Source organism: Mustela nigripes, chromosome 2 (assembly GCF_022355385.1).
Source record: "Mustela nigripes isolate SB6536 chromosome 2, MUSNIG.SB6536, whole genome shotgun sequence".
Lineage (NCBI taxonomy): Eukaryota > Metazoa > Chordata > Mammalia > Carnivora > Mustelidae > Mustela > Mustela nigripes.
The window spans coordinates 1,991,474-2,057,550 of NC_081558.1; the positions used below are offsets into that span (position 1 = coordinate 1,991,474).

At 46.7% G+C, this 66,077-nt stretch overlaps 4 protein-coding genes across 4 annotated transcripts in view; 3 read left to right on the top strand and 1 right to left on the bottom strand.

The window, feature by feature from the left end:
• Positions 1-1,259: 1,259 nt before the first annotated feature.
• On the top strand, positions 1,260-2,610 carry LOC132010758 (zinc finger protein 556-like). The gene is made up of 2 exons (XM_059388592.1): positions 1,260-1,458; positions 2,398-2,610. Exons 1-2 carry the CDS (start codon positions 1,317-1,319, stop codon positions 2,586-2,588), a joined length of 333 nt encoding a protein of 110 aa, XP_059244575.1. The 5' UTR covers positions 1,260-1,316; the 3' UTR covers positions 2,589-2,610.
• A 4,735-nt stretch (positions 2,611-7,345) lies between these two features.
• On the top strand, positions 7,346-9,832 carry LOC132010757 (zinc finger protein 709-like). Its single transcript, XM_059388591.1, has one exon. It carries the CDS (start codon positions 7,459-7,461, stop codon positions 8,695-8,697), a length of 1,239 nt encoding a protein of 412 aa, XP_059244574.1. The 5' UTR covers positions 7,346-7,458; the 3' UTR covers positions 8,698-9,832.
• A 9,035-nt stretch (positions 9,833-18,867) lies between these two features.
• On the top strand, positions 18,868-50,151 carry ZNF556 (zinc finger protein 556). The gene is made up of 4 exons (XM_059387623.1): positions 18,868-19,260; positions 46,926-47,052; positions 47,475-47,658; positions 49,889-50,151. The coding sequence occupies exons 1-4, from the start codon at positions 18,868-18,870 to the stop codon at positions 49,938-49,940; spliced, it is 756 nt and encodes a 251-aa protein (XP_059243606.1). The 3' UTR covers positions 49,941-50,151.
• Positions 50,152-57,028: 6,877 nt separating this feature from the next.
• Positions 57,029-66,077, bottom strand: part of LOC132010759 (zinc finger protein 77-like) — a 25,779-nt gene continuing 16,730 nt past the window's right edge. The window contains exons 2-4 of the mRNA XM_059388593.1: positions 62,504-62,630; positions 61,270-61,450; positions 57,029-60,644 (exon numbers count right to left, since the gene is read on the bottom strand). Coding sequence (XP_059244576.1) covers positions 58,949-60,644; positions 61,270-61,450; positions 62,504-62,630 — 2,004 coding nt within the window. The 3' untranslated portion in view covers positions 57,029-58,948. The remainder of the gene's footprint in view (positions 60,645-61,269; positions 61,451-62,503; positions 62,631-66,077) is intronic.

Sequence of the window (66,077 nt, forward strand, 5' to 3'; positions counted from 1 at the left end):
TTCTGTTGTCAGTGGAGCACTAGGGTTAGACCAGCCGAAGGACTAAAAAGAGAAAGAGGGAGGAAAGGGGTAAGGGGGGAAATCCCTCACCCTTTTGGGCAAAGGCAGTCCATAGAGCGCTCCTTGGGCCTCTGGATGTTCTCAAGGAACAGTCCCAGCTGGAGATCGTCACCGAGGGAAACTCCCACAAAATTCTTAAAGACTCTGGGGATACAGTGTCAGAACAAAGTGGCGCCCTTGAAGGACGCCAAACATAGGGCAGCCTGATCCCGTGGAGCTGGTGGCATGGGTGGGGAAATAATTCACCCGAGACAGACCCAGGAGATAGAAGTTTATTGAAGACACCACAGGGGAGCAGCACACAGGACAGCAGAAGAGAGCGTCTGCCTTGAGGTGGTGCCGAGGGCCGAGAATCAGGGGTGACCGTGAGGGAGTGTGTGATCCTATGGAATCTTCCCTGTTTTGGTAACTGTGCCTGGTTGGAAAAAGTATGCTGGTTGCTTAGGGCCTCTGGCCATTTCCAGGTAGTGACTTCATGAGCCGGTTAGCATTCAGCTGTGGTCGCTGTGGGCCTTTTGCTTTGATGCTTATCTTCCCGTTGGTCTAGCTTATTGCTGGAAAGCAGCCCTACATTAAGTTCCCCCCCTTCTGTTAAAGTCACCCTGGGCTCTGTTGCCATCAGTCTCTCAGGGGCTCCTCTTTCTGGCGCCCTTCTGCTTGCATTCTGGGCACCGGGGTATATGGTCGAATCCCTGCTGATTTCCGTGACTCTTTAGGAACTGGAACTTCTCTTATGCACTGCGTGTGCCAGGCCCCAGCCCCTGTGTTCCTGCTCACTGTCCACCTAAACCAGGGACAGGATGGTATCTGCCTCTGCCGGGATAGAGGGGACTGTGCTAGCCTCCTTGATCTTCTTGCCTTCCAGTGAGAGCAGCACTGGAATCTGTATGTTCACAGCATCCTGACATCTGGTTCCACTTCTTGGGGCTGACAAGGCAATAATTGTCTTTGAACAAGTCAGAGATGTGTTGTCTGATTTTTCATTCTTTACAGTGCAAGTGTGCTCAGATCTGCTCATTTTCAGTACAAATAGCCTATATTGAGGTGTATGTACGTCTGTATGAGCTGTCGTCATCACCCTCTGCTTCGGGGTCCCAGCCCTTCCCATCACTGAGGGCAGTGCCGTGGATGTGTTTGCATGTTGTCACTTCCGCATGGGTGTGACTTCGGTCCTAGGATGGGATGCCGTTCCCTGCCTGTTGCCCCCGCGTCCTCCCACATACACAGGTGAGGAGGGAACATTGCTGCAAAAGAACATGTGGATGTTCCAGGACACAGTGGTGTTTGCGGATGTGGCTGTGAACTTCACCCGGGAAGAGTGGGCTTTGCTGGATCGTGGTCAGCGGCAGCTCTACAGAGATGTGATGCTGGAGACCTGCAGGAACCTGGCCTTCCTGGGTAAGCGTGGCTCCACCCCGTCTCCAACCTTGTAGCCAATGTGTGTTTCTTACAAGTGTCTGATCTTCCTGGAGCCGAGGAATGGAAATACGATGGGGAAGAGACAGATGTGGCCCAAGCCTTCATGGAATCTACCGAGGGTCACATACCTTTTGGTGAAAACAGAGTTTCCTGTGTTAAATCGGCTCCTCTTTACTCTTGATCCAGGTCTGAGACTGCCTGATTTTCTAAACGCGAATGTGGTCTCCAGGGTTCCGTTAGGGCAGGGAGCACTGCTGTATACTTTTCACTCCTATGAAAGTTACATGGGGGTTGCTACCTGTCGGGCTCGGTGACGTCACTCCAGTTAAACCCTCACTTAATGAGGAGTGAAGATGCCAGAGTAGGGGAATCCCGAGCTCACTAGCTCCTCTGGACACACTGAGGCAAGAATCGCTTGTGTTCTGACTCAGTCTCAAAATGATCTGAAGGCCGCCAGAACAGATCTTTTGCAGCTAGTCCCTGTGAGAAGTCCTCATGGGAGAGGGTAGGTGGGGCAGAGATGTGGTTGGAAGCCCAGCCCCAGTGCGGCTACGTGGAGGAGTGTGTGGGACCTCCCAGGTACAGAGAAGTGAGGAAATGAGTCCCCACACCAGGCGTCCTGGCCCTGGGGACCACAGTGCAAAGACCAGGGCCTGGGACACCTGCCTTCTAAAATCAGTGGGTCTTAAGTTTGGGAGCTAAAACATCAGTGGGGCGCAACTCCAGGAAGAATGGACGCTGTAGACAATGGACAGAGAGCACACTCTTATCCATTGGCACAAGACGGAACACACAGCTGCATGTTGAAACGTCCCTGCGTCATGTGTGAAGATTCATTGCCTAATTTTAGGGCACACACTGGAGGCCCAGAGAGCCGTCTAGGGACTGACATGTTGACGGGTGTCATTTGTCTTGCAGCCCGTCCCCCGGATAGCCAGCTGCATCTGGGAGCCAGTTCTGACCGGTCACATGTGCATTGCTTATACTGGTTTCCCCCACTCGGCACTGGTTCCCACTCACCCACCCCGTCTAACCCACTTGTCTTGGAGGAACCCATCCAAAGTAGCTCCTGTCCAGCCACCCTTGGTGGCAGTCTCCCTTGGGACTGATGTCTTCCCCATTGGGACTCCTGTCCTGCCACCCCTATAAGAAATCATGATGTGCTGCTTTTAGTGGGAAAGAAAACTTATTTTTTAAGTGGAAAAGAAAAGGCGGTAAATAAAAGCGGGAAAATTATGAAAGGATATAAGAGTTTGCTGGTAACTGGAAACATCAGATTAGTAGACAAGTCACTTAGAAAGCTATTCTGATGGTTAAAACACCAAAGTAGTGAAATCATTTGTATCTTTAGGTTTATGCATAGATAGGACCAAATGTGAAATATGGGGAGCCTGGCTGGCTTAGCTGGTAGAGCGTTGGCCTCTTGGTCTTAGGGTCATGAGTCTGAGCCCCACATTGGGCTTACATATTTCTTTTATAAAAAAAGAAAGGAAGCGAGAAAGGCTGTAGGGACACCTGGGTGGCTTAGTCAGGTAAGCATCTGCTTTTGGTTCAGGTCATGATTTCAGGGACCAGGGATCCAGCCCCACATATGGGCTCTCTGCTCAGAGTGCAGTCATCTCCTTTTCCCTCTGTCCCTCACCCAGCTCCTGCTCTCTCATGCTCTCTCTCTCACTCTCTCTCAAATAAGTAAATCTTAAATTTTAAAAAGAAGCATTTAACAAACTACAAGAAGTACATGCTTCTCAGTAATTACTTTCAATGTAGACAGACTAGATGCTCCAATCAAAAGACATACATTGACTGAATGACAAAAAAAAAAAAAAAAGAACCCATGTGTTGTCTGCCTAAAAGGGAGACACAATATGGACTGAAAGTCAAGTGGACTAAAATAGATTCTCCATGAAAATACGAGTGGGCTAAAAAGTAGAGCTCAAATACTTACATGAGATACAGTACGCGTCATAAAGAAGACTGTGACAAGACAGAGACTGCCATGACATGCATGACGATAGACATATTAGACAAGAACAGTTGAACAGTTGAATATAATGGGAACCAATGGGAATGCTTAAATATAGAAAGCAAATATTAGGAGAAATAGAGGCAGAAAGTGACGATAGTAAATAGTTGTGGGAGGATTTAACACTCCACTAACGTGCCTGCATAGAACACCCAGACTGAAAATCAGTAAAGAATGGATTTCAGTGACATCGCACCAGGTGGACATAGTGATCTTTCCATTCCAAATGGCAGAATTCACGTTCTTTTCAAGGACACATGGAACATTGTCCAGGATAGTTCGTATGTTAGACCACGAAATGAGTCTCAGTAAATTTATGAAGACTGCGATCTTAGGAGGCATGCTTTTGTAGAATGGCAGCATGAAATTACATGTCAGTAATAAGAACAGGAAGCAGCTTGGGATGCCTGGCTGGCTCAGTTGGTCAAATGTCTACCTCCCACGTGGGTCACGGTCCCATGCTCAGTGGGGAGCCTGCTTCTCCCTCTGCCTGTGGCTTCCCCTGTGTGTGCCCCCTCTCTACTCACTCTGACAGATAAATTTCAAAAATCTTTACCAAAAAAAAAAAAAAATAAGCAAAATATATTGAGGCCAAACAGCATGCTACTAACACCAGTGGGTCAACAGAGAAGGTCAGGGAGGAATCACAAAATACCCGGAGGCAATGAACAATGAGTGGTTGATGGAACATCTTTGTCCCAAGCAGCACAAGCTGGTAAGAGAGATGTGGACTGGGTGCCTGGAGGGGATCAGTGGGTTAAACCTCTGTCTTTGGCTCAGGCCATGGTCTCGGTGTCCTGGGATAGAGTTCCACATCAGGCTCTGCTCGGCGGGGAGCCTGCTTCCCCCTTTCTCCCTGCCTGCCTCTCTGCCTACTTGTGATCTCTCTCTCTGTCAAATAAATAAATAAAATCTTTAAAAGAAAATAATCAGGGAAGTCAAAATCAAATCAGCAGTGAGATACCACCTCAAGGCAGCCAAGTTGGCTGTATGAGAAGGACAAGGATAACAGGACAACAAGTGCTGGTGAGAATGTGGAGAAAATGAAACTCATCTTTGCTGGTGGGAAGGTAAATTGGTGCAGCCCACATGGAAAGCAGTACGGAGTTTCTACAGAACACCACAGAAGGACCATATCGTCCAATTCTACTTCTGGGCATTTACCCATACCAAAAACACTGACGTTCATCGTAGCGTTACTTGCAGTACTCAAGATACGGAAGGGACCCGCACATCCGTCAGTGGGAGAACTGGATAATGAACATGTGGAAAACACATATAAGGGATGATTGCCCCGCCATGGAAGAAGGATGATGTCTTCCCGTTTGTGAATATGTGGATGGAACTAGCGGGTTTTCTTCCAAGTAAATAAGTCAGAGAGACAAACACCATATTTTACTTATGTGTGGAATCTAAATAACAAAGTGAATGAACAAATAACAGGAAGTAGAAACAGACTTAAAACTATCAAGAAGAAATTGGTGTTTGTGCCACTGGAGGGTACGGAGGGAGAGGAGAAATAGATGAAGGGGATTGAGTGGTCCAGAGCGGCACTTACCGAAGGTGCGAATGAATGGAGGAGGGCACTGTTGCGTGGGGCACTGGGTGTGGGGTAGAAACAGTGAATATTGGAACACACACACACACACAGACACACAAAACTAAATGTGGGAATGGAAAGTACAGCAGAGGGAATACAGTCACAATATTGTATTAGTTTTCCATAGTGACAGATTTTAATTACACTTAATGTGTCAAGAATTTTGTGATGCGGATGATTGTTGAAACACCGTGTTGGGACCTGACCATAAAATGAGTGGTCACTATGCTTCCAGCAAGAAGAAGAAAAAGTCCACACTTAACCATCAGCAATGAACTCGAAGAATAAAGAGCCCATCTTCCAGACTGCTTGTGGCCCTTCAAATCCTACCCCCTGCTGGGCTGTTCAAGGGGAGCTCTGGGCGGCCACACCCACCGTCCGACCTCCCAGTGGCAGCTGGGGCAGTGCAGGCAGGCTCCCCCGATGGCCTCAGTGCCTTCAGAACGGTCCAGCAGCCCTCCGTCGGAGAAGGGAGAAGGGAACGGCATTTGAGCATGTCCGTTAGAAACGGGACTCCGTCCTTGTGCTGAGAAGGGTGATTTTGTCATTCCCCTGGCCTCCTGTCAGACATTTCATCCATCCTTGCCCACGGGGCAAGCCTTTCTGTGTTCCTTTGTAGAAGTAGGGTGTGAAGCTATGTATCTTGCCCAGTTCTTTTCTACTTTTCTGATAATACTTCCCTCCACATTAGTCGCCATGGATTTTGAAGTATTTCTGAGTAAATAGGCTGCCCTACATAGACTTTTCCTCTTATTGCCAAAGTCCCAAATCACTAGGGTCCTGAGGATTTTTCTTTGGTTACTTGTCTATTCTTCCTGATGAACCTCGTTTCCATTTTGGGATCAGTAATGACTAGAAATCAACTTATAGCCTGTTTTCCTACCTTCAAACATCAGGTCATTCCCAAGAAATTGAACTTTGCTCCTAATTTTTGCAGTTGATATAAGTCAGGATAAAAGGAGTGCATCAAGTCCTCAGCAGAATGTTCTGCAGAATGAGCTCCCCAGTGAAGCCGAGACCATCTTATTTGCAAGAAATGATTTGTGCTCTGTTTTTGGAGCAAACTGGAAATTTCCTAACAGTGGAGATCAGAGCCAAACCGAGGAAAGGTGTTTGAGGTAAGTCACACTCATACAGGAGAAGGAGGGGCTCAGGGCGGACGGTGAGACTAACTTGAGATCATAGGATCGCCGAGAGCACACCTCAGTAATGGTATGATCCAGACTTTCACATGAAGAAGTTTTAATGAATGCATTCTAGATACTGAACATCTGAAAACTAATTCACTTGGAAATAATGGTGAGAAAAACAACATCTGAGAAACCTAGAGTGTTCTGTCAGTATTTCAGTCTTCAGCCAGTACATTAAGCTTGTTTCACTGTAACCATGGAGACAGGGCCACAAACACAGCCGTTCACTGAAGATGGCCATTATGTATCAAGTAATCATTAATATGGGTCAGTAGATCATTAATAAAGAGATCAATTAAAATCATTATTCCATAACAGTGTACCTTCCCATTTTGAACAGAGGTCATTTGGTGAAGCGGGTCTGTGAAAGCAGTGAAGATAATCGATGTGGAGAAACCAGAAGGCAGATGACAAGTCTTACCGTGCATGAGGATTATCCTACTGGAGACAAGTCCTGTCACTGTGCCAAGTGTAGAGAAGCCTTCACAGATGGTTCTTTCCCTGAGAATCCACAAAGATCCCACCCTGGACACAAACCTAGTCCCCGTGAGGAACGTGGGTCAGCCAGCAGCTGTGTCTCGAGCGCCAGCCCTCACGTGGACACAGGCCTTGGAGAGAAACCTTATGAACCTCAGGACACTGGGGGAGCTTTGAAGAGAGACTTGAAGAGTCGCTGTAGTAAACAATCTTTAGAGTGCCAGAAATGTGGAAAAAGTTTTATTTGCAGGTCATCCTTTCGGGGTCATGTGAAGGATCACTGTGGACAGAGAGTCCATGCGTGTGACATGTGTGGGAAAGTCTTCATGTATCAGTCCTACCTTACACGTCACATGAGAACTCACAGTGGGGAGAGACCCTATGAATGTGTGAAGTGTGGAGAAGCCTTTGGGTCTGCTTCAAGTCTGCAAAGACACGTGAGGACACACACTCGGGAAAAACCCTGTAAATGTCAGCAATGTGGGAAAGCCCTCCCTGGTGACGACTCCCTTGAAGCACACATGAGAAGACATGAGAAGGACAGAACCTTGGAATGTATGGAGTGTGGGCCAAGTTTGAGGAAGCATCTGCCTTTTGAACATCACTTGACCACACACAATGTCAAGAAACCCTATGAGTGTAAGGAGTGTGGCAAGCTCTTTAGATACCACACAGCCCTTGGAGTCCATATGAGGACACATACTGGGGATAGACCCTACGAATGTAAGGAGTGTGGGAAAACTTACGTGAAGTCTGAACATTTTAAACGCCACATGATCACCCACAGTACCGTGAAACCCTATGAATGTAACCGGTGTGGCAGATCCTTCCGGGATTACACAAACCTGCGCGTCCATATGAGGACGCACACTGGGGAAAGACCCTATGAATGTCAGCAGTGTGGGAAGACCTTCAGATATCTTGGAAATCTGCGGGAACATACGACAACACACACGGGGGAGAGACCGTATGAATGTCAGCAGTGTGGGAAGACTTTCAGGTATAACTCATGCCTGCGAGAACACATGTGGAAGCACAGTGGAGAGAGACCCTATAAGTGTCAGCACTGTGAAAAAGCCTTCATTCGTCACCACACTCTTGTAGTACATACTGTGAGATGGCACACCGAGGGTGGACACTTGGAATGTAAGGAGTGTGGTGAAACTTTCAGAAAGCATCGAGCTTTCGAACGTCACATGGCCACACACGGTATCCTGAAACCCTATGAATGTAAGGAGTGTGGAAGAGCCTTCAGGTGCCACAGAGACGTACAGGTACATACGAGGACACACACTGGGGAAAGACCTTTCAAATGTGAGCTGTGTGGGAAAGCCTTTAAGTCTCCTGCAAACCTTCGAGCACATATGAGGACACACACTGGTGAAAGCCCCCGCAAATGTCAGCAGTGTGGGAAAATCTTCTCGACTCCTGGACGCCTGCAAGTACATAGGAGGACACACACTGGGGAAAGACCCTGTAAATGTGAGCAGTGTGGGAAAGCCTTCACCTCTCCTGGAAACCTACGAGCTCATATGAGGACACACAGTGGGGAAAGACCCTGTAAATGCCAGCAGTGTGGGAAAGCCTTCACCTGTGCTGCGTCCTTGCGGGTACATATGAGGACACACACTAGGAAGAGACCCTATGAATGTCACCACTGTGGCAAAGCCTTCAGGAGTCCATCGCACCTGGAAGCACACACACGGACACACACTGGGGAGAGACCTTTTAAGTGTACAGAGTGTCGGAAAGCGTTCAGTCAGCCTCAGTGTTTTCAAGATCATTTGAAAACGCACAACACAGTTAAATCCTATGAATGTAAGGAGTGTGGGAAAGCATACAAGTTTCCCTCATCCCTTCGAGGGCATATGAAGACACACACTGGGGAGAGAACCTCACTGGTCACGACTCCCTTCAGGAACACGTGAGGAATCACAGTGGACAGTGACCTTTTGTGAATCTGCGGTCTCTGGTAAGACGTTCCAGTATCACACAGAACTGCAAGTATCTGTGATGACACTCACTAGACGGGAATTGTGTGAATGTCTACGCTGTGGGAACGCCTTCAGGTGTCCCTCTAATCTTTGGGGATGCTTGTGAGAGTACAGTGATGTGAAACCCTGTGAAGTTAAGAACCATGGAAAAACCTTCCTCAATCTGGGAGTACAGACACTAAGGGAAAGCATTTAATCTCCCTAAAATCATCTTTTAAATGAGAGCCAATATACTGGAGACAAACCCTAATGGACACAGTTTGGGGAACACTTCCTGTATAGAACGTCATGTATTTTGTTCACGACAATTGTGGCAGGAGAGAAATCATTTCATTGTTGCAAACATGGCTTTATTTTTGCAAGTGCCTCCTCCATGATAGAAATGCGAAGTGTCTAATTTCTAGTTCGTGTTTCTGATATGAACACTCATGGTGCTAAGTGTCCTTTGTCTTCTATGTCTGTACGACATGCACTTTGTTGTGTCAGACTTGAAGTAATCACCTGGTTATATAAAACACGGTTCTTTTCCATTACAATGTCATTTAAACTCACGTTGATAAGAATGTGTATATGGGAGGGGTGTGTGTGTACAACTTTAAATAATTTTAGAAAAAAACTTGAAGTTCATATTCCCCAAACTTCCCAATCTATGATCATCACATGAGACTTTTTGATTGTTGAAAGTTCTTTTCTGTTCTCTGTTGCTAATAACCGGAATTTCTTGACTCTGAATCGCCTCTATATTTTCTATCTTCATTATTGCAATACATGTTTTCACCTAAGCTCTCTCCTTTTATTGAGCAGTTGTTAAATTTTTATGTTGTTTTCATCTCTTCTGAGAGTTATTTTTGGTGTCTTTGGTTGATTTTGTTCCATATATCACTTCTAAGAATGTGATTTTGACCATTGCTCAGGATTGCTGGTTTTGTTTTGTTTTGCTTTGCTTTTCCTGCGGTCAGTGATGGTGGTGGAAATATCAGTGAGGTGCATTCTTCTGGACCCCAGGAGCCAAAGTCTGGTGTGCCCAGTGCCAATAATACCCAGAACTCCGGCCAAAATACAGCATATCATAAATTTTAGGCAAGGGAGGCTCTTCAGTTTTATTGACATTGGATGTAACAACATTTCATGGTCTCCATAATATTCCACAGTCCTGAGGTACCCCAGTAGCATACCAGTTGGACTAGTATTTGTGGTTTTACTCTTGGCAAAAGGAGAGAGTGTAACTCACCCTGTTGGGTTGGACATCAAATGGGATAGTATTGCTGTCTCAGACCTTCAAAAGAATTTGCAGGTGCTTAGACGACTAGGTCGATGGATTTTTGAACTCTCAGTCTTGGCATTGTGGGTTAGATCCCCACAGTCTATGTAGAGATCATGTAAAATAAGTAGTCATCAAATAACATCTTACAAAGAGAAAGGATTCCCAGAAGCACACCCAAGATAATGTTTACTACCTTCATGCTTTTTAAAATTCCTACTAGTAAACTATGAAAACAATCTTTCTTCCTTAGAAGGGTAACATGTAAAATGCCACCAGGATGCAAAACATGATGTGTCTGCATTAAGGATGAGGGGTTTTGTCTGGATCCCGTTGTGGTTTGGTTCCACGATCAGATATCCTATGTGTTTATCTTGAGTTTGAGCGAACTTTAATTTTTTGAGACTTTATGTGCCTTTAAAATTAAAAGTTTCAACAAGTAGATGATGCCTTCCATTGAAAGGCACAGAATGAAATTGTCTCCATAGTGTGTCAAAGTAGAGACACAGAAGATTGTCCGCCATCCAGAGCTGCCTTAGGGGTCCTTGGAAAGTACAGAAGATTCTGCGGTTCCCTGCGGCATGACTGTGGGTATTATCCAAGTGGAAGCAAAAACTTGCTACACTTACCAGCTGGAATCCCAAATCCAGTGCATAGGTGAGTTACGATGGAAAATTTCCTCTAGTGGCAATAGATGTCCGTGGTCCGTGGGGTTAGAAACAACAGTGTGGAGGCAGGAACGTTACTTAATTGCTGAGAGGTCCTAGATAGATGTCCATTGCCAACCATTGGGTTTTCTCACTAGGAAGACCGTGTTACATGGAGTAGTGCTGGGAGATCATGAGACACTAACGCTTTTAATCTTCTATCATGGGCTTGATGCCTGAAGTGCATCTTTATAGACTATTGTCTCATTCTCCCAAGAGATTTTGAAAAATACAGTTTTATCTTTATGAGGCATACTGTGGGTTCTGCCAATCTCAGCTGACCGTGTCGCCCATAAAAAATAAGGTAGCAGATCCAGTAGGAACAGACCCCATGGCGCCATCAGAGCCGGAACGTGCAGAAGAGGCCAGGAGGTCGTTCACTTCTCCTGGTTGATCGTTTTGATCACTGCTGCCCAGTTCTGGAATTATGGGCCCATTTGGAGGGAACCAGATTCTGGCATTTATTTTTCTAAGGAACGTCAGGTGCACACATGAAGAGAGGAGAAGCAACAGAGGGGAAGAAGGTGAGTATCTCTCCAAGGGCCCAGAAAAGAAGAGGCTGAGAGGCAGGAAGCGACCTGTGGAGATGTTTTGAAGAGGGCCCACTGTTGGAGCTGTTTCAGTCCTTGTAGGCAGGGGTCTTGTGTGAGGGAGTTGGCCCCCAGGAGGGTAGTTCTGGTGTCAAGGGCAGAGACTCATTCCCAATGTGCAGATGGTCCCACCAGTTGTTTAAAAGGGACCCCTGGGAACAGCCCCTGTAGTCCTTAGAGCCCTGGTTTGGGAATGCAGAGAATGTTGGGGCGGCCAGCTGGAGGATACGGGTGTCTGCAGCCCTTACGTGTGTAACAGGCTTTCTCCAGTATCCTGACTCTTTGTCGTAATCGCAGAAAGTACTGGTTTCATAACTGTTTCACATGTCGCAGCTGAAAATTGAGTGGAAAAGAAAAGGGTGCCTGGGTGGCTCAGTGGGTTGGGCCTCAGGCCTTTGGCTCAGGTCATGATCTCGGGGTCCTGGCATGGAGTCCCGCATTGGGCTCTCTGCTCAGCAGGGAGCCTGCTTCCTCCTCTCTTTCTGCCTACTCTTGATCTCTCTCTATCAGATAAATTTTAAAAAATTTCTTTTTCTTTAGAGACAATTTGGAGTCCGTTTTAGTCATCCTGAAAGGCCCATCGGGTTTTTGTGTGGAAGTCTGAAATTTGTTCCACTCAGCAGGCTTGAGGGAAGATAGTAGAATTGCTCAGTAGTATTTCCAGCAAGTGTTCTAGTGTTCCTGCAGACAATGTGCTGTTCCCTTAATACTTCTTAAGAAGTGTTTAGCCTGGCCCTCACCAACAAGCATGTGAAGTAATTCCTAGAAATAAATTTGAATAACTGTTCACCACACCTCTGGGGATCCTCAGCCACATTGGGAAATGCTAACTGTGGCTCATGGTTCAGTCTCGAATGCAGGGAATTGAGGTTACTTGCAACCCCAAATGGGCCTTTTTTTTTTTTTTTTAGAGTTTATTTATTTGACAGAGACCACAAGTAGGGGAGAGGCAGGCAGAGAGAGAGGAGGAAGCAGGCTCCCTGCCGAGCAGAGAGCCCGATGTCGGGCTCGATCCCAGGGCCCTGGGATCATGACCTGAGCAGAAGGCAGAGGCTTTAACCCACCGAGCCATCCACGTGCCCCCCAATTGGGCCTCTTTTAACAGGTTCAGGAGAGGAAGGATTGGGAAGAGAATCTGAGGAAAAGGGACCTTCAGAAAAAGAATTAGAAGTGGGGGGTGGGTTACAGGAGATGAGGATTGGGTAGAGGGAAAAGAGGAGGAGGACACTGGAGGCCTGGTCTGAACACCAGGTGTTCAAGAAGATTGGGACAAAGAGGATCAAAAGCCATTTTGATGCCTTTCAGTGGCTCGCCTCTGTGAATTTAGAAATGGTGTTTTGCAGAGAAGCACCATAAGGTCCTGATAGCGTTTGGAAATCTCCCAAATAGCCATGGAAGCAGGCATTGGATCTGGTTTTGACAACTGTAGTCATGCCTGTTAAATTGAATTTTGATAAGGGTCAATTTGGGGAGATCAGAAGTTCCCCATAAGGACTATTGATGTTCTACGTTCTTGTGTAGTTAGTCCATTTAGTTAGAAGTGCATGTGAGGAGAGGTAGTTTTTTGTAAATAAAACACTAGAGGACACCACAAGATGGGACAGAGGGATACCCTCAAAGCATTTTGATGTCTGGGATCCCATTTCTTTAGAACAAAAAGAAATTCCTAAAACCCACTTTTTCAACAGGAACAGGTCAGGTTCAAAAGGAGTTGTTCTGAAGGTCAGCTCAGGTCCAGAGAGATGGGGTCTGGAGGCTGATGGTCAAGAATGAACTTGGAATCGTCTTTGGTGCAAAGAGGGTAGTTTTATCAAAGCATGGGGACAGGAGCCAAGGATGGGGCAATCTGCCCTGAGGCTAGGAGGAGTTGGCCGGTTATATATTTTCAAGTTGAGGGGCACTTATGGCTAGCATCAGTCTCTAAGAAATTCGGTATCAATGTTTTAAGGACTTTGAGGGACTGGCTGTTACTAGTAAAAGGCATTTATTGCTATCTAGTAAAACCTTAGTCTTGAGACCTTTTTGGTTTTGTATCAGTGAGCCTTATGCTTGGAGGGTGATTGTTAATATATGTCTTGGGGGTAGAGTTGAAGGGAGTTTCCTGAGGAATATTTATATCTTCAAGGAGGTTAACAGGATCATGGAAGTAGGGCTATCGTTGAGCTAAGGTTGCTTTTTGCCTGTAGCAAAGTATGAACATCGAGGCAGTGAGTTCCTAGAGGAATGTCACTCTGGCCATCTCAAGGACTTGTTTGTAGGTTGCCAGGAAATTGGATTTTTCTTTTGCATTAATTCTCCACATCACTTCCTCCTGAGCAGTTGTGACCCTTAAATCTTACAGTTATCAACGATGGAAGGTCTTCTGTGACGTCTTCCCGCTCCGTGGGGTCGTAGAGGTGTCCCCACCTGTGGACGCCATTCAGTTGGCCAGGGACTTACATATAGAGAGAGCATTTAAGAAGGCAGTGGCAGCTGCATCCGAGGGAGACCACAAGTACGGATCTGCCCTAGTGGAGAGGATCATCTGCTGGCTTGACCTAACATCATTGAAGGGGTCTTGGCACCAGGTGGAGAGACGTGGCACAAAAGAGCAAAGTGTACTTATTGTAACAAAAGGAAGAAGAGGCAGAAGCCCAAATAAGAGTGGTTTCACCGTTGACCAAAATTCTTATAGTTTCGAGTTCAGCCATTGCTAAAAGAAAGAGAGGGATTGTTCAAGGGCCTTGTTGAATATTCAGGTCAGGTGGGAACCCAGAAATACTACTGGGACACGCCAGCATGTGTACACAGCATTCTGTTCCTGTCACAGCACAAGATCCACCTTGTGCAGTAGCTAAGACATCTGCATTGTGTCGCACACATGCTTTGCACAGTTGTGTTACTTCATTCTGTGTTGCACACGTGCTTTGCACAGTTGTGTTACTTCAGTCTTTAATATGGAAATGCTATTTTGAGTGTCATTTAGGGCTTTGGCTGCTATGAAGAGCTTCCTTGTGCAAAACAAAACTCTTCATCCTAAAGAGGAGTAAAGGTGGACTCCAGGTGGTCACCGGTGAAACACAGCACGAGTCCACCATTGTTTTCAGCGTGAAAGATTGGCTGGGTTGATAACGATTTTAATACTGGGTCTGTCCATCGAGGCAAAACCCAGAGTGCAGTGGTTATCCGGCCTGGGGGAAGCCATGGCTAAGGTTAGAGCCACACAGCCATTGGGCTCTGTTAGGAGCCAGCCATGTACTTCCCGGCCTCCTTGTCCAGTCAGTAGTGAACCCATCCCATGGCCTAGAGAACACTGACTTGTGAGCAAACTTCTGATGGTAGCCTCTGTAACTGCTGTGTGCTGTTGGTTCCCGTGCTGTCACTGTTTCCTTTTTTTCCCCAGCGTAGAATTGCCTTTTGGCTTAACTGTCCCATTTTGGGGTATTCCACCTAGTGCATACCTGGTTTGCTTAATGTGGCTGCTGTCGGCTTGGCTAAAGGCTCTACTTGCCATTTTCTATCACTAGAGGCAGTTCCTGGGGCAAATCATGGCTAAGGGTTAAAACCATTAAGAAGCCCTCTTCTTCCCTCTTGAGGAGTTACTGGGAAGTGGGAGAAGACTTGTCCCAGACATAGGGCATCCCCAAGTGCATCAGCCAGTCCCATCATAAGCGTGGTGAGGCCACCCATTACGTCCATCAGTCCGCAGTCAGCTGCATGGAGGGGGGCACCCCCTGGCTCCAGGAGTGATTTTACCATCTCATCCACGCAGAATAGGTCATGGTGTTCCTTGAGTTACAAAATTGTTGGGGGACCCATTCCAATTTCCAGCTGTTCAATCATGTGTTGCTCGGGTAATGGTATTACCCTCACAGAAGCATAGGAGATGTTGCCGAAAACAAAAGACACGAATCCATGATGTTCTAAGTGGACTTTCAACACATGTAGTCTTTACAGCAAACTTCCCTAGGAAACCTCCTTGTTGGGTTTCAATTTAATCAGTTACTGGTTTTGTCCAGTTCTGAGCAAAAGTCTCATGGCCAAAAGCAGCTAGATGAAGTATGTGAAGGGATCACAGTAGACCAACGAGGAGGAAACCTCACATGGGAGTCTTAAGATCGGCAACTGTCATGGTGACTTACTTGGCTATCTTGTGCCCAAGACAGACAACTTTGTTTAAGGACAGGAATAAAGAGAGGGCATCAAACCATTCCAGCTCTGGCACTAACTTCTAGCCAGGAGGCAGGCTTTCCCCGCCCCAACAGTAACCGTGGGCTACAGGATTGCAGCCTGAGCAATGGACCAACTCCTTGAAAAGTCGCTGAAATGGAAGTAAAGGAAGGGAAGGAATTTGCAAGCCAAGTTTGCACTGAGGCTTGGAGTCCAGGTGAGAAGAATCAAGCCCCATATTTCAGTGCCAGAAAGATGTGAACTGTGGTCGAGAGAGAATTCTTGAGATGTCTTCAGTGCAGAGAGTGGTTTAAAAAGCATGGTGATAGGAGCTGTGGGCAGAAAGAGCTGCCCTAGGGTTGTGAGGACTGCCTGATGATAGACTTTCAAGTTGGGAGGGACTTAGGGATAGCACATCTGTCTAAGGAATTTGTTACCAGGTTTCCCAGGTCCTTGAGAGGGGCTAGCTGTGGTTAGGAAAAGGTCATTTATTACCGGCTAGTAAAACCTTAGTTATGAGACGCTTCAGGTGTGTATCAGTGAGCCATTCGCTTGGAGGCTAATTGTTCACATGTATCTCAGGGTAGGGGAGGGTAGAGATGAAGGAAGTTATCCAGTCCTCTTGAAGGGCATCTCCAAAATGCAATATATGCAAGAATGCATATGTAAATGTTCTTAGAGTCACTTGCTCAGTAGAATTGTATGTACATAATGAATACCCATCACTCCGGTCCCCTTCAGCAGAATGGTAGATCTCCCAGCCAAAACCAGGACATGTGGGTATAAAATTACAGTGGACGAAAGGACCTTATCCTGTTTCATAGCCAAAGCCAATGTGTACATAGAACCTCAAGCTTTCACAGTCTTCAAAGAGAAAAGATAATTAACAGGTTTCAAGGATGTGCTCAGGATGTCCTTCCATTTCTAATCACTATGAAAAAGATAGTATAAAGGGTGACATGTATAAAAGTTAAAATAAGTTATTCAGGGGCACCTGGGTGGCTCAGTGGGTTAAGGCCTCTGCCTTCAGGTCAGGTCATGATCTTAGGGTCCTGGGATCGAGCCCCACATCGGGCTCTCTGCTCAGTGGGCAGCCTGCTTCCTCTTCTCTCTGCCTGCCTCTGCCTGCTTGTGATTTCTGTCTGTCAAATAAATAAATAAAATCTTTAAAAAAAAAAGTTATTCAAGCATCGAAGTAAATCTTATGAAGGAAGAGAACCTAATGTGGACATTGTGCAGTTATATTCACTGACATCGAAAAAGACCAAAACAGATGCAAATCTGGTGCATATTCTAAGAAATGATTAATCAATGTTGCCATGATGTGTATAATTACCAGAGAGCTGAATCATTTTAATAGAATTCCACCAATATTATAACCAGTTTCCCCCCTGAAACTTCATAAATCCCATTGTATAATTCTATAAATAAGAACAAATGTGAGAAAATAGCCATTCTTTTTGAATGATGAAGTGAAGGGACCTACCCTAATATGATCAAGCATTAAACACTCCCCATGTTGAAAGGGTGGGAGCGTAGAAGTATATTCACATAGAAATCAAAAGTCATCAGTTAAAATAGAAACTCCTTTGTCTTTCAGTTCCTGGCCTTTCATGATGAACGATTATCTAGGGACATGTGCGTTATCAAATGCATCTCAGTTCCAGGCCTTAGACAACTCTGCACAGTATCCCCAGCCCTAAAGAAGCTGGCCTGGGAAACCCAAGAGTGAAAGAAACACAGGGAGAAATCTTCATGAATTTGCATTTAGTAAGGTCTTAAATGGGAAAGGAAAACCACAAGCAACACAAGGAAAAGTAGGTAAATTAGGTTTCTGCAAGATTAAAATATTTGGGGTGTCAAAGGTCGCTATCAAGAGATTGAAAGGACACCCCAATAATGGGAGCACAGATCCACAAATAACATACGTAGGATTTTAGTATCCAGAATACACAAAGAAGTCTTATGTGCATACAAAAACTCAAACAATGCAGTTAAGCACTGAACAAAAACTTGCCAACACATTTTCTTTGTAGCGATGGCCCATAAACGCGGGAAAGCACCCCTCCCATTAAGGGAAACACAAGTCCAAACCATGAGGGGATACCACTTTCCACTCACTGGGAGGGCTAGGATCCAGAATTCAGAAAACAAGCCTCATCGAGGATGTGGGGAATTGGGACCCCCTGCGCCTGGCTGATGGGAATGTGAACCGGGGCAGCCGATGTGGGGAAAAGCGTGGTGGTTCCTCAAGAAGTTAAACATGGAATTAAAATGTGACCCAAGTATCCCCGACCTACCTAAATGGAAGCAGACACGTGTGCATGAACGCGAGGTGAGAAGCTGTTCAACACCCGCGGACGTGGGTTACCGCTCCAGGCCCGCCGGCGCGGACGGACGAACAGAGTGCAGCAGGGACACAGACCTAGAATTGTCACCCACAAAAGGGGACGGAGGGTCACGTGACGCGCTGCGAGGGCATCGCAGAAGTACAGGACACCGGGGTGAGAGTCCGTTTCCTGAAGATACAGAGGAGTCTAATCTGTAGAAAAAAGTTGCTCGGCGGCCGCCACGAGGCCTCGTTTCCTGGCTGTTCTGTCCTCAAGTTTGTTTGAAAAAGGAAGACACAATTCCCAGACCATAAACTCATGCCTTTTTTCCTTTCCTTTTTTTTTTTTTTTCTTCAAGATTTGATTTATCTGAGAGCGAGCGAGAGCAGTGAGGGCGGGGAGTGGCCGAGGGGGCGGGACAGGGACGAGCAGGATCCGGAGGCCACCTGACCCTGAGATCGTGACCTACGCCGAAATCAGGAGTCCGCAGCTCGGTGCGCCGCGGTGTCCGGGATCTGTCCCCGCCGTACCACGTCCCGACCTAACAAAGGCGACAGCGCCCTACAGTCCACGTTCGCAGGGACCGGCTGCAGACTGGACCTGCCCTGGCCTTCCTGGCAGGGTACGACGCGCACACCCGTCTTCCAACGTGTCCCAGCTGCGACCCTGCAGGCTTGGGCCGCGGGATCCCTGAGAGAGTGGAGGGCGGGGCCTCGCGGGGTCGCAGGTCAGGCCCCAACCCAGGAAGGCCTCGCCTTCCCACGGTGACGTCACTGGCTCCGGGGTTGTGCTTGAATACCGAGGACAGGTGCACGTCCCCTCATACCGGTGCCGACCACGGACGGTTCTGTTCTGTCGAATCCCGATGGGGGCGCCGCACAAGGGAGGCTGCGCGGGGAAACGGAGTTGGACTCCCGGTGCGGGAGGAGGTCTCAGGCGGGTCAGCCGGCCGGGGTTGCCCTGCGCGGGGAGTCAACCTCGGGGCAGGCAGGTGGGACGCCCGCACACCGCAAGCCTCACTCTGCATCCGGGAGGCGGGGCCTCGGACTTCTGCCCAATTAGGGGCCATGGGGGGACGGTGCCTAGACTACGACCAATCAGAACGGGAGGAGCCGCAGGCTGTCCGATCACGGTGCGAGCTCGCGGAGTTCGGAGCAATGTCCAATCAGGGCCGCGGGACGCTCGCTGTATTCCTATCCAGTCACTTTGCAGGATATGGATCAACGCCCAATCGGAGCGCGGGGGCATGTATCGCGGTGAAAGGCCCGGCCTCCGGAAACTGTCCAATCGGGTCTGGGGGGCGGGACCCCGCCCTCTCGGACGCTTGTCTGCGTGCGCCGCGGGCTGGTGCTCAGCTGCCCGGAGCCGGCCGAGGTGTGCCGAGCGCGCAGCGCCCACTTGACCCGGCTGCACTGCCGCGTGGAGGAGTCCTGGAGAGCACGGAGCGGAGCCCCGAGATGGTGAGTCGCGGGCCCGGGCGACACGGGGAGGGGCTGCATCCGGCGGTGGGTCTCGGTCTCCAGGCCCTTGGGGTCCCGTCCGGAGTCTCCGCCCTCGGCCGCGGGGTGGGCTTCCGGCGTCCTGTCCCCCGTCCTCGTCGTCGTCCTGCGGGCCCGACCCGAGTCTCTATCCTGGGTCAGGGGTGGGGGTCCCAGCGTCCTGTCCCCCCTCCTCGTCGTTGTCCCGCGGGCCCGACCCGAGTCTCTATCCTGGGTCAGAGATGGGGGTCCCAGCGTCCTGTCCCCTCTCCTCGTCGTTGTCCTGCGGGCCCGAACCGAGTCTCTATCCTGGGTCAGGGGTGGGGGTCCCGGCGTCCTTTCCCCCCTCCTCGTGAGAGCCCTGTGGTCCCACCCGATAACCCGCGGTGGGCCGTGTTGTGCTTTCCGGTGTCCTGTCGCATCCCCGCGAGTGGGCCCAGGGGTCCCATCCCGCGGGGTGGGGTCCCGGCGTCCTGTGTGGGTCCCGGCGTCCCATCCAAGTGCCTGTCTGGCGTCGGGGTGGGGTTCCGACCTCCTGCCCCATCCCAGCGTGCTGGGAATCCCGTGAGCACCTGAGTCCCTGCCTGCTGGAGGGAGGCGGGGACCACTCCCCACGGGGCCGTAAACCTGGGAATCAGGGTCGGGGGACCCATGGTGGACCTGGGAGGTGAACTCAAATACGGGCTTGGCTGAGGCACTTGGTTGCAGAGAAGTTCCAGCGGAGACAGGGTCCGATGTCACACATCCTCCAGAGTCTCCAGGGACCCACTGCCAGAGCTGTACTTTTCTGTGTCCTGTGGCTGAGCAGGAAAGCCCAGGGTCAGGATCGGCCCCACGCCGAAGGAAGGCCTCGTGGCTCAGGGGCCCAGGGCCTTTTTCACCAGCTCTGTGCATGCTCCAGTGCCCCCCTGCAGCCCAGGGCCTGTGGGGAGGACAGTAGCCTGGGTCAAGTGTGGGCGGGAAAGGGACAGTGCTGGGCAGCTGGTCACACCGGTGTCGGATGAAACATTCGAATTTAGGGAGGAGAGACGTGTATTGAGAAGAATGGGGGGAGGGCGAAGGCTGGGGGCGGGGCTACCTCAGTGCGACCCCCGCTGTGAGCAGACGACCCGCCAGACTAGCGTCTCAGGAGCTGTGTAGGAGGCGGTTTCTTTTCTAGAGAGGAGTAAGGAAGCGCAGGCATGGCCAGGCGTGGTGCCGACCTGGGGCTCCCTGAGGCCAGCCTGTCCACGGGAGGGGCTGTCCGTGGCTCAGGCAGGCGGCAGCCCACGGTCAGGGTCCGGAGGAAGGAGAGAAGCCAGAGCAGCCCTGGAACAGCGAGCACTTTGTGACCTCGGGTCCGTGGGGACCGGCCGCTGAGCGAATCGTGGGTGTGGCCCAGAGTGTGGATTTGGGGGGTGTCTGTGGCCGGCCGTGGGGCGGATGGACAAGGGGGACTTCCCGTGAGTCCTGGCTTGGTGGAAGGGGGCAGGGGCCCTTTTTGCAGCCGCCGTTTCCCACACCCCCCAGAGTGGGGGAGGGCATGCCTTTCACCTCCAGGACGTTTGCCCAGGAGCTCCGAGCTCAGGGAGAGCCTGCCTGTCACCGAGCCCCGTGGCCGCACTGTCCCCGTCCAGCTCGGCGTGGACAGCTCGCTCTCAGGCAGCCTTAGGTGCAGCAGGTGGAAAAAACCTGAATGCTTTCTGCCTCCTTGCTTCCCCTGGAGCGGGGCGGGCGGCCAGAGGGTCACGTCTTCCTTTTCCTGCGGATTCTCGTGTTATTCTGGGGCTTATCCAGAGAATGTCCCCTCGGGGGGAAAGTGTCTCAGTCCAGGAAGTGTCCCTGTTCATCAGGCTTGGGGGGAAGATGCAGGGGGTTCCGCACCTTCCTGCCGGGTGACGCCAGTGCTGGCGAGCCCTGCAGACTTCTGTGCCGCGTTTGCAGGGTAAGATTTTCACCATCTGGTGTGAGCAGCTCCCAGGGTGCTGCCCCCGGGACTGCTGTTCTGCTGCTTTTCCTTCGCAGCTCTCGCGCCGTTTCCCTCACCGAGCGTGGATGGCTTGATTTTGGCTCTGTTGAAATTGCTCAAGGGAACGGGGCCCGTGTGGTCATTACCGTGGCGGCTGCCGTGTGGCTCCGCAGCCCTGGTCTGTGTCGCTCGCGTAGGCGTCTGCTGCGTGGGTCCCAGAGTTCACTCCGCCTTCCTGTCTTACACGGGCCTCGGGGTGTCTCCTGCGCGGTTCTTGACTGGTCACTGCTACTTCATTCTACTTTTGTTTCCAAGTGCAAAATGCAACTCAGTGTTTCTACACTGGAGAGAAGATTTGTGGGTTGTAGATTATGGCTAATTTAGTTTCCTAGGAAATGATGCGGGCCTGTATGCAGTTTAATCCTGTGTGCTGTTGGCACCTCGAAATGCCGGAGGTATTTTTGTCCATCTAATGTGTGAGCCAGAGTCTCCCCCTTAGGATGCACGTCTAATTCTGAATTCCTGTAATTGAGGCTGAGCATGCTTGTGTGGAAGAGTCTCCTGCCATGTTCCCACCTCTAGTGTGTGTATTGATTTATGGGTTCTTTACGTACTCTGGACACGAGTCCTTTGTCATTTTTAGGCAGTGCAGGCATTTTCTCCTGGAGGGCGGTTTTCCTTTGCACTCTGTTCGGTGCTGCTGAATGGACTCCTCTGAATTTTAAGAGAATCGTGATTGACAGTGCTTTCGATTGTAACTTATTCCTTTTCCCTTTATATTAGAAAACTTGGTAATAGCAAGTCCTAGTACATTTGTATTACCTCCTTCTGCAAGTGTTCTGCTTATAAAATCTGCATTAAATTGTTTTTTCTGCATGAAGTTGGTATGAAAGACATTGATCATCCCCCATAGATAACCTTTGGCACCACCTCCTGTGGGAAGGTGTCCAACATTTCCACCATTGGGCAGAGCCCGCCAAGACTGGGCAGTGCTTGCTGGGGCAGAGGCCAGGAGTGGGCAGTGTCTTGGGAGGACTGGGCGGAGCCTTCCTGGAGTGGGCGGTGCCTGCAGGGACTGGGAGGAGCCTGCCAGGGCTGGGCGGTGCCTGCGGGGGACTGGCCGGAGCTTGCTGGGTTGGAGCCTTGGGCCCTCAGCAGGCAAACCTGGCTCAGTGGCTTCTTGCCCACTGGTCCCTCTCTCTGCTCTTGCATATCTGTGGCATTCCGTTGTTACTCACAACGTGATGTGTTTTAGGGAAAGTCTCTTACCCCTTGTTCGTAGAAAACTTGGCTACTCATAGACACTTGCCTTCAATTTCAGTTTTTTGACATAGTTTTTCATACGTTCAAAACCAAAGTCCGGCCTGGTTTGGGAATTCGTGGAACGTCATGAAAAGTCTGGGTTGATGCTCGGCGGACGGTTTTCTTCCAGAGAACACACGCCACTCTTCCATTTCTGCCTTTCCACTCTCCTGTCATCCAGGAGCATGTTAGAACGTTTTCTTTAGGATCCTTTTCTGTTTTTACCAGACACTGTATCTGGAAAGCCTCTCTGGTTCTCCTACATTGTTCCATTTTGACACAGAAAACTTCAGTTCTGACACTTCTGGTCATTGGCTATGCAGCTGTTTCCCCAGTCTGCAGCTGGAGCCTGGCGTCCTACAGTCCAACTCAATTCTGGCAGCATCAGACCCCAGAAGCTGGGGTTCAGTCTCCTAGAGCCTCAGGTCCCCCACAGCTGTCCCACTTGGCTACAGGTCAGAGCTTCCCATGACCCCCTCCTTGGATTAAGTTGCTGGAGCTGCTCACAGAACCTAGGGACCAAACACTTAGCAGTTACCAGTTTATGGAGGAATACGATACGCGGAACAGGTGAACAGCCAGATGAAGAGGTACACGTAGGGGAGGGTCCTGAGCACAGAAGCTTCTGCACCCCATCCTGCTGGGATTTTAGAAGTGTCCTCACCCAGGCATAGTCCATGGTTAACTGTGAGCCTAGACCCTCTCCTGAGACAGGAGGAGTGTGGTGTGGGCTGAGAACTCCCAGCTTGGGGCATGGCTTGGTCTTTCTGGCGACCAGCGCCCATTCACGAGCCACCCAGACACCTCATAAGCATAAAAGATGCTCCTGGTTGCTCTTATGACTCCAAAATTTATAAGGATTTCAGGAGCTCTGCTAAGAACCTGGGGCAGAGATCAATATGTATATTTTCTCTTACCTCACAGACATGCTTGAGGATTTTAAAAATGTGTAATAAATTGAAAAATTGTCATTAAAATTAGTTACATATTTTCTAGGTTAGACTCTAAAATTTTTCATTTTTTTAAAAGATTTTATTTATTTATTTGACAGATCACAAGTAGGCAGAGAGGCAGGCAGAGAGAGAGGAGGAAGCAGGCTCCCTGCTGAGCAGAGAGCCCGATGTGGGGCTCGATCTCTGGACCCTGGGATCATGACCTGAGTGAGCCAAAGGCAGAGGCTTAACCCACTGAGCCACCCAGGCACCCCTCTGTTTTGTTTTGTTTCTTAAATTTGACACAACTGAGGTCATACGGTATTTGCCTTCCTCTGACTTATTTCAGTTAGTGTAATATTTTCTAGCTCCATCCATATTGTTGCAAATGGCAAGGTTTCATTCTTTTTCATGGGTGAGTAATATTCCATTGTATAAATATGCCACATCTTTATCTACTCATCAGTTGATGGACACTTGAACTTTTTCTGTATCTTGGCTATTGAAAATAATGCTGCAGTAGACAATCAGAGTGCATATATCCCTTTGAATTAGTGTTTTTGTATTTTGGGGTAGATACCTAGTAGTGCGACTGCTGGGTCATAGGGTAGCTCTATTTTTAACTTTTTGAGAAAACTCCATGCTGTTTCTGGAGTAGCTGCATGAGCTTGCACTCCCAGCAACAGTGCACGAGGGTTCCCCTTCCTCCTCATCCTCGCCAACACCTGTTGTTTCCTGTGTTACTGACTTTCGCCATTCTGACAGGTGATTTATATTCTGACAGGTGTTTTGATTTATATTTCCATGATGATGAGGGATGTTGAGCCTCTTTCCACGTGTCTCTTGGCCATCTGTAGATCGTCTTTGCAGGAATTGTTCGTGTCTTCTGTCCATTTTTAATTATTGAGAGTGTGTGTGAGCGGGGGTGGGGAGAGGGAGAAAGAATCTTAAGCAGGCACCATGCCCAGCTTGAAGGGGATGCGGAGCTCAATCTCAGTGACCCTGGGACCGTGATCTGAGCCAAAATCAGTAGTTGGGGGCTTTACTGACTGAGCCACCCAGCACCCTGCCCATTTTTTTTAGTTGGATTGTTTTTTGGATGTTGAGTTTTATAACTCCCTTATATGCTTTGGATACTAACCTTTTACTGGATGTGTCATTTGCAAATACATTCTCCCATTCTGTAGGTTGCCATTAGTTTTGTTGGATTGTTTCCATTGCTGTGCCAAAGCTTTTATTTGGATGTAGTCCCAATAGTTTATTTTTGCTATTATTTCCCTTGCCTCCAGAGACATCCCTAGAAAAAAGTTGCTGTAGCTGGTGTCAGAAATTCTTGCCTGTCCTCTTCTCTAGGATTTTTATGGCTTCAGGTCTCACATTCAGGTCTTTAATCAGTTTTGAATTTATGTTTGTGTGTGGTATGAGAAAGTGGACCAGTTTCTTTCTTACACATTGGCTGTCCAGTTTTCCCAACACCATTTCTTCAAGAGACCATCCTTTTCCCACTGGATATTCTTTCCTGCTTTGTCGAAGATGAACTCACTATCTAATTATGGTTTCATTTCTGGAGTTTCCATTCTGTTCTTTGATCTATTTGTCTGTGTGTGTGTACCACACCGTTTTGATTACTTCAGTCTTGTAACACAACGTCAAGTCCAGAATTGTGAGACCTCTAGCTTTGCCTCTTTTTAGCATTGCTTTGGCTATTGGGAGTCCTTTGTGGTTCCACTGAAATTTTAGGGTTGTTGTTTCTAGCTCTGTGAAAAATGCCCTTGGTATTTTGATAGGGATTGCATTAAGTGTGTAGATTGCTCTGGGCAGGATAGATGCTGTAACAATATTTGTTCTTCCAGTGCATAGCAGGGAATGTCTTTCCGTTTCTTTGCATTGTTTTCAATGTCTTTCCTCGGTATTTTACAGTTCTCAGAGTGCAGGCCTTCTACCTCTTTGGTTAGGGTTATTCTTACGGATTGTACATATCTTACTATTTTGTTGCAAGTGTGAATTCGTTTTTGCTATATGGGAATGCAGCAGATTTCTTTACATTGATTTCGTCTCCTGCCACTTCACTGAAATTGCTTATCAGTTCTAGCAGTTTTTTTGGAGGAGTCTTTTAGGTTTATTGTGTAGAAGATCATGCCTTCTGCAGACAGTGAAAGTTTTACTTCTTCCTTAATGATGGATGCCTCATATTTCTTTCTGTTGTCTGACCACTGTGGCTAGGACATCAGGTACTATGTTGAAGAAAAGTGAGAGTGGACATTCTTGTCATGTTCCTGATCTTTGAGAAAAAGCTCTTACTTCTTCCCCATTGAGAATGATATTATCTGTGGGTTGGGTTTTTTTTTTTTAAAGATTTTATTTATTTATTCATTTGAAAGCGTGTGTGAGAGTGTGAGCAGGGGCAGAGGGAGAGGGAGAAGCAAACTCCCTGCTGAGCAGGGAGCCAGATGGGGGAGCTTGGTCCCAGGACCCTGAGATCACTCTCAGAGTCATAGGTAGATGCCCTGCTGACTGAGCCACCCAGCCATCCCTGTGGGTTTTTTCATATATGACCTTTATTATGTTGAGGTATCTTCTCTCTAAACCCACTTTGTTGAGGATTTTTATCATGAATTGTTGTACTTTGGTAAATGCTTTTTCCCTATCTGTTGAGATGACCATACAGTTCTTGTTCTTTCTCTTATTAATGTGATACATCATCTTGATTGATTTGTGAGTGTTTAACTACCCTTACAACCCTGGAATAAATCCTACTTGATCGTGGTGAATAATATTTTGAAAAGATTTTATTTACTTACTTGACAGAGAGACACAGAGAGAGGGGAACACAAGCAGGGCGGGGGGGCAGCAGAGGGAGAAGCAGGCTTCCCGCCGATCAGGGAGCCCAATGTGGGCCTCAGTCCCAGGACCCTGGGATCATGACCTGAGCCGGAGGCAGCTGCTGAATGACTGGACAACCCAGGCGCCCATGGTGAATGATTTTTTAAAGTGTTTTGTTGGATTCTGTTTGCTAGTATTTTTTTTTTTTTTTTAATATTTAGCGGGGCTCGATCCCAGGACTCTGGGATCATGACCTGAGCCGAAGGCAGCGGCTTAACCCACTGAGCCACCCAGGCACCCCAGTTTGCTAGTATTTTGTTGAGAATTTTTACATCTATGTTCATCAGAGATACTGGCCTGTAGTTCTCCTTTTTTGTGGTGTCGTTATTTGATTTTAGTGCCAGGTTAATGCTGGCCTCATAGGGTGAAGTTTTCCTTCCTCTTCTATTTTTTGGAATAGTTTGAGAAGAGTAGGTAGTACTTCTTCTTTAAATGTTGGGTAGATTTTGCCTGTGAAGCCATCTGGTCCTGGGCTTTTGTTTATTGGGAGATTTTTTATTACTGATGTAGTTTCTTTGCTGGTTATGGGTCTGTTCAAGTTTTCTATTTCTTCCTGTTTCAGTTTTGGTTGTTTTTTGTTTTTGTTTTTGTTTTTTTTAAGATTCTATTTATTTATTTGACAGACACAGATCATAAGCAGGCAGAGAGGCAGCAGAGAGAGAGGAGGAAGCAGGCTCCCTGCTGAGCAGAGAGCCTGATGCGTGGCTCGATCCCAGGACCCTGAGATCATGACCTGAGCTGAAGGCAGCAGCTTAACCCACTGAGCCACCCAGGCGCCCCTCAGTTTTGATTGTTTATATGTTTCTAGGAATTTATCCATTTCTTCTAGGTTGTCCAATTTGTTGGCATGTAATTTTTCACAATATTCTCTTATAATTGTATTTTTGTGGTGTTTGTCATTTCTTCTCTCTCATTTGTGATTTTATTTATTTGGGTTTGGTTTTGGTTTGTTTGTTTGTTTGTTTGTTTGTTTTTTCCCCCATGGATTTGGCTACAGGCCTATCAGTTTTATTGATTTTTTTCAAAGGACTAGCTCCTGGTTTCATTAATGTGTTCTATTGTTTTTTAAGCTTATATGTCAGTAATTTCTGCTTTAATTTTCCCTACTGCTCTAATTAATTCTGCTTTAATTTTCCTTCTGCTGGTTTTAGGTTTTGTTTGTCATTCTTTTTCCAGGTCCTTTATTTGTAAAGTTTGATTGTTTTTCTCTGAGGTCTTTCTTGCTTCTTGAGGTAGGCCTGTATTGGTATGGACATCCCTCTTAGAATCACTTTTGCTCTGTTCCAGAAGTTTTGAAACTTTGTGGTTTTTATTTTCATTTGTTTCCATGTGCTTTATTTCTTCTTTTATTTCCTGCTTAACCCATTCATTGTTTACTGTTGAGTTATTTAACCTCCATATATTTGTGGTATTTCCAGGTTTCTTCTTGTAGCTGACTAATAGCACCGCGGTCAGAAAGGATGCATGATATGGTATCAGTCTTCTTGAATTTGTTGAGGCTTGTTTTGGGGGCTAATATGTGATCCGTTCTGGAGAATGTTACATGTGTACTTAGGAATAATGTGTAGGGGCACCTGGGTGGCTTAGTTAGTTAAGCGACAGTCTTTGGCTCAGGTCGTGATCCTAGAGTCCCAGGATCAAGTCCTGCATCAGGCTTCCTGCTCAGCGGGGAGTCTGCTTCTCTCTCTGACCCTCTCTCTTCTCATGATCTCTCTCTCATTCTCTTTCTTTCAAATAAATAAATAAAATCTTTTTTTTTTTTTTTTTTTTTTTTTTTTTTTTAAGAGACAGAGGCGCCTGAGTAGCTCAGGCATTAAGCCTCAGCCTTCGGTTCAGGGCATGATTCCAGCATCCTGGGTTTGAGCCCGCATCACGCTCCCTGCTCAGTGGGGGAGTCTACTTCTCCCTCTGACCTGCCCCCCCCCCCATGCTTTCTCTCTCTCTCTCTCATTCTCTGTTTCAAATAAATAAATAAAATATTTTTCTTTTCTTTTCTTTTCATTTGTTTGTTTGTTTGTTTGTTTTTTAAGAAACAAGGGTGCTTGGGGGGCTCAGTTGTTAAGCCTCAGCCTTCAGTTCAGGTCATGATTCCAGTGTCCTGGGTTCGAGCCCTGCATTGGGCTCCCTGCTCCACAGGGAGTCTGCTTCTCCCTCCCACTCCCCCTGCTTCTGTTCCCTCTCTTGCTGTGTCCTTCTCTGTCAAATAAATAAAACCTTTTAAAAAATTAAAAAAATAAAGAATCAATGTATATTCTGCTGTTAAGGATGGAATGTTCTTTTTTTTTTTTTCCCAAAAGATGTGTTGCTTAATTTCCATGTATTTGTGAATGCTTGTGTTTTCCTCACATTATTATTTTTTTAAGATTTTATTTATTTATTTGACACAGAGAGAGAGAGAGAGAGAGAGAGAGTACAAGCAGGGGGAACCTCAGAGGGAGAGGGAGAAGCAGGCTTCCCACTGAACGGGGAGCACGATGCAGGACTTGATCTGAGGACCCTGGTGGGATCGTGACCTGAGCTGAAGGCAGAGGGTGAACCGACTGAGCCACCCAGGCGTCCCACAAAGGAATTTTGGAGGGATGCGTATTTACGGCCATTTTATGACGTGTTTTGTAGTAGTTTCTGAAGACTTTTCCGATCCCTTCTTTCATGGCTTGCCGGTTTTCTTCAGTGACATACTTGGATTTCTTTCTTTTTATTCTTCGCACATTTATTAGTAGGTTTTGATTTGCGGCTTCCGTTAGGTTTGTATGTAATGTCTTCCTCATAGTTTGAGTTTGGACCCATTCTTTACTCCACTCTCTGGAAGTTCATAATGCCCGGCTAGATAAGACTTAATAAACACATGCCTCCCTGGGTGAGACTAGCTGAAAAGCAAGGGGGTGTCCACAAAACTGGGCCCCTTCAAGGCTTCTGGGCTGAAAACAGCCAGGTCCTCATGGCGGCTTGGTGCACTCATCCAGGGACTAAATGCTTGACTTAGGAGAAACATTTACGTCCGCGCGCTCCCTATCTGCACACCCGTCCCGAGCATAGCTCATTCTGTTCACACGATCCTCCCTGTGCCACTGTCCTGATTATTATAGCTTCACGTTCTTGTTTCTCTTATTCCCTTGTTTTGATGACATTCATGATAAAGATGGAGACAGCATTGGCTTGGGGACCTTTTGCCACTAGACTGTGTGGTTCCCATGCCCTCTCCTTTCTCCAGCTAAGGTGTCTGGACTGATCTTTTCATTCACCACCTCAGGGTTTCCTGGCAAAGCCCAACACCTCTCCTCCCCACATTTTAGGTATATGGTCCCATATTTTACAGCCTTTTATTTTGTGAGTTCTGACGTTTTGCAGAAATACTCGTTTTTACTGCTTTTGTTTCCCACCTACATATTGTCATTTTTGCTCTGTCCTTTTCTCTCAAAAAGTCCCTTTTAATATTCCTTCCAGGACTGGTTTAGTGTTCATGAACACCTTTAGTTTGTCTGGGAAACGTTATTTCTTCTTCTCTTCTGAATGATAGCCTCGCTGGATGGAGTAGTCGCGGCTGCAGGTTTTGGCAACTCAGCACTCTGACTATGTCATGCCTTTCCTTTGTATGTGACGGTCTTCGTTTGCCTTGCTGTTCTTTTTTTTTTTTTTTTAAAGATTTTATTTTTTTATTTGACAGACAGAGATCACAAGTAGGCAGAGAGGCAGGCAGAGAGAGAGGAGGAAGCAGGCTCCCCGCCGAGCAGAGAGCCCGATGCAGGACTCGATCCCAGGACCCTGAGATCATGACCTTAGCCGAAGGCAGCAGCTTAACCCACTGAGCCACCCTGGTGCCCTGTCTTGCTGTTCTTAATATTTTTTCTTAATAACTGTATTTTGTTGCTTTAATTACAGTGTGCCTTGGTGTGGACTTGCTTTCGTTGATTTTGTGGGGAGTTCCCTGTGCGTCCTGGGTCTGCCTGTTTCCTTCCTCAGATTACAGACCTTCCGGGTATTGTGTCACATGTGGTCTCTGCTCCCCTTTCTCTCTTCTTCTGGGACCCCTGTAGTAGGAATGTTGTCATGTCGGATGGGTTCCTGAAGTCTGTTCTCATTTTTCATAATTCTCTTCTGTTCAGTCTGGTTGCTTTCTGTTACTCTGTCGTCCGGTCACTAATCCGTTCGTCTGCTGCATCCCGTGTGCCATGCACTCCGCCAGGCCTGTTTCTTGTTTTGCTGGTGGAGCCCGTTACCCGCTGTAAGGTCCTGATTTCCATGTTGACGTTCTCGCCGATGCGCTTCACTCTTCTCTCAAGTCCGTGACTGTCCCTACGGCGAGTCCTTCTACTTGCTCCGTCAGGCGTGTTGCTTATGTCTGTTTTGCTTAGATCTCTGGCCGTGGTCTTGTCCTGTCCTTTCGTTTGGGACAAATTCCTGTGTTTCATTTTTGTCTAAGTCTCTGTGCCTGTTTCTCTGTGTTAGGAAAGTCAGCTGTATGGGCTGTTTTTGAGGGAAGTGGCTCTGTGAAAAGGAGGTCCTGTCTCCAGTCTCCGAAGAGTGTGCACTGCTGTTTTGTCCTGGCTGCTTTCTCCTTCAGGACAGTCATCTGGAGAGGCCCTGTTTGACCGCCATGGGCAGTGTTTGGTCCCTGGCCTGAATGTGTATGTTTCAAGTAGGGGTGCTCTGGTCTGCTTGTGAAATGAGCCTTGTCACCACGGCTGCTGGAACCAAGGCTCCACAAAACTCAAGCTCGTAGATGAGGTGTGAGCTGGGGTTTGGGCGGACTTCTGGGGCAGGGAGTCCTGCTGCACCGCGCCTGGGGGAAGCATGACGGAATGGTGGTTCCACCAGGGCACAGTGTATGAGACTTGGTGTAAGGAAGTGAGGTAGCACATGTCAGCCCTGTGCTGGTTCCCGCAGGTGGCCCTGTGCTTATGCAGAGGGGCAGCAGAGGGAAGTGATGCCAGCTAGTTCCTTTGTTCTCGGAGGTGTCTCTCGGTGCATGTTACCTCTCTGGGACGTGCTCCTATTTTTTCTTTTTAAGATTTTATTTATTTATTTGACAGACAGATCACAAATAGGCAGAGAGGTGGGCAGAGTGGGGTGGGAAGCAGGCTTCCCGCTGAGCAGGGAGCCTAATGCGGGGCTTGATCCCAGGACCCTGAGAGCATGACCTGAGCCAAAGGCAGCGGCTTAACCCACTGAGCCACCCAGGCCCCCTGGGATGTGCTCCTGGATGAGCACGGAACCTCCTGCTGTGTTTCCCACGTGCTCTTCAGATGCCTTTCCGGGCTGCAGGTCTGTAGTCTGTCTTTCCTCCAAGGTCGGCACCAATGTCTTCCGCGCTCTCGCAGAGCCAAGCATGCTGACCTTTAAAACTCCAAGTTTTATTTTTTTAAGATTTTATTTATTTGTCAGAGAGAGAGAGTGTGTGTATAAGTAGGGGGAGAGGCAGAGGGAGCGAGAGAAGCAGACTCCCCACTGAGCAGGGAGCCCGATTCAGGACATGATCCAGGACACTGGGATCATGACCTGAGCTGGAGGCAGACGCAGAGCCAGGCGTCCCTAAACTCCAAGCTTTAGCCCCACTGGTTGCAAGAACTCACGAAATTTGGAGCCACTCACTTTCCAACCTAATTGTTATGGGGACTCATGTTCCCTGTGCATTCCTCTTGGGGCTCGTCTGTCTCTTGTGCTTGGTGACAGAGGTTCCCTCCCCACCGTAGCAGCCGTGATCTCTCCCAGCCATGGCTCCGCACTTCCTGCCTTGTCCGGCCTGGCCTCTTTTCTACCTTCAGTTGGGGAGTTTGTTTTGGTAGTCTTCAGGTCGATTTCTGGGGTATTCAGGATGACCTAATAGGTATCTAGTTGTGTTCCTGGGATGAGGTGAGCCTAGTGTCCTCCTGCCTCGGTGCCGTCCTCGCCTCCCCCCATTGTCCAAAGTTTCTTTTAAATTGCTGTTGCTCACGATTCAAGTGGATGAGATTTATTTTCGTATTGTGCTTGTATTCTGGAAACTTAACAAAAATCTGATTTTCTGCTCATCTTCTAGTTCCTTATGACTCTTGCATAATACTTTTAGCTCTGAATATAGGCAACGTTTTTGTTTATAATTCTGATTTTTTCCCTCTGGTGGCTGTGGATGGGCTGTCGCCTAGGAGGGAGGTCATGGGACTCCTTTTCACCAAAATTAATTGGGAAAAGTTTGCATTCTGTTCTCTTCGCGTGTACTTTTATTTCTTTAAAGATTTTATTTATGTCTTTATTTATTTATTTGTCAGAGAGAGAGAGAGAGAGCACAAACGGGGGAGCAGCAGAGGCAGAGGGAGAAGCAGCTCCCCGCCCAGCAAGGAGCCTGATGCAGGACTCGATCCCAGGACCCTGGGATCATGACCTGAGCCAAAGGCAGAGGCTTAACTGACTGAGCCGCCCAGGCATCCCTCTTTGTGTGTTCTATAGTGAACATTCCTTTCTGATGTTTCCCTCATGAGGATTTGCACATTGCTGCCTGTTTTTAAGTTGCTAAGGGTTTTTCTTTCTTTCTTTTTTAAAGATTTATTTATTTATTTATTTATTTGACAGACAGAGATCACAAGTAGGCAGAGAGGCAGGCAGAGAGAGAGAGAGGGAAGCAGGCTCCCTGCTCAGCAGAGAGCCCGATACGGGACTCAATCCCAGGACCCTGAGATCATGACCTGAGCTGAAGACAGAGGCTTAACTGACTGAGCCACCCAGGCACCCCTTGCTAAGAGTTTCTATTTGGATTCATGTTGAATAGGATACATCTTCCTTTATCTGTTCAGATATTTTGACATTTTTCCTTTATTGTGGCATTGTAATGTCATAACTGATTTCATTGCCTTTAATTGTAAAATATAGTGTTTGTATATAAAATGCATAGGTGATTGCACAGCGACCTAAATATTCTAAAGGACATGTAAGCCAGGACCTGTGGAAGCCCTCACGCAGACATCCCCCTTGAAATGACTCCAAAGACAGGCCTCCTCTGTCTGGGCAGGTATCAGTGTATGCATCTCTAAGTCAGTAGATTTTATTTTTGCACGCTTTCTTTTGAAGAAAGCTGAAAAATTCAGGTCAACAAATTCAGTTTGTTTCTTGTAAATAACAAATGGTCAAAAACAATTACTTAGAACTAGAATCTAATATCCACAAAGGTGCATTGCTGTCACATAACTACAACAGGACTAACTTATAAACCAAGTCTAGTTTCAATAAACTTAGCCTGATTATTTACATAAGTGGAGCAAGCTTAGTGATGGACCATATAGACTCCTTTAAATCTGCTTTGTTGATCTTTTCTTAAGGAGTCTCACACTGAAAATTTTAAAAGGTGCTCAAAGCTAAGAAGCCATACCAAGCAGTTTCCATCACACTTTGCCTGCAATACATATAAATTCTGGTGAATTCCTCTCTTCTTGAGGTCTCCAAAATATCCTGTTTCTGCTCCTGCCGGGAGGGGACCTGGAAAGGAATCTGGGAACCCTGAGAGCGAGGTCTCGGGCTGCCATTTCCAAGTGATTCCACTGACTCCATAAAACCAGTCTTAGTGGACTGGTCTGGTCACATCCGAACATATGCGGGTCTCTCTCCAATCTGACCTTCCATTCCAGCCTCAACAGTATAACAAATGTTTCCAGCTGTGCCCTGTTACAAGGAGAGCAGATGCTTACTGAATTACGCAAATATATTGTCATGAAAATGCAAATAGAGTTGTCCCTTCAAACAACACAAGTTAGAACTGCTTGGGTCCACATATATGGATATTTTAAGAAATAGATAAATGATACTTTAAATTTTTTCTTATGATTTTATTAAAAATATTTTCTTGGGGTGCCTGGGTGTCTCAATGTGTTAAGCCTCTGCCTTCGGCTCAGGTCATGATCCCAGGGTCCTGGGATCAAGACCCGTATTGGGTCTCTGCTCAGCAGGGAGCCTGCTTCCCCCTTTCTCTCTGCCTGCCTCTCTACCTACTTGTGATCTCTCACTGTCTGTTGAATAAATAAAATCTTAAATATATATATATATTTTCTTGAACATAGTTGACCATAAGAATATAGTATATAATACATATAAAACTTAATATATGTTAATCGATTATTTGTTATTGGTCAGGCTTTTGGCCCACAGTAGGCTAGTAGTAGTTAAGTTTTAAGGGAGTCAAAGATATATATTGATTTTTAACCATGCAGAGGGTTGGTGCTCCTAATCCCTACATTGTTTAAGGCCAACTATACTCATTAAGTTTCCAAGTTCTGGGGGATCAGATGGGGAGAAAAACAATTTTTTTCTGTATTGTAATTAAACTGATGTGAAAGCAGGGACCTCGAGAGCAGAACCTGAGAAGGACAACAGTCTCATCTCGGTCACCCAATTTGCAACATGATTTTGTTTGTTGGTGACTCACTCGTAGAAAGTGCAGCAGGTAATTTCTGCACAAAGGAAACTATTCGCGGCAAATAAGGAAATCACAGGGAATGATTTCCGAATCTGTGACTCCCTGAGCAAGGCTGGATGAGTTCCTTTTGTTTGGGGTTAGGGTGGATTTTTTTTTTTTAAGATTTTATTAATTTATTTGACAGAGATCACAAGTAGGCAGAGAGGCAGAGACAAGGAGAGGGGGAAGCAGGCTCTCCACGGAGCAGAGAGCCTGATGTGGGGCTCGATCCCAGGACCCTGGGATCATGACCTGAGCCAAAGGCAGAGACTTTAACCCACTGAGCCACCCAAGTGCTCCACAGGTGGATTTTTTAAAAATATTTTGTTTATTTATTTGAGAGAGAGCACACAAAGGGGTGAGTGGGAGGCATACAGGCAGAGGGAGAAGCAGGCTTTCCGCTGAGCAGGGAGCCCAATGTGGGGCTCAGTCCCAGGAGCCTGGGATCATGACCTGAGCTGAAGGCAGATGCTAACCCGACTGAGCCACCCAGGCGCCCTTAGGGTGGATATTTCAATAGGAAAATCATATGTAGAAGCAGGCAGGGTGTGTTTGCCTCCTAAGGCCACATGCCTATACGTACATTGTGTGTTATGTAAATGAGGCTGGTGCTCCTCCTCGGGTGGAGATTTTAATATTCTAACGAGGTGAAGGTAATTCTTGGGCACTGTAGAGGTCACTCTCTGATCCATCTGTGCCCGTGTGAGTGGTCTAGCTCAGACTGGTCTGGGCCCACGGGAGGTCTTCACAGGGCAGTCACTACCACTTGAGCAGTAGTTTTGGGTTACATTTGTCTGAGTGAAGAAATACGCCAAAAAGAACGTAAGGAAGCTAGCAAGTTCAAGCTGGTGGGCAGTGGAGGTGTCAGGTCTTGGGGTCTAGTTGGTGAGAGTATTTGTTGGCAGACGTGTATTTTAGCTTAAGAGAAGGTTTCTATCTGGAATAGCCAACATCAAACAGTAATGTTTCAAACAAGGGCATAAAAACTCTCATTATCCTTCTCCATCCTTCAGCCCCACGTCATTCTTGTTCTGTTTGAATCTGGCTTTCCCGCTAGTCCCAGTAATGCTCACACGGCTCAGTTCTGTGATCCTAAGGTTATCAGAAACCTGTCTTGTCAAAAGTCCTCTCCATGAATCTCCTTGAAAATGCAGTGCTGTTGCAAAATCAGAGCAAAACGATAGCTGTCAATGACAAAAGACTCAAAAATGGCCACGGATCTGACCACATTAGAATTCACTCTAATGTAGCGGACACAGAGATTTGGTTATTTCTGTAACACTAAACACTTAAGTAACTAGAATTGCAAGTGATAACATACCAGGACATACCAGATTTCTAGGAGTTTCGTATGCTTTCTACAACATTGATGTATCCACACAAATACAGCCTAAAGAAGGCTTAGTATTCCTTACTTGACAGTTTCCTGTGTGATTTAATGTCTCCAGCAAGCCTAATTAGTTTAACATAACAAATCCTCTGGAATATTCTAGGGATCTTTCAAGGGAAGTCCCTAGTTTTCTTCTAGATCAAAAAGCTTCATTTAGAATTTGATTGGGGAAGTTTGTCAGAAACATCAAAAGGATTTTAAAGCACTTGGTCAAATAGGGCCACTGTGAAAAAGCACTTTGGTTATGAAACAACGTAACAATAAAAGACTAAAAGGGCAAACCCAGGGGTGCCTGGGTGGCTCAGTGGGTTAAAGCCACTGCTTTCAGCTCAGGTCATGATCCCAGGGTCCTGGGATCGAGCCCCACATCGGGCTCTCTGCTCAGTAGGGAGCCTGCTTCCCCTCTCTCTGCCTGCCTCTCTGCCTGCTTGTGATCTCTGTCTGTCAAAAAATTAAATAAAATCTTAAAAAAAAAAAAGGCAAACCCAAAGGTTATATGGTTATTAGCAAAACTTAGCTTTTCATATTGAAAAGATTCAGTCTGGGGGTACCTCGGTGGCTCAGTCTGTTAAGCATCTGCCTTCAGCTCAGGTGATGATCCCAGGGTCCTGGGATTGAGCCCCACATCGGGCTCCCTGCTCACTGGGGAGTCTGCTTCTCTTTCTTTCCGTCCCCCAACCTGTGTGTGTCTCTCTCTCTCAAAAGTAAATAAATATCTTTAAAAAATAAAATAAAATAATAAAAAGCTGTGTGGCCTAAGTAAGATACTTAACTTCTCTGGCTTGGTCTCACAGAGCTCTTCCACAAGTTAATTTTGGCAATACCATCCAGAAGTAGAAAAATACCGCACAGCACATATAGAGGCATATAGGAACAGATGCAGACAGAGACTTACAGTACCCAAGATTAGTGGAGAAGAGGTTTCATTTCTCCCAATTTCTAATTCCTCTCTCTTTCTCTCTCTCCTTTTCTGTGATGAGAAACATCTCCCTGAAGTTTGTATTTAAGGGACTGGCCCTTGGATCCTAGAGAATATGTGGGTGGGAAGTCTACATGACAGAGGCACAGAGCAAGTACTCAGGTTTCTCCAAGGACTTTGGTTTCTCAGGACAATACTCTACAAGCCTTTTGAGATAAAGAGGGCAGGTTTTGAGATTGGTCAAAAGGACAGGTTGAAGGTCTTTTACTTGTTTCTGAACAATTCTGGGGCCATTTTCTAGTTGTGAAAAGGTTTTAAAGATTGCTTTGCAGCTTAAATGATACCATAGGTATACTATACTAGCTGCATTATCCTCAGTTCAGTTCTTCCCCTTGGGTACCTGGTTTTACTTTAGCTTAGGAGAGAAACCCTACCTTCCTCTCAGGCTCAAATGGCAGCTTCCAACGTGGCCAAACTTTTGACTTAAGAGCTACTTAAAAACAAATTCTTTTGAGTATCTTGTCAATTTTCAGCCAAGAGAAGCAGTGAACACTACTGGTAGTATTGAATAACCTGGCCCCCCTCCCAAGGAGGATGCAAAGAATATTACCTTCCCAAGACAGAGAGTCACTCCAAAGATAGCTATAAGGAAGAACTGACAGCATCCGTGTCCCAGTCAGGCAGACAGTAAGCCAAGCAAGAAAGCAAGAGCAGTCCCTGGGAGAGAAAGGATCAGTAACCAGAGGGTATGGAATTGGAAAGGAGGGGTCATAAGGACTTTCATTTTCCTCTCCTACCTGTCCCTAAACATCATCCTTCAGCTGGCCATTTGTGGGAAAGCCTAGGAGAAATTCTGGTCATCTGTTTTCTCTGTGATGGGGAGGGGGGGTTGTGAATAGCCACTCATCTTTCTAACTCTCTAAATTTGGTATAATCTGCTGAAGAGATCTGCTGTCCAAGGGACAAGGATTCTTTGGCTGGGGACCTAGGATAGTTCCACAAAGAACATTACACTGGAAGACCAGAAGCTGGCAACCCCTGTCTGTCCAAGCACTTTTGACTTCCAGCATTTACATGAGCACCTGCATACCCTAGGCTGGTGAATGAAGGGAACCTAAAACAGGCAGATGGGGCCGGATTTTGAGAAGGGGAATTTACATTGAGATTAATTTTTGTTCTAATCTCTGTTCTTTCAACTTGTTAAGGGAGTCCCTAAGGCTAGTCGTTACATTTCTTTGTGCTAGGACTCTCCACAGGTGCCGATAAATAAATTGTTTAGGATGACAATTCTAAATTTTTTTTATTCTTCTCTCAGATATAGCTAATTCAAAGGATCCATCATCTGGCCATTGATGTGTAGGATCATCAATAGCAATTCAGACCATTAAGCCTTTCTGGGGACCAAAGAGGACTCACACAAGAGACTATGAGATATGCAGTGCTCCTAAGATCCAGAAAGGTCACTCCCAGAGATAGTCTAAGAAAGCAGAGACCTTCATTGCTTAGGCAGTAAGGATGGTGTAGTCCGAGGGGCGCCTGGGTAGCTCAGTGGGTTAAAGCCTCTGCCTTTGGCTCAGGTCATGATCCCAGGGTCCTGGGATTGAGCCCCGCATCGGGCTCTCTGCTCAATGGGGAGCCTGCTTCCTCCTCTCTCTCTGCCTGCCTCTCTGCCTACTTGTGATCTCTATCTGTCAAATGGATTTAAAAAAAATAAAAAAGATGGTGCAGTCCGATTTCCTATGAGAACATGAGACACCTCCAGTCACAAACCCCCTAAGCTGTGATGCTGGGCAGGTGCTCACCCACAGAGTGATGAAGAATGAAATGACAAAGATCCATGATGGACTGGGACATTTTGTGACATTTTCCCCTGAGAGTTGGCATTGCCAAATAAAAAGTGTGGTTTGGAACCCCAGCCTGTTCAACTGGACCCCAAGGTGTACCCCAGGAAGTGCACCTTCCAGATGGTGGGGACCAGAGTGCATGTTGTTACAGGTCACAAAGCTATGTTCTCAGGATACAGAACAAGATGAGTTCTTATGTGCACATTAACAGCTTTAGCGAAGCCTTGGGTCTTTTCAGAGCCACGTGAACACTTTCCTGCTTGTGCCCAATAATTTTGTGGATTTGGCTTCCACCTGTTCCTTAGCAACAGCCTTTACTTCATGTGCATGTTAACGAAAACCACGTTTGTCTAAAAAGATACTGGTCTGGGGGGTACTATGAACTCACTGGTCTGTGAAACTGGCTCGAACAGCAGGCTTGGATGCTGTGTTCTGCCGTATGGTTTCCTTTCTTACGACAAACAACATAACAAAGTCTGACCGTCTCTGAGAGAAAAAGGACCACTAGAGTTGCTAAACTCAGGGAACCAATTTCACTAATATTTTCTCCTGCTAATCTAAATTTAGAGAAGAAAAAAGAAGGGGCGGCCTCTCACCACTGCTTCCACAGGACTGTGCAGATGGACATACAAGACTCTGATGTAATTCCTACTTTTTGCCAACTCTTGTCGGACATCCCAGGCTCTTCCTACTGCAACAGCTTTGGGGTGAGAGCCGTGTCTAGCTGGTGAGGCCCCCTGGTGGGCTCACCAAAGGTGCTGGGGAGGAAAATTTTTTCTGTACTCTTAAAGGTTCTTCTGGCCAGTCTTAGAATTACATTGACATGAGATCAATTAATAAGAGGAAATCAAACTTAATTTTGTAACATTGGAACCCAGCATACAAGAGAAGTTCAGAGACAGGGAAAATGAGGTATCTACACCATCCTGAGCATAGGAATGGGATAGCGACCTGGGGCTTCAAAGGGAGGAGGGCAGTTCACAGGCCCAGAAGAAGAACAGATGTTTGTTAATCAGACATTTGCCCTGCCATACAGATGGGTCAATCAGATAAAATTTATCTCTGGTAATAACTCTTATTCCGGGAAAGACCCCCAACTTGGATTTTCCTAGGTAGTTACGGGAGGGACAAAAGTTTCTCTTGAACCTGCAGGATCTCAACTGCCTTCCTTTCAAAATAGTCCACATGCCAAAGTAACATGTTTTGGGGAGATTTGACCTGAACCTCTTCAGGAATAAAATATGTTGGGTAAATCTAGGACAGCAAAACAGGGGCCTTGAGCCTCTGGGATGTCATCTGTCATCTCTGTAACGTTGGGAATGGGAGAATAAGTGGTGAGAATCTACAAATCTAAAATTCCATAGTCAGTTGAAGTTCATTCATTGCCACCCAGTTTTAACCTGGCAGGTAGACTACTTCAGAGTGGGGCCAGTAGACTAATGACCCCAGGATTGAGCATATTTCTAACTATCAGTGAAGGCCCTCTGTTCCCTGCTGCAGCTGACACCCTGCTGCATTTACTGTCCCCATTGGCTGAGGAAGGTGATAATGCCATTTGGCATTCCCCATGGGTGATTAGAAGCATGACCCAATCCATTCTGTCTGTGGTGCCAGCTGTGATACTGTTAATTCGCATTTGTTACGGGGAGCCCTAGGGTTTCTGAAGAGTCCTGGTTCTGCAAAAGTCTGCATGAGAACTGAAGTAGAATTTATCATCCCCAGTCCTGGAAGTGGTATACGGCATGCTTGAGGGGCCAGGTGGCAGGTTACTTCAGGTGCAAAGCAGAGTATCACCAGTAGAGAGAGAATTTAGTTAGGTCATGTGTCGTGATACACTCTGACCACCTCTGCCTTTTGTTGGGTTGTGTGATCCATTCACACTGTTAGCATCATTGTGGCTATCTTGTGCCTTTGTTTTATTTTGTTTATTTTTAAAAAGATTTTGTTTATTTATTTGACACAGAGAGGGAGAGATCACAAGTATGCAGAGAGGCAGGCAGAGGCAGGCAGGCTCAATGTGGGGCCAATGTGGGGCTCAATCCCAGGACCCTGAGATCATGACCCATGCCGAAGGCAGACGCTTAACCCACTGAGCCACCCAGGCGCCCTTAAGGATTTTATTTATTTGTCAGAGAGAGGCAGAGAGAGAACACAAGCAGGGTGAGCAGCAGGCAGAGGGAGAAGCAGGCTTCCTGCAGGACTTGAACCCAGGACCCTGGGATTTTGACCTGAGCCGAAGGCAGACGCTTAACGGATTGAGCCACCCAGGTGTCCCTGTCTCGTGCCTTTGTTCCTATATTCCTCTACTACTTTGTTTTGCATTAATATTTTCCAGTAAAGCATTTCAATTTGTTTAATTACATTTTTAAGTATTTTTTTAAGATTTGATTTATTCATTTGACAGAGGTCACAAGTAGGTAGAGAGGCAGGCAGAGAGAGAGGAGGAAGCAGGCTCCCTGCTGAGCAGAGAGCCCGATGTGGGGCTCGATCCCAGGACCCTGAGACCATGACCTGAGCCAAAGGCAGAGGCTTTAACCCACTGAGCCACCCAGATGCCCCATTTTTAAGTATTTTTTTTAAAAGATCTTTAAATTGGTTGCTTTAGGGTTACAAAATACCCCTAATCAATTAGCTTCAGATTTATGATTGCTTAATCCCAATGCAGTACATAAATTGTGCTCCAATGTAGTTTTATTCCCCCCCTTTATAAGGCATTATTTCCCTGTATATCACAAATTAATGTTGCAAAGCCAACAATGCATGCTTTAATTAATGCTTTATCATCTCGAATCACTTCCATCCCTCTTCCATTACAGTTTTATTCCTACCCACCTCCTTCATGCTGTTATTAGGAATTAGTTTACAAATATTTTATGTCCTAAGTTTTATATACCCAACATGCATTTTAACACTATTTTACATCATTGCCTTTGGAATCAGTTAAGAAAATGAAGCAGAAAAATACACATTTATGTCATTATCTTTGCCAATTTTCTTTACTTTTTCATGTGGATTCAACTTTCCTTCTGGAAAAAATTGCAATCAGTTTTTTTTAATTAAAATTCCTGTTAACATACAGTGTAATATTAGTTTCAAGTGTATAATTTAGTGATTCATCACTTACAATACCCAGGGCTCATCACAAGTGTCCTACTTAATACCCATCATCTGTTTCCCCCACCCCCACCCTCCCCCTGTCTCTGGTAACCATCAGTTTATTCTCTGCACTTAAGAGTCTGCTTCCTGGTTTGTTGCTCTTCCCCCCACCCCATGTTCACCTGTTTGTTTCTTTCTTTCTTTAATTCCACATGAGTGAAATCATACGGTATTGGTTTTTCTTCGACTGACTTATTTTGCTTAGCATAATACTCTAGCTCCATCCATGTTGTTGCAAATGGCAAGATTTCATTCTTTTTTATTCCTAAGCAATATTCCATTGTGTGTGTGTGTGTGTGTGTGTGTGTCACAGCTTTTTTATCCATTCATCCGTTGATGGATATTTATGTCCTTTCCATAATTTGGATATTGTTGATAATGCTGCTGTGAACATTGGAGTGCATGTATCCCTTCAAATCTGTATTTTTGTATCCTTTGGGTAAATATCTAGTGCAATTGCTAGGTCATAGGGTAGTTCTATTTTTAGTTTTTTAAGGAACCTACATATTGTTTTCCAGAGTGGCTGCAGCAGCTTGCATTCCCACCAACAGTATAAGAGTGTGCCCCGCTTCTCCAAATCGCCGCCAACACTTGTTTCCTGTGCTAATTTCACCCATTCTGACAGATGGAAGGTGACATCTCATTATCCTTTGGATTTGCATTTCCTGATGAGTGATGCTGAGCATGTCTTCGTATGTCTGTTAGGCATCTATCTGTATGTCTCCTTTGGAAAAATTTCTATTCATGTCTTCTGCCCATTTTTTTAAACTGGATTATTTATTTTCTGGGTGTTGAGTTTGGTAAGTTCTTTATATACTTGGGATACTCATCTTTTCTTCATCAGTTAAATCATTTGCAGGTATCTTCTCCCATTCCAGAGGTTGCCTGTTAGTTTTATTGATTGTTTCCTTTGCTGTGCAGAAGCATTTTATCTTAATGAACTTTCAATAGTTTATTTTTGCTTGTGTTTCCCTTGCCTCAGGAGACATATCTAGAAAAAAGTAGTTGCGGCTGAGGTCAGAGAGGTTGCTGGCTGTGTTCTTCTCTAGGATTTTGATGGTGTCCTGTCTCACATTTAGGTTTTTCATCCATTTTGACTTTATTTTTGTGTGTGGTATACGAAAGTGGTCCAGATTCATTCTTCTGCATGTTGCTGTCCGGTTTTTCCAACAGCATTTTTTGAAGAGGCTGTTTTTTCTCCATTGGATATTCTTTCTTGCTTTGTTGATGATTAGTTAACGAGATAGCTGTGGGTTCATTTCTGGATTTTCTGTTCTGTTCCATTGATCTGTGTGTCTATTTTTGTGCCACTGTCATACTGTTGTGATGACTACTGCTTTGTAATACAGCTTAAAGTCTGGAATTACGATGCCTCCAGCTTTTCCTTTCCTTTTCAGGATTGCTTTGGCTGTTTGGGGTCTTTTGTGGTTCCATACAGATTTTAGCAGTATTTGTTCTAGCTCTGTGAAAAATGGTAAAAATGCTGGTGATATTTTGATAGGAATTGCATTAAATGTGTAGATTGCTTTGGGTAGTATAGACATTTTAGTAATGTTTCTTCTTCTAATCCATGTTCCATTTCTTTATGTCATCCTCATTTTCTTTCATCACTGTTTTATAGTTTTCAGAGTACAGATCTTTTACCTCTTTGGTTAGATTTATTCCTCAGTATCTTATGGTTTTTGTTGCAGTTGTAAATGGGATATACTCTCGATTTCTGATGCCTCAGTATTGGTGTATAGAAATGCAATACTTTTCTGTACACTGATTTTGTTTCCTGCGATTTTACTGAATTTTATGTATCAATTCTAGCAATATTTTGGTGGAGTTTTTTGGATTTTCTTTATAGAGTATCATGTCATCTGCAAATAGTGAAAATTTTACTTTTTTCTTGCCAATTTGGGTGCCTTTTATTTCTTTTTGATGTCTGACTGCTGAGGCTAGAACTTCCAATACTATGTTAAATTACAGGGGTGAGAGTAGACATCCCCTGCCTTGTTCCCAACTGTAGAAGAAAAGCGGTGAGACTTTCCCCCTTGAGGATGATATTAGCTGTGGGTTTTTCATATATGGCCTTTATTATGTTGAGGTATGTTCCCTCTGACCCTGCTTGGTTGAAGGATTTTATCTTGAATGAATGCTGTATTTTGTCAAGTGCTTTTCTTTTTTTTTTTTAAGATTTTATTTTTATTTATTTATTTGACAGAGATCACAAGTAGGCAGAGAGGCAGACAAAGAGAGGGAGAAGAAGACTCCCTGCTGAGCAGAGAGCCCGATGTGGGGCTCGATCCCAGGACCCTGAGATCATGACCTGAGCTGAAGGCAGAGGCTTTAACCCACTGAGCCACCCAGGTGCCCCAGATTGCTCTTTTCAAACTGTGTCCATGTTGATTGTCTGTGTGAAGTAGTGCAACATATTTTGAGCTCTGCAACAGTTGAGTTGTCTGATTTTTAAAACTCCAATCTTCAGGGACCTGGTGTGGAGGGGATCTGTGGTGGTCCTCTAGGAAAGAACCTCACTGTGCTGCGATTGATGCTGGTGTGATCCAGAAGGGCAGTCCTACCAGATCACAGGCTAAAAAACCTGTTTCCAGCTTAGGGGCTCTCAGCAGGTGTCTCTGCTTCCATCCTAAGGGACAGGGGAGGGAAATTGCACCTGCAGGCTCTTTTGTCCCTTGAGAGGCAACTCTGAAACATCACCTCTCACAGAAGCACTTCAAGAAGAGTGAACAGGAGCACCTGGGTGACTCAGTGGGTTATGCCTCTCTGCCTTTGGCTCAGATCATGATCTCAGGGTCCTGGGATCAAGTCCCGCATTGGACCTTGGGGAGCCTGCTTCCTTTTCTCTCTCTCTCTCTCTCTCTCTCTCTCTGCCTACTTGTGATCTCTCTCTGTCAATAAATTCTTAAAAAAAAAAAAAAAAAAGAATAGTGAACAGTCTCTCCCTGTGCCCATTAGATGATCTTCAGATCACACTATCTACCCTGCCATGTTTGCATGCCTTCACTGTGGGAGTAGGGCAGTGCTCTTAGGGCTCTATCCCAGCCAAGCCTGCCAACTTCTTTAACTCCAGTATTTGAGCTGCGCTGGTTGCAAAAACTCAGGAAAATCAGCCTGTCTCATTTTCCCAGCCAGTGGCTTTGGGGAAGTTGTTCTCCTTTTGCATTCCCATGTGTTCCCGTCTCACCTTTCTCTGCAAGCACGGCTCGCTTCCCTCTGTAGCACCTGCGATCTCTTTCCCCCACACTAGAGCTTCACATGTCCTACCTTCCTCAGTGTGGCCTCTTTTCTCCTTGTACTTGTGCACCTGGTTCTGTCAGCCTGCAGATTGATTTCCTGGGTATTCTAGGGACGAGCCAGGCTGGAATCCTCCTACTAAGTTGTCATCGAAGCTCTCTGCCTCAATTGCTATCAGTTTCAAGATTTTTCTTAGTATTTTCTTATATTGTGCTTCTCCTGGAGAAAAAAATTCTCAGATTTTGTTACCTGGGAATGTGTCATTTTGCCTTCACTTTCAAAAGTAGCTTTGGGGATGTAGATTCTTTATTGGCAGTTGCACATGCTCTCAGCATTCCGAGTACATTACCCCATTACCTCTGACCTCTGCTGTCTCTGCTTAGAATCAGCTCTTGTCTTATTGGGGTTCCCTTTTAGGTGACAGGTTTTCCTCTTGCTGCTTTCAGTATTTCTCATCTCTGGCTTCCACAGTTTTCACTACCATGTATTGTTCTTGGACCTCTTTGTGGTTTTATTCTTTGAGGTCCATTGAGCATCTGGACGTGTAGCTGATTTTCACCAAATTTAGGATGTTTTCAGTCATGATCTCTTGAGTATTTGTTGTGTTCCCTCCTCTCCCAACCCCATGCTGCCAGCACATGTATGTTGGCACACCAGACAGTACCCTCCATTTCTTCTGTTTTCATTTTTGTTCTCTCTGTTCTTCAGATTGCATAGCCTGTCTTCACATTCCCTAATTCTGTATCTTGGCAGTTTCAATCTGCTGCTAGCCCCTGTAGTGAATTACTTTATATCTGAGGGAGTTGGTGGTGCTTAGTGTAAGGGGTCTCCAAGACCAACCTCAAATATGAGGACTCACTACAAGGGCTCACAGAAATGTTTATTCCACAGACGGATTTATTTCAGAAAAACTGTCACACACAGTGCCCTGTTTACTTTGGGGAAAGGGTCTGTATTAAAATTAGTGAATAGAAAAGGAACATGAAGCAGAATCCAGGAAAAACCAGGATCAAGCTCCAAGTCATCTCCTCTTGATGCAGTTATACAGACAGAGCTTAATGTGACAACTTCTATAAAATATTTCTAGCTAGGGGAGCTCACCCAGGCCTCAGACTCTGGGGTTTTACTGAGGGTTAGTCATGGGCACTCCTGTGTGAGTGGTCTTGGCTTCTCAGCATCCAGCTCCTCTGGAAGTCTGATACTGTATGTCTCATGGCTCAAGACCCCACCCATATACACAGACACTTGTCATTGCATGTGTTCTGAGAGCTTGCAGATTTCCTCCCAGGAGAGGGTCAGGGGCTAGTCCTAAAGAATATTCAGGGTTTGGACAACTGAGCTCTGTTACCCTTTTACTGCAGACTTTCCAACAGAAGTATTTACTTAATGTGCATGGCATATCTCCCTGGGCGCTGGTGATAGAAAGGAGTAAGATGAGAGCAGTCATGATAAATGTTGTGTTACGGTTGACTCCTTAGTGGTGCAGGTAAGCCTGTTGGAGTCTGATGAGCACATATTGAGAGACCAGAGGGTTGGATTTCAACTTCCTATGAACTGATTTTAGTTTCCCAGTGCTTTCAGACTCACCTTCCTCCTGCACACATTTGTATGTTTCAGGACTTGGTGATCTTCGAGGATGTGGCTGTGGACTTCACCCTGGAGGAGTGGGCCTTGCTGGATTCTATGCAGAGGAACCTCTATAGAGATGTGATGCTGGAAACGTTCCAGAATCTGGTTTCAGTGGGTAAGAATGGCTGCAGGCCTTCACTTTGTCATTTAGTAAACAAGTATCTCTTGTCGGTGCTTTCCCACAATTTGAAATGTGGAAAAGGAATGCACTGGAAAGTAAAAACAGACATGGTCACAGCCATCTCGGACCTGCAATATAGTAATGTCTCCATGACAGTGGGAATGTGTGCATTAAACTTATTTTTGTCTTGGTTCAGACTTGAAGCTTCCTTGGCTTATTGGTAGTGGGGGCCTGGCTTCATCTGTTGTTTTGGTTCACAGAGATGTTTCTTGGAAAACTTGATAGTTAGTAAATTGCCTACCCTTCTGGCCCCTCCTGCCTGCCACTGGTGAAGTGCTGAAAGCACTAAAGTCCTCAGTCTTTCTTTACTCATAAGTTCCTTCCTCCTTTAATATGTTTTCACCTTTTTGTTTCAGATTATGAAACACTGTTTAAAGCCAGTGGGTTGGTTTCTCAACAGGATACGCTTGAAAAAAAAAAATCTATTGAACAGAAAATGGCAAAATTCACCAGAAATCATTCTTGTGCCTACGTTTTAGAAAAAAATTGGGAAGATGACAGCACTAAAGATCAACATGGAAACCATGCAAGACATCAGAGGTGAGATGTGTTCATAAGATAAAACAGTATTAATCCTAGGACAGAGTTTTGGTATGTCATGAGATTAAAAAAACTAAAAACCAAACTCTGAATCTATTTGAGAGAGAGAGGACAAGTGGGGTGGGAGAGGGACAGAGGGAGAGGATGAAGCATGACACAGGGCTTGATCCCAGGACCCTGAGATCATGACCTGAGCTGACAGCAGACAGTTAACTGACTGAGCCAACCAGGTGCCCCCAAATCTATTTCAAATTCTGGGAAGGTTTTTAAAAACTTGACAGAGACATTGAGTGTTTGAAGCATAACTCAGTTAGACACTCTTTTTTTTTTAAAATATTTTATTTATTTGACAAACAGAGATCACAAGTAGGCAGAGAGACAGGGAGAGTGAGAGGAGGAAGCAGGCTCCCTGTGGAGCAGAGAGCCCAATGTGGGGCTCGATCCCAGGGCCCTGGGATCATGAGCTGAGCTGAAGGCAGAGGCTTAACCCACTGAGCCACCCAGGCGCCCCTCAGTTAGACACCCTTTTAGGAAGACCCCATACATGATAAACAGTATGAACAGTGAACATGATAGAGGTCGCTTCTAGGGCATTTAGTTAACTTTAAGACAATCCGCAGAGGGAGGAAAAACTTCTGGATACTAGAATGCAGTTAGCCATCTGTTTCTAATACTTACTAGTTGCTAATAACAAATCATTAATAAACATAATATTGATAAAGTGTTTCTGACTTCTAATAGAAATCCTGCAACAGACAGATTCTGTGAAAGTAAAGAAAGAAATCAGCACAGAGGAACTTGCAGCCAGCTTCCTCATTTTAATTTCTGCAAGAATATTTCCACAGGAGTAAAACTCTATGAATGCACCAAGTGTGGGAAAGGCTTCATGCATCTTTCTTCCCTTAAAAGGCACGTCAGATCTCACTGTGGACAAAAACCACACCTGTGTCAGGAACACCAGCAGGCTTGCATTTGTGGCACATGCCTGAGAACTCACACTGGAAAGAAGCCCTACGGATGTAAATTATGTGGGAAAACCTTTCCTTATTTCTACTCTCTCACACAGCATATCCGGATGCACACTCCAGAGAGAAACTATGAATGCAAGCAGTGTGGGAAAACCTTCCAAGAGTTCTCCAGTCTTACTAGACACGTGAAAACACACACTGGGGAAAAGCCATATAAGTGTAAGGAATGTGGGAAAGCCTTCATGTATCCCTCAATCTTTCAGAGACACGTGGTGACACACACAGAGGAGAGGCCGTATGAGTGTAAGTTATGCAGAAAAGCCTTCCACCATTCTTACTCTCTCACTCAGCCTATGAAGATTCACACTTCAGGGAAAACCTATGAATGCAGGCCGTGTGGGAAAACCTTCCATGAGTTCTCCAGTTTTACTGGGCATGTGCGAACTCACACTGGAGAAAAGCCATACAAGTGTAAGGAATGTGGGAAAGTCTTTATTTATCCCTCTGTCTTTCAAAGGCACATGATAACACACACTGGGGAGAAGCCCTTTGAATGTAAGTTATGTGGGAAAACTTTTCGACATCCGTACTCCCTTGCTCAACATAAAAAGAGTCACAAAGCTGAGAAAACTTATGAATGCAAGCAGTGCGGCACAGCCTTCCGCGGGTTTGCCAGTCTTACTAGACACGTGAGAACCCACACTGGGGAGAAGCCACATAAGTGTAAGGAATGTGGGAAAGCCTTCATGTATCTTTCTACCTTTCAAAGACACATGATAACACACACTGGAGAGAAGCCCTGTAAGTGCAGACAGTGTGGGAAAACCTTCAGTTATCCCCAGTCTTTCCAACGACATGAAAAGACACACACTGGAGAGAAGCCCTATGAATGTAAGGAATGTGGGAAAGTCTTCAGTTGGCCTGAAACCTTCCGAGTCCATCTGAGGGTTCACGCTGGGGAGAAGCCGTATAACTGTGAGTTCTGTGGGAAGGCTTTCAGTTCCCCCAAGTCCTTCCAGGGGCACACAAGAACCCACACTGGGGAGAAACCTTACGAGTGTAAACAGTGTGGAAAAGCTTTCAGTTGGCCCTCAACCTTTCGAGAACATCTAAGAAGCCACACTGAGGAGAAGCTGTATAAATGTGAGAATTGTGGGAGAGCCTTCTGTCACTCTCGCCAGCAAGAACGACCCGGAGACGTGATGGGTGGCAAGCTTCTTTATTTGTTCGTTTTCCTCTCTCGCTTTTCTCTGTTCCCACAGGCAATCTCCCCACTATATATATATCCACCGCCTCGGCCAATCACCGCTCTAGTTACGCGCCCCTCTCCCTGATCACGCAGTGCGCACGGGCTCACCCATGTCTGCCGTCAGCCAATCAGTCTCGCTTCCTCAAAACCCGGGCACTTCCGCATACGTGACTCCTTGCATCTATTGCATGGCTCTCCACAGCCTTCACTTCTTCCAGATCCTTCCAAGGCCACGTGCGGACTCACACTGGAGAGAAGCCTTATGAGTGTGCACAATGTGGGAAAGCCTTTAGTTGGTCCTCATCATTACAAAAGCATGTGAGGATGCACACTGGAGAGAAACCCCATAAATGTAAACAATGTGGGAAAGCCTTCAAGTGGCCCTCATCCTTTCGAAACCACATGAGAATGCACACTGGGTAGCAGCCCCAGAAATGCGTGTAATGTTGGAAGAGTCTTTGTTAGGCCAGGCTTTCTAGAGAGAGATTTGGTAATTGTAAGTAATGTTGAAATATCTTGCACTAATTCATGTATTATACTCTGGGAAGGAAATACAGAAGTTATAAACATGGTATTGTGTTTGTCATTACCTCATTTAACACTGGACCCCTAAATAGTGAATTTCTGGTTCTTTCACGAATAAGTGCTCATGTAAGAACTCTAAGTCCTCCTTCAGCGAGGGTGTGGAAGCTTGAAAAGTGTTCTGGTTTTTTGCCCAATTTTTCAGTTAATACCATTTTCTTTCTTGGTAGTGCTACAGTAATGTGAAGTGTGCTTTTATGTGACACAGAGTTTAACTCTCATATAGTGTATTGTAGTGTAAGTGCATGAGCATCTGATTATAATGTAGCACCTGACAGCGTTGGACTGCTGCGGCTTCTGTGTCAAAGACCTCCATGTGGACTAAATATAGTTAGCTGTTGGGCGCCTGGGTGGCTCAGTGGGTTAAGCCGCTGCCTTCGGCTCAGGTCATGATCTCAGGGTCCTGGGATCGAGTCCCGCATCGGGCTCTCTGCTCAGCACGGAGCCCGCTTCCTCCTCTCTCTCTGCCTGCCTCTCTGCCTACTTGTGATCTCTCTCTGTCAAATAAATAAAGAAAATCTTTTTAAATAAATAAATAAATAAATAAATAAATAAAAGCAAACCAGAAACAAATGTTGAGGATGTGGAGAAACGAACCGTTGTACACTGTTGATAAAATAGAAAAGCCACTGTGCAAAATACTATGGTAGTTGCTGAAAAATGTAAAATAGAATTGCTGTCTGATCCAGCAATTCCACTTCTGGGTATATACCCAACAGAACTAAGAGCAGAATCTTGAAGAGATGTTGGTACACTCGTGTTCATATCAGCGTTATCCACAATACCTAAAATGTGCAAGCAACTCACATGTCCACTGATGGATGAACAGATAAGCCAGATGGAGGCCATACATTTAATGGGCTATTTTTCAAACTTAAAAAGGAAGGAAATTGCAATGTGTAGTGAGACAGATGGCTCTTGAGGACATTATCCTAAGTGAAATAAACCCATGAGACACAAACACCATATGATTCTACATGTATGACTAAGAGTGTCAAAATCACGGGAACCTGGGTGGCTCAGTGGGCTAAAGCCTCTGCCTTTGGCTCAGGTCATGATCCCAGGATCCTGGGATCGAGCCCCACTTTGGGCTCTCTGCTCAGCAGGGACCCTGCTTCCCCCTCTTTCTCTGCCTGCCTCTCTGCCTACTTGTGATCTCTCTCTGTCAAATGAATAAATAAAATCTTTTTTAAAAAAAGTTTAAGAGTGTTAAAATCATACAGACATGTAGTACATTGGTGGAGGCTGGGGTCTGGGGGAGGGGAGGGAAGGAGAGTGGGGAGTCAGTGTTTAGTTGGGACACTTTCACTGTTACCCTATGAAGAGTTCTGGGGAGAAGGATGGTAGTGACGGTTGCAAAACAGTGTGAATGTATTTAATACTTCTGAACTTTACACTTTAAAATATCATTTTATGTATATTTTACTGCAATAAAAGGGGGGAAGGTCAGCTGAAGGGCATAATAAAACTATAAATCCATGACCTGCTTTTATCTCATTTGCCAGGTTTTATGTCCAGCCCACTCATTTTTCACCAGATAATTTTGAAGAAACTGATAATACTATTTAATCCATGAATATTTTGGAATGTAATTTTTCAGCATAACCCAAAGGCCATTATCATACCTAAAAATTAGCAGTTTTCCCTTAATATGTTCAAATAAACGTGTCCAGGAAGTTCACTAATCATCTCCATAAGGATATAAGATCTGTACATTATCAATTTACTGTAGTTCTTTTATCTGATAAGGGTCTAGAATTCAGAATAAAAAAGCTTTCAATTCAAGCCAACCCTGTTAAAAAATGTTCAATTCAGTAGGTCCTTTATGAAGTGCAAATTAAAACCTTGAGCTATCGCTTCATACCAACCATGATGGCTGTTTAGTAAGAAATGAAAAATAGGTTTTGGCAAAGATGCAGAGAGACAGGAACCCTCACACACTGGTGGGAACGTAAACGGTGCAGCTGTTTCAACTGTGTTGAAAGCACAGTGGTTTCTCGGAGTTCATCACAAGGGTTACCATATAACCCAAAACTTCACTCCCGGGTGTGTACCTTTGTGAAAATAAAAGGAAACCTCCTTTAGCATAGTTAGGAAGCCAGCCGCGGGGCTCTCACACCCTATCACTTCCCAACGCTAGACCAAACTGGGGGAGAGGGACCTTAAGTGCAGACACTCTACCCCCAGCTGGAGGGAGGAGGTTTTCTTCCTCCCTAGCAACAGCCCAGCCAATGGGAGGCCATCGCAGCTCAGCCAATGAAAAGCCACTACAGTGGAACTCCCTTCACTCTCCCCAAATTTCCTGCACTTGCCTACAGTGCTTGTCCCCAATTGCAGTTCTGTGCTATTTCCAAATAAACCCACTGTCTTGCTGGTCAAGTATCTAGCACTTTTATATTTTAAGTTTCCATTATTTGGTGATCAGAATTGGGACCAGTAGACCCCGAGAGACTCCGAGCCTGGTGAACAAAGAGGTACCAGAACTCACAGAGCCTACTAGGCTCACTGCTTTCTCTCCCAGCCTGGAGACTGACAGCAAGTTTTCTTCTGGGTTTTGAGCTCTGCTCTCCTTGTGTTTCACCTCTCGGGCTTCTTCAGGACCTTCAGGTTTTACGGCCTTGTCCTTTCTCGGAGTACCTGCAGCCTATGGAGGTTCGTAACGATGTGATTTGTTGCTCAGAGATCCTAGACAAACTATCCTTGACCACTGCGTTTTGTCACAGGTAAAATAAGTTTCTCAGAAACTAGTGCAAGGGATAATGAGGCCCTGAGACTTAGTATCTTCTATTATGCTTTGATGCCTTGAAGAGCTGCTTTATTTACAGGGTATTGATTAATTCTGGGAAGAACTTTTTTTTAAGATTTATTTATTTGAGAGAGTATGGAGCAGGAGGGGCAGAGGGAGAGGGAGAGAGACTCTAAGGCAGACTGTGCTGAGTGCAGAGCCTGACCTGGGGCTCCATCTCACAACCCTGAGATCATGACCTGAGCCAAAACCAAAAGTCCGTCACCAAACTGATCGTGCCACCTAAGTGCCCCTTCTTGGGAGAACTTTTGAGGGATCTATTTGAATCTTGATGGGAGGCACACTGTGGATTCTATCAGTATCAGTTGAAAATTTTGCTCAGAAAGGATGGTAGGGGATCTATCTCATAAGAACAAATGATCACAGGAACCTGGGTGGCTCAGAGGCTTAAAGCCTCTGCCTTCAGCTCAGGTCATGATCTCAGGGTCCTGGGATGGGACCCCAAGTCAGGCTCTCTGCTCAGCGGGGAGCCTGCCTCCCCTCTCTCTCTGCCTGCCTCTGCCTACTTACGATCTCTCTCAAATAAATAAATCCAATTAAAAAAAAAAAGAACAAATGATCAGTGTCCCCATACTGTTAAAGTGTGTCAGATATGGAGCAAATCAAAGATGTTCAAGTGTCATTTAACCCCCCTTCTTGCTGATTGTGATTACTACTGGCAAACCCTCTTTGAAAAAAAGAAATTGCAGCGTGATACTCTTCTAAGAAATGTCGGTGCACACATGAACAGAGATGAAGCACGTAAGGAGAAGGAGGGGATAGCACAGGGGAGGGGCAGAGGGAGAGGGAGAAGCGGCCCTGGTTGGAGCTGGATCTCAGGACACCAGGATCATAACCTGAGCCAAAGGCAGACAGTTAACTGACTGAGCCACCCAGGTGCCCCGAAGAACTTAATAGTTCTTACCTAGACAGCCAGAAGAATGCAGTGCAACTGAAACCAGGAATAGAGAGGCACCAGGCACATCAGCTAGAGGCAGGGAATATTTGCTGATTTTCAGAGATTGGACTCTCTTGTTTAGCCTCTTCCTGACTGGACCTGGACATGGTCATCACATGTCTTGACTCATCCCTGACAAGGAAGTGCCTCGTCTGAGGACAGGTGGGTGGAACTGGCTCTGTTAATGAGAGGGAGCCACAGCCCAGTAGTGAGCTCCAGGCCACTGCAGGCCAGAGAGCTTCCACTGTCTGAGGCCATGCTTGCGTCCTGACTGTGGTGTGAGGACGTCTTGCTTACTCACAGCCGGCACTGCATTACATGTTCTCCATAAAGGGACTTAGCACAGATGAACCCACTTGCTCCTCAGCAAAGTCTTTAAAGCAGATACTGTTTCTATCTCCTTGCATGAGCTACCTGGGGCCTACACAGGCGGGTGAGTTTTCAAAGGCCACTGAGCAAGAAAGGAACCAAGTCAGGATCGTGATTCAAAGTGAGCCTTTCTTCCCTAGACCCTATGTTCAGTGTCGGATGCAAAATACTGAGCTTCCCTCGTGGGCTACGCGCTCAGCTCAAGGCAGTCAGTGAAGTCCACATCGGTCTAGACAGTGCAGGCTCTTGCCCACATGTCCTCACGCTGCTTCCCGCTCTCCCACTCCTGCTTGCTCCCTTGGTGCTCCCAAGTCACCCCTTCTTTGTAAGCACTGACTGTCCCTCTAGGACCCGAGTTTTATCACCTGCCTCCCTGGACCTTCCTATGTCCCTTGTTTGGCCACATATGACTGGCCAACCACTAAGGGACACAGAACAGGTATGGATTCAGAGCCTACAAAAAGCATCACGCGGGCACCCCTGAACTTGGCTCTCAGATTCTGAGAACTGGAAGCAAAAGCAGCACAAAGTCACAAGGAAAACTACCTCTGGGTACATGTAAAGGTGAACGATTTGTAAAAAATTTGAAACAGGATTTCATGGTCCTGCTGTGAAAGAGATTTCCACGGAAAATGTCACATACGGACTCTCCCACCGGTGGGGACATCAAAACGTGGTTGCGACACACACCTTCCAAGCTCGGTGCGGCTGTATCGACCCTTATTAGTGCGTGGGATCCACACGATCACTGGTCATCCTGGTGAACCGAGGACAGTAGAGGAAGGCGCATTCCGACAGTGGTTGGAATAAGTGGTTGGAATAACTAGAAGTACTCCTCTCTGAAAAGACTACGGAATCTTTTTTTTTAAGTAATTGACTTCTTTTTTTTTTTTAATTATTTATTTGACACAGAGAGATCACAAGTAGGAAGAGAGGCAGAGAGAGAGAGGAGGAAGCAGGCTCCCCGCTGAGCAGAGCCCGATGCGGGACTCGATCCCAGGACCCTGAGATCATGACCTGAGCCGAAGGCAGCGGCTTAACCCACTGAGCCACCCAGGCGCCCTGTACGGAATCTTTGTTGTCCATTCCCACTACCACATTGCTGTACGTTTCCTTCCCCCGGTCCCAGCGGGGCTGCTCACGTTACACAACCCCTCAGACATGAAGCCCCACCAGCTCCACCCGAAATACAATCGAACTTGTACCATGCCCAGGGCCCGAGGGGCATCGGAGGGCCAGCTGATGGGACCAGCTTTCCTCCACAGCAATTAATACAAGGACACGCCACTGGGTGAAGCCTGACCACCCACTTACCCATCCATCATGGGAAGAAACGTCTTGCTCGGCACAATTCAGCACAATTCCCAGCAAAAGAAACGAGGAGGAAGGACTAGTACGGACTTCCATGTAAACGCCTCACAGCTACTCGGACAACAAACACTGAGAAGCAGCATTTCCAGAAATTAGGAATTTCCTCAAGGTGGCTATGCCTGGAGCACCAAGTCATAAAGTCATTCCCACAACTAAGACTCCCCTCATCACAAGTGTGGTTTGTTTGGTTGTTGACAAGTACGGAAGATGCAGGTGTCTGGCTCCCTCTCCCACGCCCTTGAGCTGCGAGACCGTGACTCCTGCTGTTGTCAGAGGCATTACATGGGCAGCATTAAGGATTTCACCACTGGGAGTAAATCATCTTTTCAAAATAGTTATTTGAGAGGGTGCCTGGGTGGCTCAGTGGGTTAAGCCGCTGCCTTCGGCTCAGGTCATGATCTCAGGGTCCTGGGCTCGATCCCTGCATCGGGCTCTCTGCTCAGCAGGGAGCCTGCTTCCCCCTCTCTCTCTGCCTACTGTGATCTCTCTGTCAAATAAATAATAAAATCTTAAAAAAAATAGTTATTTGAGAAAGACAGAGAGAGCGCATGAGGTGGGGGAGGAGCAGAGGTTGAGGAAGTGATTTTCAGAGACTCTGTGCTCGCTGCGGAGCCCAACTCAGGGCTTGATCCCACAACCTCGAGATCACGACCCTAGCTGAAACCAAGAATTGGAACTGAACAGACTGCAACACCCAGGTGCCTCAGGAGTAAGTCATTTTATTTTATTTTAAAGATTTTATTTATTTACTTGAAAGACAGAGATCACAAGTAGGCAGAGAGGCAGACAGAGAGAGAGGGGGAAGCAGGCTCCCCGCCGAGCAGAGAGCCCGATGCGGGGCTCGATCCCAGGACCCTGAGATCATGACCTGAGCCGAAGGCAGAGGCTTTAACCCACTGAGCCCCCCAGGCGCCTCAGGAGTAAGTCATTTTAATGAGACAGTGATAGCAGCTCCCTGGGTATTGAAGAAACACACACCAGAAGGGGAATGTCAACTGTACTTGTCCTATTCACCCAGAATAGGTTTTGTGTGTGTGTGTGTTTTTTTAATGGACACAATCAGAAGAAAAAGTTAATCCTGACGAACGGGATTTTTAAAAAATCTTTATTTATTTGACAGACAGAGATCACAAGTAGGCAGAGAGGCAGGCAGGGGGGCGGGGGGGATGCAGGCTCCAAGCCAAGCAGATGCGGGGCTCGATCCCAGGACCCTGGGTTCATGACCTGAGCCAAAGGCAGAGGCTTAACCCACTGAGCCACCCACGCGCCCCAAACGGGATATTTTAAAAGAACTCAGTTGTGAGGGGTGGCTGGGCAGCTGAGTCAGTGAAGCGTCCGCCTTCAGCTCAGGTCATGATCTCAGGGTCCTGGGATCGAGTCCCGCATCAGGCTCCCTGCTCATGCTCACTCTCTTTCTTGCTCAAATAAATAAAATCTTAAAAAAATAATAGAGGACATAAAACATCCTATCATTTGCAAGTATGCAACAGATTTGAAAATCTCAGTAATGTGGTTTCCATGAAACAATGGAGAGAAACACACTTGACAAAACAAAGATAAAACCACTGTTCTGAATTACGTGTTTAAAAAAAAAAAAAAAACACCCTGGGAAGTTACATCTTTCAACAGAAAGGAATTAAGCATACTGGGTTTATCTCTTAGATAGCAGTCAGCCGTCAGCTATTGGTGAGAATTGCCACAAACTGCCATACACTCACAAGTGCTTATTCCAATTATAGAAACATCCAGAAGGAAGAAATACAGGGTTACTGGAGCCTCTCTACAGTGCAACAAGGGAAGGAGGTTTCCCGCATCTGAGGCTGCAGCATTAATTCTGTCGGGGGGAGGCAGGACACAGATCTATCCTGAAAGGGACAGGATGCTCACCACAGAAATCATGCGGTAGAAACAGCACGGGAGATGAACGGTGCCTGGATGAGAGACATCCCTACACACGGCGCCCTGAAGAGGTGGCCTCACGGACACAAGGAGCCACAGGGCAGCGCAAGGAACCATGTGGACCTGAAAACCGAGCTGGTCCATCACAGGAGAGCTCGTGGAGAAGTGTCTGGAGTGTGCTACCGAACAAAAACGGATGTCAAACCTGTGTCAGGTTGGAGGCTGTTCCAGACGACAGATCAGTAATCGAGAAGATGCACTGTGACCCAAGCCCATGTGGGTTCCCACGCATCTCTGTCTCCTGCCAGAAAAGCATGGCTTCTGTCCTCACGGCCTTCACCTCAGAATCACAGAGAGGAGGACTCTGGGACACATGGTCTCCCACCTCACCACACTCACAACGAAGTTCAGTGGAACCAGCCAGAAGCCAGCTTTCATCTTCACACCACAGGGTTTCTCTTCTTAACACCATCATGACTGATGAACCACCAAGATGAAGAGCGATCAGCAGGGGCCGAAACCGGAACACAACCGGAGGAGACCGTCCTCGCTCCGCAGCCCTGCACGTTCACTCATTTCTGTGGGGCGCGGAGCTGTGGCGTACAGCGGCAGTAAGCAAACGTGAGGATCCATCATTCAGTCATGAAGACTGGAAGGAAGGGCAGATACAGAGTCGGGGTTTCCAGTCTCCACAAGAGAGGGCGAGATATACACACACATCACTTGTCACCCCTGGGGCCCAAAGACATCGTCACGGAAAGGAGAAATTTTATATAACTCTACAATTTTCATGTGTGAAGTAACAAAATATATCTCATACAAAGGGCACAGAGAGGAATATTTGATCTCAGGGGTTCCTCCTGGCAACATGCAGTGGAAATTAATATGACGGGGATCCCCGTTAGGGACGAGGCACTTACAAGGCACAACCATGTTTATAACAAAGAGAGACCGCTGTCCAGCCCTGAGTTTTTATGTACAAACTATACGAGGAACTATACCTAAAGGTTTCCCACCAGTCTGTACATTCATAAGGCTTCCTGCCAGTGTGTCTGACTGGATACACACGATCTTAAGGACAAGTGAAGGCTTTCCCACAGTCCTTCCATTCAGACTTTCTCCCCAGTGTGCGTCCTCACGTGGGCTCGCAGGTTGGTCGGGTACCTGAAGGCCTTCCCGCACTGCTGACACGCGTAGGGTCGCTCCCCAGTGTGCGTCCTCACGTGGGCTCGCAGGTTGGCCGGATACCTGAAGGCCTTCCCGCACTGCTGACACTCGTACGGTCTCTCCCCGGTGTGCGTCCTCACGTGGACCCGCAGGTTCGCGGGGCACCTGTAGGCCTTCCCGCACTGCTGACACTCGTAGGGTCTCTCCCCGGTGTGCGTCCTCACGTGTGCTCGCAGGTTCACGGGATACCAGAAGGCCTTCCCGCACTCCTGACACTCATAGGGTTTCACCCCGCTGTGCTTTCGCACGTGTACCTGAAGAGAGGAGTGACAGCTGAAGGCTTTCCCACAGTGTGGACACTCGTAGGGTCTCTCCTCAGTGTGTGTCTTCACGTGGGCTCTCAGGTTGGCGGGGTACCAGAAGGCTTTGCCGCACTGCTGACATTCATAGGGTTTCTCTTCACTATGTGTCCTCACGTGTTTTTGTAAGGACGAGGACCAACGGAAGGCCTTCCCGCATTGTGCACACTCGTAACGTTTCTCCAGACTGTGTGCCCTCACGTGTCCTTGAAGGGAGGAGTGACGAGTGAAGGCCTTCCCGCACTGTGGACACTCGAAGGGCCTCTCCCCGGTGTGTGTCCTCACGTGCTCCTGCAGCGATGTGGAGCTGCTGTACGCTTTCCCACACTCCTTACACTCGTAGGGTTTCACGCCACTGTGCATCCTCACGTGTCTTTGGAAATAGCGAGGATGTCTGAAGGCCTTCCCACACTGCTGACATTGGTAGGGTCTCTCTTCACTGTGAGTTCTGACATGTTCTCGAAGGGATAAGGAACAACTGTAGGCTTTCCCACATAACGTACATTCATAGGGTTTCAGTCCACTGTGCGTTCTCACGTGTCTCCTGAAGTACTTGGGACAACCGAAGGCTTTCCCACATTGCTGACAGAGATACGGTCTCTCTCCAGTGTGTGTCGTCATGTGTCCTTGCAAGGACGCGGGATACTTGAACGTCTTCCCGCACTGCTGACATTCATAGGGTTTCTCTCCACTGTGCGTTCTCACATGTTCTCGAAAATACGAGAGGCAACTGTAGGCTTTCCCACACTCCACACATTCATAGGGTCTCTCCCCAGTGTGAGTTCTCACGTGACGTGTAAGGTAAGACTGATACGTGAAGACTTTCCCACACACGTCACACGCATGGACTCTCTGTCCACAGTGACCCCTCACGTGACCCCGAAAGGACGACCTGCAAGGAAAAGTTTTCCCACACTTCTGGCACTCTAACGATTGTTTACTACCGCGACTCTTCAAGTCTCTCTTCGAAGCTCCCCCAGTGTCCTGAGGTTCATAAGGTTTCTCTCCAAGGCCTGGGTCCACGTGAGGGCTGGGGCTCGAGACACAGCTGCAGGCCGGCCCACGTTCCTCACGGGGACTAGGTTTGTGTCCAGGGTGGGATCTTTGTGGATTCTCAGGGAAAGAACCATCTGTGAAGGCTTCTCTACACTTGGCGCAGTGACAGGACTTGTCTCCAGTAGGACGATCCTCACGCACGGTAAGACTTGTCATCTGCCTTCTGGTTTCTCCACGTCGATTATCTTCACTGCTTTCACAGACCCGCTCCACCAAATGACCTCTGTTCAAAATGGGAAGGCACACTGTTACGGAATAATCATTTTAACTGATCTCTTTATTAACGATCTATTGATATTAATGATTACTTGACTACATAATGACCACTTCCAAGGAATGGGCATGTTTCTGTCACTGTCTACACTGCTATGATGCAGAAGTAGCCAAACGCTCAGAATAAGGGCCCATTAATATAACTGTCAAACATTCTTTCTTTTTTTTTTTTTTGTTTTAAGATTTTTTTTATTTATTTAACAGAAATCACAAGTAGATGGAGAGGCAGGCAGAGACAGAAGGGGAAGCAGGCTCCCCGCTGAGCAGAGAGCCCGACATGGGGCTCGATCCCAGGACCCTGGGTCATGACCTGACCTGAAGGCAGAGGCTTAACCCACTGAGCCACCCAGACGCCCCACCGTCAAACTTTCTTACATGTGGGTTTTCCTGATAAATGTCTGGAGCTGAATTATATATCTGCTGATCAATACTACATCACATTTATGAAGAACTTGTGTAATTCCGACTACACAACTGTTGAGCTAGGTTTATAACTCCATGCCTTCTTTAATTTCAAAGTATTCTAACAATTTGCCAAGATCCCCCTTTCTCCTATGGGAGAGAGAGGCACTCACCTCAAACACCTCTCCTGGGACTGGGACTGATCTCCAATGTGATGAAATACCCAGTTTAATCCAAAAAGAGCCCAGGAATCATTTCTTGTAAATGTTACTATTTTATCTTCACTGGATAGTTCATTCTCCAAAATATTCAGCTGAGTCCCTGATCCAAAAGGGTTAACTTGAGTGCAACAGTCTGCAAGAATTGGAAGCACAATTTAATTTCTTGGGAATGACCTGATATTTAAAGGTAAAGAAAATTCAGAAAACAGACCATTTGGGGATTTCTCTTCCCATACTGATCCCAAATGTAAATGAAGTTCATCAGTTAGAATGAACATGTGACCACAGAAAAATTCTAAGGACCTAAGTGCTTTGGGACTTTGGCAATAAGAGGAAAAGCGCATGAAAAGGCAGCCTGTTTATGTGGAAATGCTTTAAAATCAATGGAGACTAATGTGGAGAAAGTATTATTGGAAAAGTAAAGTAGGAAGAACTGGGCAAAACCCTCACACGCACACACTACGTCTGTAAGAACACAGAAAGGCCTGCCCCGTGGGCGAGGATGGATGAAATGTCCGACAGGGAGAGCAGGGGAATGAGAAAAATCACCCTTCTCAGCACAAGGACGGAGTCACGTTTCTAACAGACATGCGCAAATGCCGTTCCCTTCTCCAGAACCTGGTCCGACTGAGGGCGGCTGGACTGTTCTGAAGGCACCGAGGCCATCGGGGGAGCCTGCCTGACTGCCCCAGCTGCCACTGGGAGGTCGGAAGGTGGGTGTGGCGCCGCCCAGCCCCCCACAACAGCCCAGCTGGGGGGAGGATTTGAAGGGCCACAAGCAGTCTGGTAGATGGGCTGCTGATTTGGTCTTCAAGGTCACCGAAGAGGACAAAGTGCGAGTTTACCTGCAGCATGATTACAAGGAGAATTACCTGCAGCATGATTACTAGGAGAAATGGGTGTGAACCACAGCGCATCCTTCGCAGAACTGAAAACCACAAAGGAGCCCATCCTCACGCTGATAAAATTAGGGAGTCTCAGACTTTGATTGCAGCAACAGTCAATTTAACACATGAAACTTTGTTTTCATGGAAAAAGTATGTGACCCTCAGTAGTTTCCATAAAGGCCTGGACCACATCTGTCTCTTCTTCATCGTATTCCCATTCCTCGGCCCCAGGAAGATCAGACACTTGTAAGAAACACTCATTGGCTACAAGGTTAGAGTCAGGGTGGAGCCATGCTTACCCAGGGAGGCCAGGTTCCTGCAGGTCTCCAGCATCACATCCCTGTAGAGCTGCCTCTGACCATGATCCAGCAAAGCCCACTCTTCCGGGGTGAAGTTCACAGCCACATCCGCAAAGACCACCGCGTCCTGGAACATCCACATGTTCTGTTGCAGCAGCGCTCCCTCCTCACCCGTGTGTGAGGGAGGATGTGGGGGCGACACATGGGGAACCGCATCCCACCCTAGGGCCCAAGTCACACCCATGCGGGAAGTGACAACATGCAAACATACCCACAGCAGTGCCCTCAGTGATGGGAAGGGCTGGGACCCCGAAGCAGAGCGACGACGACAGCTCATACAGACGTACATACACCCCAATATAGGCTATTTGTACTGAAAATGAGCAGATCTGAGCACACTTGTATGGGAAAGAATGAAAAGTGAAATACTCGTTCAGACCACCCTGAAACTGGACGGCACATCTTTGACTTGCTCAAGGACGGTTACTGCCTTGTCAGCCCCAAAACTGGAACCAGATGTCAGGATGCTGTGAACACACAGATTCCAGTGCTGCTCTCACTGGAAGGCAACAAGGTGAAGGAGCCTAGCACAGTCCCCTCTATCCCGGCAGAGGCAGACATCACCCTGTCCCTGGGTTAGGTGGACAGTGAGCAGGGACACAGGGCCCGGGGGCCTGGCACACGCAGTGCATAAGAGGAGCTCCAGTTCCTGAAGAGTCACGGAAATCAGCAGGGCCTCGACCATATACCCCGGTGCCCAGAATGCAAGCAGAAGCGCGCCAGAAAGAGGAGCCCCTGAGAGACTGATGGCCACAGCCTCTGGCGACTTTAACAGATAAAGAAAAGGAGGCTGACCCACGCCGTCAGAGCAACAAGGGATGGCGCCGCACTCCTGGAACGTTTAAAAATCTTTTTTTTTTTTTTTCCAAAAATCTGAGATCGTCCAAACAAAACCTATGTTCTTAAAACTTAAGGGAAAAACAAAATCCCATATGCCACCCACATCACTTAATAAGATCAGTTCTACTTCAACTGGGGTTATAACTGGGGTTTGCTTATCACACACCTGGTAACTCCTGTATTTTAAATATGTTTTAAAAATCCGTATGACCCCATGAAAAATAAAAAACAATAATATAAAGAAAAATAATACAATCAAATCATGGGGAATGAATATGAGCAGGTACCTTTCTAAGAAGATATGCCAGCGGCCAACAGGTTCCGGAAAAGATGCTAGATGTCAGTTATCAGGGAAATGGATGTCAAGTTATAAGCAGATACCCCTTCAGACCCACTAGAATGGCTATAAAGAAACAAGTAAGTGCTGGTGAGCCCCTGAGAAAGGGGGACTCTCTTCATTTGAGAGAGAGAGCACAAGCAGGGGGAGCAGCAGGTGGAGAGAGAAGTAGGCTCCCCGCCAAGCAGGGAGCCCAATGTGGAACTGGATCCCAGGAGCCCAACAGAGGACTCGATCCCAGGACCCTGGGACCACTACCCGAGCCAAAGGCAGATGCTCCACCAACTGAGCCACCCAGGTGCCCTCATGCATTTCTGCTGCTGGGGATGCAAAATGGCACAACCTGGAGGAGTCCGGCACATCCTCAAAATGATGACCGTCCAGTCACGGTGCAATATAGCAATCGCACTCCTACTGTCGATCTACCCAAGACAAGTGAAGACGAGCACCAACACTATTTCCACGCACTCTCAGCAGCTTGATTCGTAACAGCCAGCAAGTGAAAACCACCCGAGAGCCCACCAACTCTCTGAAAATGAGTAACAGAGACATGACTCCAGTGAAATTAGAAGACCACAGGGGAGCTCCCACCAGTACCTCCACTGCACTCAATAGCAGGAGACAATCTCGGACACATCACTGCCCCAGCAGGACGAAGGAAGGAAAGTTTTCTCCTCCCCTGGCAACAGCCCAGCCAACGAGAGGCAGTCACAGCCTACCATGAGAAGACACTAGGGCTAGAACCCCAAGGTTGCTCCAGTGGATGTCAGGTGGAACAGCCCCTCTTAATATCCCCTTCTCCTCGATGAAGGAGAGGTCCTCCCTACATAACAGAACTGCAAATCTCGGGGCGCCTGGGTGGTTCAGTCCACTGAACAACTGCCTTTTGTGCAGGTCACGGTCCCAGAGTCCTGAGATCAAGTCCCAAATTGGGCACCCTGCCCAGCGGGAGCCTGCCCCCCCCACCCCGACAAATAAATAAAATCTTAAAAAAAAAAAAAAAAAAGACTTGTAAATCTCTGCTATTACCAAGTAAACCCATTTTTGCTACTACAATAACTGGCAGGTCACACTTAACCAACTGAGCCACCCAGGTGTTCCCGCAGGTTTACTTCAAAAGTTAACATTACATGATCACCAGCCTCTCCATGACGATTACAAACCAACTCCAAATTGTCTTTAAAGAAAATTCTGGTCTTCCTGTAGGTGTGGAATCCACCCAGGTAGCATTTAAGTCTATGTTTATTAAAGACCAGAACAAGTATCTTTTCCCTTTAATCATAAGGACCAGGCTAGAATGCGAAAATATGTCCACTGCAGGTAAATTTGACAAACCATTCACACACATCCTAGATGAGTCACCTAAAAGAAAAACTGCTAAAATTCTTTTTTTAATTAGCCCCCCCCCCTTTTTTTTTTTTTTATTTAAGTAGGCTCTGTGCCCAAGGTGGGGCTCGAACTCATGAGCCTGAGATCAACTGCAAGCTCTACTCACTGAACCAGTTAGGGGCCTCAAGACCACTGGAATTCCTAATCCTCAATTCTGGCAAATGGAGGTTCCTAAACAAACCCAAAACCTGACTCGTTTATCCTATTCTTGCAGAGGACCAGGGCAATGGTAGAAAGATTGTTACCAACTTAAGTGCTCCCACATCTGCTTCCCTGGAGCCAGGCTTTCCAAAGTCCTCCTCCCTCCCAGTGATCGAGCTGCAAGGGACCACAGGGACCCTTCCCAGTCTTCCCTTGTAATCAGCTCAAAGAAACCACTCCCCACACTGGGAATGAATCTCTGTTCTTGTTGACACGACAAGGACTTGTAGGACTCCCCACCTAGGAGGACTATAGTACCAAGTACAAAGTACAAAGAGGTCCCTCCCGAACCTCAACCAATTCCTGTGTCTGAACCCACTCCCTTCTGTTTAGGTCCTTTGAGAGACCAACCATTTTCTACTTAGATCTTATGCCCCATTCATTTCATTGGGCAGATATTTTTTTAAATAAGTGTCTCTGTCCCAGAAAAGGGAAACAAGACTAGAATTTGATAACAGTAATCAACATAAAAGCAAAGAAAATAAATGATCCTTCCACAGCTTTCATCTGCTCCATCTCTGACAAACAGTCAAGTCTGGAGACACGGATCATTTGTCTTGATTGGATCACCTACATCCTCTTCCTGGGCAAAAACCTCAACTCATACTGGCAGGGTCCACAGTGTGCCTCCCATCAAGATTAAAATCGATCTCTCAGGGATGCCTGGGTGGCTCAGTGGGTTAAGCCTCTGCTTTCAGCTCAGGTCATGATCTCAGGGTCCTGGGATCGAGCCCCGCATCAGGCTGT

Bases quoted from the DNA above. Each gene is read 5' to 3' on its own strand.
- LOC132010758 (XM_059388592.1), top strand. From the start codon at position 1,317: ATGTGGATGTTCCAGGACACAGTGGTGTTTGCGGATGTGGCTGTGAAC. The intron at 1,459-2,397 runs GTAAGCGTGGCT...TTTGTCTTGCAG, and splicing joins CAGGAACCTGGCCTTCCTGG to CCCGTCCCCCGGATAGCCAG.
- LOC132010757 (XM_059388591.1), top strand. From the start codon at position 7,459: ATGAGGACACATACTGGGGATAGACCCTACGAATGTAAGGAGTGTGGG.
- ZNF556 (XM_059387623.1), top strand. From the start codon at position 18,868: ATGGGGGGACGGTGCCTAGACTACGACCAATCAGAACGGGAGGAGCCG. The intron at 19,261-46,925 runs GTGAGTCGCGGG...TGTATGTTTCAG, and splicing joins CGGAGCGGAGCCCCGAGATG to GACTTGGTGATCTTCGAGGA. The intron at 47,053-47,474 runs GTAAGAATGGCT...TTTTTGTTTCAG, and splicing joins CCAGAATCTGGTTTCAGTGG to ATTATGAAACACTGTTTAAA.